The sequence below is a fragment of the Excalfactoria chinensis genome, chromosome 2 (assembly GCF_039878825.1).
Source record: "Excalfactoria chinensis isolate bCotChi1 chromosome 2, bCotChi1.hap2, whole genome shotgun sequence".
Lineage (NCBI taxonomy): Eukaryota > Metazoa > Chordata > Aves > Galliformes > Phasianidae > Excalfactoria > Excalfactoria chinensis.
This window is the reverse complement of record NC_092826.1, coordinates 21,938,757-22,001,104: the sequence shown is the minus strand read 5'-3', so window position 1 is coordinate 22,001,104 and position 62,348 is coordinate 21,938,757. Positions and strand designations below refer to the sequence as shown.

Genomic DNA, 62,348 nt, shown 5'->3' with positions numbered 1-62,348 from the left:
CCTGAAGATACGGCAGACATTTGATCTGTAATCTCACTGTGAGGCATTTGAACGCTTGCCCTGCTGTGTGCACGGCTAGTTATCAAGAGCCGTATTGTGGGAGGCAATCGGGGAGGAGGCACACGATCCAACTGAGAAGGCACCCTGAGCAGAGCATGGTGTAAGGAGGCAGTTTGCTCCAGCAGCCCCACAGCATTCTCTTGCTGGCTCAGCACCAGGGCCATGCAGAGGGCTAAGGGAGCAGTGCTGCTGCTCCGCTTCCCAGAGCAACATGAAAACATCAGGTTTCATTATGCAGCAGGTGGTTTTGGAGGAAAACTGAAAACGTGAACCCTAAAGGCTCCTAATCTGAAAGTGAAATAAAGAGCCTGAGTCTATTATATGTAAATTGTTTCTTTGGTAGTGCTGGCTCCTTATCTTTGAGTTGCTGAGAGAAGGAAGCTCTGAGAAAGGCATTGCTGTGCTCCTGGTTTTCATCCTCTATTTGGTAGTTGGGTGCCTCTCCTGGCTAAGCCACAATGTATCTGAGGACTTCGAGGCTCTTTGCACAGCCAGATCCTGCTATCCTGGATGCATCTCCATGCTCTCACCTGCTTGCATCAACTATTTTCCTTTGACTTCCGCATAAAATGGCATGATGGCCTGAAAGCACAAACCTTTTAAGCAAAGCAAGCCACTTGTCTTGCTTAATAATTTAAGAGCATCTTTTGTACCAGCCCAGGGGCATAAACTGCCTTTGGGGAGGCCTAGGAATTATTATTTTTGCCTATTGCTTGCTCCAGTGTAAGTGGGGAAGAGCTGTGTGTCTGCAATAGAGCTGTACTCACACTTATATGGGGGCAAGGAGTGCACTGTGTGTGCTGCCAGCTGCCAGCTGGTAAGTTCAGGGGCTCCCCTGGGGTTTGTGCTGATACAGCCTCTGCCACGTCCCTGCTGTGTCCTGTGTGTCCCTGCCAGCACCATCCTCAACACTGCTGCTCACGAAGATGACTGGGCCTTAAATGGAGCTGGAAGGGGGAGGATGTCCAAGTGCGGTTAATGGGAAGTTGGCTGCATTTCAGGGGCCCATCCGGAGCCCTCACTGCTGGGTGATAAAAAACCATCACTCACATTAAAACATAGCAGTCATGCTTGCAGGGAATCAAACCAAAGCTCCTAACACCCAGCTCTGATTCAGCTGTGTTGGTGGGCTGTGTGGGATTTCCAGGGACAAACTGGGGTCTGGCCAAACACCAGCCCTGCAACATCCCTCTGAGGGTCTGAGGTTTGTACTGCACAGCGGCCTGCCAGGATTTAGAACAGCAGCGCCTTCATCAGTGAGGTCCTGTCGTCACCTGGCTCGCTGAGGTGTGTGCTCAGGTGTGGAGTACGGCCTGTGGGTCTCTCCAGGCCTCAGGCCCTGTATGGTCCATGGGATGCAGCACTGGGTGGGTTTTGCTCCACCCTGAAGAACCAGAAAACCTACATGTGGTGCTTGGGGCTGAGTCACAGCCAGCGCTACTGGGCTGAGTCACGGCAGGCCGGCCCCATGTTCACCATGTCCTCACTCCTGCCCGCTGCCTGTGCCCACAAAAGCTGCTCACGGCTCCTGCCTGGGGAGAGCAGCTGCATGCAGGTATTTGTTTACAGGCATCACAGGGAGCGTGGTGGAGAGCTGCCAGGTAACCTGCTTGTCATAGCTGCTCTGGGGCAGTTGGCTGGGAATCACAAACATTCTCTTCATTTAAATACTGTTCATTTATTTTAACCTGTTGCAAGCTGGCAGATGGGGACAGCTGCGAGAGCAAGCGCACGTTAGCACTAATTGGCGCCATGCAGGCCTGCTGGAGCTGGAGGTTGTACTCTCAGTAGGAAAGCTGCTGCCATTTTGAATATCACTGCCTGGCCATTGAGCCAGCCACATGGGATGCTATTAAACTCGGGTCTCTTTGGTCCATACTCACTTTGGTTATCGGTCAAAGGCACTTCTGAGAATTTTAGTCCTCTCCAAATGCAGTGTATGCCCTTTTCCAAGCAATATTAGCTCCCAGAGACCCTGAGATCCATGCAAAACACAGCAATGCCACACTGTACCGTGTTGGATAAAGTACATAGGCAAAATAAGCAACATGAAATGCCACGTGTGCCCCAGTATAGCTCTCAGATCTCTGTCTTGCAGGCTCCAGGGGAAGGCCTCATGTTGGCCATGTCCTCACCTAGAAAACAGCAGCTCAAGTCATCATGCATTCCCTCTGCACCCACCAGTAATGTGTGCACACATCAGCAACTTCAGGAGCTGCACCTGAAAGATGCAGAAAGTCTTCTAGAGTAAGGATGGAAACCAAGAGAATGAACACTTTCTCTTGCTTGTGTAGCACCCTCTGCACAAATGGCTTCAGCCTCATCCCTCCCTGCATCATATCTGGAGACCTATTGTGTTCTTGCCTTACTTACGTTCAGCCTCCGACTAACTTCTCTACTGCTCATGGTGCCCTGTGCTCCTCCTTGTCACTGCTTGTCACTACAGCATCCCTGATTTCCCTCAGCGGGGCCTGTTGGTGACATGGGGTGGCGGTGATGGAGCTCCGAGTACATCAGCTCTGTGTCAGTGTGCAGCCTCCCAGCTGCCTTAACGCTTCCCTGCTCTGACAGCACCAGCCCATGAAGCTCACCTTTGTGAGCTTCAGCTGCTTTCGCTGCCCAGAGGAAACATCTGCGTGTTGATGTTTGCAATTAGAGAGGTGGTCCCCTCGTGCCGTGCTTTAGATAGATGTAAAACAGCTGCAGAAATAGCTGTGCTTTTTGCCCCAGTCTCTCTTTTATGAGCTAGTTAAATAACAGTTTGCTAAAGGACACGTCTACACAAGGACATCTATACACAACCCCCCTGAAGTTTCTCTTTGGTAGATTTTTCCTTCTATTATTTCCTATATTCCTTCTCAATATTTAACATGCCAATTGTTTCAGCAGGAACTGATATATCTCGGAGTGACGGTTGCTGAGCAGTTCGTTAAACACCGAGAATTTACAAGGGACTAACAAGAAATGGAGACCTGATGTTGTTCTCAAAGGGTGACAAATCCCTTAGACATCTTTCGTGACCTACCTGCAGGTGTAGGAAGAGCACACTGAAAGTCACTGAGAAGTGATGATAGAGGCAGGTATGCAATAAACCTGTTTGAAGTGCAAGCAAGGGTACGTACACAGTGTTTTGTGAGAGCTTAAATGAATTTAATTGAGTCTGTTGAACCGATGCAATCTGTAGTTAGATAAGCTCCTAAGGTGTGATTTTTAAACTGGTTTCCCTAGGAGAGTATCGGGAGGGCTGTTCTTATTTCTGGCTTCCGAGGCCTGCTCAGAGATAAAGGAATGATACAAAACTGCCTCAGCCGGTTTGATGTAACCAGCAATACAGCAAACTGGTCCTACTGTGAAGCTGTCCTAGAGCCAGCAGCCATGCCTAGGTACAGGATGCTGCAGAGCTCAGACACAAAATCGGTATAGGGGGATGCATCAGCCAACTGCCTTCATTTTGCCTTTAATCAGTGGCAAAAGAGGACTGTTGGTGTGCAATTAGAGGCTAATGCCACTTGGCTAGGGATGCGTTCTGCTGCAAGGGAGGGCTGGCTTTGAGAGCAGAAGCCCCATGAAGCCATCGGCAGTGCTGCTTCTGTGTGTGTGTGTGTCTGCAGCCCTGTTTGTCCCACTAGTAAGTTATAAACATGAACATCACCCAAAGCATCGAGCTGCATCACTGTCAGCATCACAGGGAGCTAGGAATGCCCATGGGTACTTCAAGCAAGGGAACAGGGAACAAACATTTGAGAGCCTTCATCTGGTAGTCAAGTGCTCTGACTTTCATTCTTCCTAGTTTCAGATTCTGAGACACTTAATGCTGATACCCAGGGACTGCTCTTCCCTTTAGTGCCGAGTGGCACCACCCAGCTGGGCATCCTCTGCAGTAAGCCTACCCAGCGCCTTGGCACAGAGCTAGCACACTGATGGCAGCGGAGCCGTTGCCCAGACATAAGGTGGGGTGCTGTGGGGAGGAGAACCCCCTTGGCAGGGCTCAGCTGTGTGAGTTCCCACGTTTGTGCTCTTGCTGTTACTGAGCAGCAGCACTGACCAGCACCGATGGAGACCTCAGCGGTGACCAGGGGGCCTTGATCCCTGCACAACCGTTTCATCCTTTAATTCAGGTTAATGCTCCAAAGAAATGCTGTGCTTATCCCCATTGCATAACCACACTTCAGACCGTGCACTGCAGAGACATTTAGGTGCCTGTGGACCTTATTTTAGCATCAGCTGCTGCTGAAACCGCTACATTCCCAACACTGTCATATTGATTTAATTTACAAACCAAGTGGAGATAATTTCTCAAGGTTGTAAGAAGTAGAAACTGTGGGCCAGGGCCACGTTTTATTTACACTTTTAAGCCTGTGGCTGTAGCTTATTCTACTTCTAAGTTTCTTTACCTTTCTGTGTTTTCCTCGCTAGGGCTGTGATCTGCGGGGTAGAGACGATGCTTTGCAGAGAGCTCATCTGCCTTTCAGATACTCCAAGCAACGCAAATGACTGAAATTCCCCAAACTTTTATGAAGATACAAGCCCTGCTGGAGCCCTTGGCTTTGCCTTCGTGCCCAGGCAGTGTACATGGAAGCACAGGCAATGCTGGCAGCAGGTGGGACGCTGCTGGGAGCATGGCAGGGATGCAGCCCTTTACATGCCCCTCCATGTAACCCAGTGGCAGGAGCTCAAGGAGGATATTTGCACAGGAGTGCGTTAATGAGCTGTAATCTATGTACCAGTGCTGAGTCAGACCACGTTGGAGTGAAAAGACTTCTACAAACACGCTTTGCATTTCGGTAAGAATTTGCCTCTGGGTTTTGAAAGCCAAAGTCGGCTGCTGCCCAGGTTATAGCAGATCTTGCTTTCTATCTACAAGCACTAGTTTTATCTTCCAGCAGAACATACTCCTGCAAAGCAAACGTGAGGCTGCTGACAACAGATTTGCTTTTCTTAGCTCCCCTCGTGGGCCTCTCAGATGCACTGTGTGTCCTGCCAGGCCCAGGGCTGCTCAGTGTGGCAGGGAGGGTAGAGGAGAAGCGATGCTGTATTTTAAAATGGTTTAAGTGTAAATGTTCTAAGTTAATGGGATACTGTCAGAAGTGTTGAGATCCTGCCCTCTTCTCCCATGTCCATCTGCTCTGGGCTAAAACACAGCCCAAACCATTGGGTAGCATGAGAGAGGGATGTCCCTCCTGCTCCTCCATGCAGAGGAACCCTTGCTCTTCCTTGGCCACCAATGGCATGCAGCAGACACAAGTGCAGGGGGCACTGCTGGTGGACCTGTATGGGCTCAGCACGATGCGCCCTGACCCTAGTGATGCCACTCAAGCAGTGTTGATCCAGTTCACTTGGACACGGCTGTAGGAAGAGAGGAAAATATATCATTTATGACAAGTTAATGGGCTCCCATTTTGAGACCTTAGCCCTTGAAATGGCAGGACGGGAAATGTGAGTAACTTGCAGCATCAGACAGAAAAGGAAAGTGGCTGTTTTGCTCTTTTATGGCCTGTCAGGTATGGGACAATGAAGTGAGAATGTGCTGGGGCCGACCTGATGAGGTGCTGGTACTGTCGGGTGCTGTTAGGCTGTTTGCTTTTCTCCTGCTTAAAGGCATCCTTTGCCTTGTGATGGATGCTAGAAATACTCCACGTAACCAAATGCCCAGAGCTAGCGGTAGCAAATTGTTATTGCAAGGTCTGCAAAACCATTGGACATCTGGAAACGATCCGCTTTACAAACACATCCTTTACAAAGAACTAATACTCTCCAGGCTTCGGGAGCCATTTCCAAGGTACAGCAGGGGGAAAGGAACTCCTTTGCAGAAACAGAGAGACGAAGGATTTTCGCTTACCACAGCAGCTGTGTGTGAAGCACCTGGCTGGGCACTGGGTGCTGGGTGCTGCCAGCTGTGTCAGCAGAGATCCCAGGCACAGCAGGAGATGTGCCCGACCCACCGTGTGCTGAGCAGATGGACTTGGTTTCTCCTTGGCTTAAGTTGCCTCAGTAATTCGGTTCCAGAACGTTCTCTTCATGATTCCCCAAGACAGACATATGTCGCTGCTCTTCAGAAGCATTGGTAGACTCTTTTATACCACTCTCATTTTTCATAGTTTAATTGTTTCCAGCCTTCCTCGCCAGAATTGAACTAAATATATGTCTAGTGTGGGAAAAAAAAATGTGAAAAGAGGTGTTTGAGGCATATGTGGGAAGATGCAGCTGAAAAACCGCTTTAAAGTGTTTCCAGGTCTCAATTTTAGCTAGAATCGAGTTTTCAGAAAAATCTGAAACAATTTTTGGAGCATCCTTGGGGGAAGAAGGGAGGAACAGGAATCCTCATTCATAGAAAAGTCAGTGCTGAGGATGGTGCGGTTTCGTGTTGACTCTTCATCCACAGGTGCATTGACTGAATGGTGCCTTGCTTTGCTGCAGGCTCAGGGCAGATGGATTTCCATGAGATATACACAGAAGTCAGAAAGAAAGTCACATATTGTGTTATTGAGCAACTGTGAAGAGAGTTTTGAGGCCATCCATTATGCACTGAAACAGGTTGCCCAAGGAGGTTGTGGATGCCCCATCCCTGGAGGCATTCAAGGCCAGGCTGGATGTGGCTCTGGGCAGCCTGCTCTGGTGGTTGGTGACCCTGCACTTAGCAGAGGGGTTGAAACTGGATAATCATTGTGGTCCTTTTCAACCCAGGCCATTCTATGATTCTATGATTCATCTTTCACTTGTGAACCAGGCACCTGACTGATTCAAAGCATGTAAAATGACACTACAGCAATGCTGCTTATACCTCTGAAGTGCTGGAACTGGTCTGTATCAGCTCTTACCAAACCCCTCATCCAAAATTTAAGCTAGATATTGTATTGTGCATTAGGATTCAGGAAAGGCTCATATTTCTTTAGAAGCAATAAGACTAATGATAACACTTAGTATGATAAAAGCTTTTACTGTTAAAAGACACATGCCCTCCTTCTTCACCATGCAAGTCAATCTCTTCCTGCAAGTGACAGTGGCAGAGCCGGAATGAGGCTGTACTACACCACGGTAAGCATTATTTTGGATAACCAGCCTCCAGATATAATCTCTTCCTAAACCCTTCTGCATGCTCGAGATCATACCCTGATTACATTGACATGAAGGTCTTCCCAGGAAGGGACACGCAGCAGCCTGCTGGAGCAATCTGTACGCTCCTTATCGGCATCCTGAGCAGCCCGCTCTGCCAAGATAAGGAGCTGGATACTAAATTCAATCTTCCTGTCTGGGATAGCTGCTTCCCGTGAATGCTGTTTACATCAGTGCAGGCAGGACACAGTCTTCCAAGCGCAGATTGCTGACTATCCCAATGCTTCTCCGCATTAGCTGAGAGACATACACTCTACCTATCTGCTATCACAAGCATTGCCTTATCTTAAAGTAAGGCCATACTGCTCCCCTTTCATTAGAGACTGAAAAATTCAATAGGCACCTTAGAAATCCCACCAGTTTGCAATAGCTAGTTAGTATTTTGTCCCTCTGTAGACAATCACATTTTAAAACAGAAGCATTTAGGGTACTTGGGGCTGGAATATTATGTCTGGTATGAAAACATCTCATTTCTCCCAATTCTTCAGTGTAAGCTCCAAGGCTGTAAGGGTTTCAGTTTCACTAAATGCTCATGAAGAACTTTGACAATAATCTATTTTTATCTCTGTTATTTATGTGTGTCTGCATTACTTTAGAACTAAACAAACAAAATCCAAAACAAAGATAAGATTTATCACCTGAAAAATGCATCTACAAAGCCTTTTTACGTGCAGCCTTCTGCAGTTTGCTACTCAGCCTTGCTTGCTATTCTATTCTCTACTAAAACTTCTTGTCAACTATTTCTCCTATTAAAAGGAAATAAATAAGGGAAAATGTTACTGAGATGACTCACCCTTGGTGTAACTAGGCTAAATTCAGATGATGTTCTTCACCAGCAAAATAAGCAACTTTTGATTTTAAGGTTTAGATATATTTGTGCTCCTGGTTAAAAGCAGGTTACGGCGTTGGGTGCCAAAGCTAGCCTTGTAACTACAGAAAGAGACACAAGCCCACAGGTTAATAGAGATTGTATTTAGTACTTCCATCTGCTGACTTATGGAAGGACCCGAAGAGAGTTCATGTGGATATAACATTTTATATCTTGCTGTTCACCAAAACTGTAATGATGGCTGATGAACTGCAAGGTACAGGTCCACAGAAGGCTCTCACTGCCAGCAGTCACAAGCTATGGAGCAGCTCTCATCTCCCACACTGCTTTTCTACACAGACAGAAACAATCCTTTGGCATTTCTAGACCTTGGTCTTACACCAGTTTCTTTGTTAGTTCTGCCATCTTGTCACATCTTGGGCAATGTGCATTCATAGACTCATAGAACAGCCTGGGTTGAAAAGGACCTCAAGGCTCATCTAGTTTCAATCCCTCTGCTCTGGGGCAGGGTTACCAACCACCAGACAAGGCTGCCTAGAGTATATAAACTATATAAACTTTGTATTGGACATCATGAGATTCTAAACTACACAACCTCTGCTTGCCAAAATTGCTTAACAACATCTTCAGGGGAAATTAATTAGGGCAGGGTGAAAGGTAAATCCTGAAGGGGACTCAGTTCTTCCACTGATGTTGCTAGAAGATGATGGATGTATGTGGGTGTGTATGTATGTGTGTATGTTTATGTATACATACACACATTTTTAGTATGATTCTTTAGCTGAGGGCTAAAAGACAACTGGCTTCAATATGGGTCAAGGACCGCTCGAGTAGTTTGGATGAAGTCATGCAAAAATCAAGTGGAGCTGACACAGATCTGGCTGCCCCACTTGTAATTACACCGATAGGAGACAAATACAAAAATAGGCCGGGTGAATGTAAACCTTCATTACTCCAGGAAAGCTGAAGTCTGTGGTTGTATAGCTAGGCAGAAAGCTGGACTGCAGCACTCAGCGGTGTTGCTCTGCCCTCTACAGACTACGTTGTATATTACACATTTGCTCTTACCACGTTCACACTGCCTGCTCAGAACAGGAAATAATTGTGGCCCGAATGGCACCAATACCTGGAATTCAAACGCAAAATGGATTATAGGAAATATTTATGTCGATTACTCTAATCTGTGCCATGCAAAATTTCTTTATGCTGGAGAAACATGATTTGTGCCAACCCCTGTATGCAGAGCAAGTTCTTCCTGGTACTTTGTCAGAACAAGATCCAGGGGACTGCAAATGGAGCGATCCCTTGATCAATATCCCACCTTTAAGTGACCACTGTGAAACCAGTGATAGCCTGCCTTGACTGATACACAAAGGTACCAGCATCCCACCCTGCAAGTTCAGCTATATGCCACCTCCCACAGCAACTGCCTGCCTCCATCTTTTATCCTAGCTAAATGTTCAAGAAATGTGATCAATACATCTGCCTTCATGAACTCGCTTCAATTTAATGTACTGTCCATGTGCTGTCTGATACATAATGATGAAACTCTTTTACTTCACATATAGTTGCCACATCCCCACTGAGGTAAGAAAACATTTACTTACTCTTGCTCGTGATCTTGACAGTGCCAATATCCTTAATAAAAAAGCCATAAAGTAAAGCCGTAATAAAATACATAATGTACATCAGAGCTTTATTTCTCTTTAGAAGTTCTGCAGGAACACAGACTTTAAAAAGTTGCTATGACATTAAACCACCAACTACACTTTCCAGCTGTACACTTTTGCATGGGTTCTCACTTTGCTATGCTTCATTGCTAGTTTTGTTGAGGGATCTGCTACGGACTCATGCAGACTAGGAAATTTCCAAGTACATCACCCAAGCCAAATGAAAGCCTTGTGATCACCTCGCCTACTTCACAAACAGAAATGGTATCATTTCTTCCAAAGCAAAAATAATGGTCGCATTTAGACTTAGCAAAGCTGTTCTCCAGCACTTCTGCCTGACAACAGCTGAATAGCATTCTCAAGCGGTCAGTTCCTTCTGCAATCCCAGCTGTCTCCAAGAAGTGACACGGAAGCATCACGTAAAGTCTGGGCTGTATCTCGAGAACCTTTGTGCAATCTCAGAATACTGTTAAACACAGAAACTCCAACGTTACATCTTTTGACATTCTTTTGATTTGAAGGCTTTGAAGTGGTTTATAACACCTAACACTGAAGGAACTCAAACGCTGAATACCAGTCCTTTTTCTGACAAAATAATTACATTTAATGATGTGCTATCCTCAGATCTAGAAATACGCTGAGTTCTGTCACAGAAAACACTACAATAAGCACTATTTCTGCATGTGTTTATAACTTTGCTTGGACAACGTTCTGTCATACCCCATCAATCTGACCAAGGTCAGGACCAAGTCAATATACCTGAGTCAATGTGATTTCAGAGGAATGCTCAGGCTTCAATACACACTTACCAATAAGGATTATTTTCTAACATTTTAAGGTCTTGGAGAGTGGTATTAATGGTGTTAGTGATAAGATCATTTGATAACTGTGTATGAAAGCACATCATTTCTATAACTGGGTTAACAGATGACTGAGGGCTGAGGTGACACAGGAGAACTGCTGATGTAATGGTATCAATCGATATTGACAGCAATTTTCACTTCTGCACTCTTAGTCTACACGTCTCAATTCCTCCCTACATCCCCTTTTCAGGTGCTGCAGATCATCTTCTTGTCATAAAAATCACTAAGACAGATGCCTTGAACTTTGTTTCAGCAAGGTTCCACGTGCTTGGTAGCACCAAATGTTCTATGGAGGGTGACAACTTGTTAAAAGCAGGGTGCAGGAGACATTCTTCTTCTCCACATGAGACTTAGTGTTAGGACTTTCCCTGTTTTCTTCTCACAAGTTGCAATCCTAACTTGTTTTCTACACTATGGCACCTGGAAACCCTGACCAAAGCAGCATCCCGTGGGACTACTTGGTCACCAGTCTCAAATGGCCTTGAAACAGACAAGCCAAGATAACTCAGTACTCTTTGAAGTGCATTCAAGAAGAACAAAATTTCTTCTCTCTGCTTGTTAATAAATTAAACACTACAGTTGAGTTGTTCTCTTACCATTAACACTAGTGTTCTCCAGGAATAGCTTTGGCCCACTTGAACAAAACCCACAAACACACACTTCTTACAGTCCACACAAGGACTATCTATCTCTCCGCTGAAGAGAGAAAGGTCAGCTGACCTCTTCCAGTAACAGACTGGACATTAATCAGCTGGTCTGTGGTTTGTGTGTATTCTGAACCCGTTGTTTTAGACTTGTAACTGTTGAAATTACTGTCTGAAACAGCAACTGTGTTGAAAATAATACCAAAGTTTGTGTACCCACTATGCCAAGGGAGACAAGTATTCCTCCAAAGCCAACTCACCTCTGAACCTACTAGTGAGGCTGCACATAGCGATGGAACATGCACATGCACTCTAGAGCACTAAAGGACTGTGTATGTATGCACTTCCAGGCCTCCCAGGCAAACTACATGTCCTCCAAAGGCTCTACGAAACACTCATAGAAGTGCAAGGTGAGCAGGAAGCAGAATGCATTATGTCTCTGGTCATCAGCAAAATCCGCTCTTTCAGACAGAAAAGGCTACAGATTCAAGAGGTGACTTTTGTAAGGAAGATCATGTAATTGTTCTGAAAAAGCTCAGAAGAACAACAGACTGATCATGTACAGATTAGAGCAATGAGCAAAACTTCACAAAAGCAGAAATAGATCAGTATACCTCGAATTTGCACAAAGTGATTTTGAATTTATGAGCAGAATACAGAATCATATCATACAGAGCAATCATACAGAATTGCTCAGGCTGGAAATGACCTTAAAGACCATGAAGTCCAACTGCAACCTGACCATGCTAACTTCACTCTAACAACCCTCCACTAAATCATGTCCCTGAGCACCACATCCAAACTGTTTTTAAACACATCCAGGGATGGTGACTCAACCACCTCCCTGGGGAGCCTAATCCAGTGCTTAACAACCCTTTCTGTAAAGAAGTGTTTCCTGATATCCAACCTAAACTTACCCTGGTGCAACTGGAGGCCATTTCCCCTTGTCCTGTCACCTGTCACCAGTGAGAAGAGACCAATCTGCTCTCGCTGTAAGCACCTTTCAGGCTTTGAATATTATAGACTGCATAGCAGAAATACTAACAGACTTCCCATTATGGGACTTTTCAGTACTATGATTGCCAAGATAATTCTGACCTTCCTTTTTCTCTCCTGAAATCCAAATCCACCCCTGCGTTATTTATACATAGTGAAAAGCAGGAGTTCACTAACTACAGTGACACAAGGTATAATCAAGAGAATTCACCAAGTAACGTGATACTGGAAGTAGTGTTATGATGTTGCTGGGGGAAGGGAGTGTGTTGTAATAGACAGTTACTTTTGAATAACAATCAGAACTGAAGCTAAAGTGAAAGCTATGAAAAATATCCAAACATGAATGTCAGTGGGGATATATGGCTTTCTCACTCTTTATAGACCAAGCCTTTTTTTTTCCCCTTAAAAATATCAATAGAAGTCATATACTCTTCAAAATATCTTTTAAATTGTATATTTAATAGTTGCACAATAACCTGTTCATCTCTTGCAGTGAAGGCTGAAGGGAAGTCCAAGAAATTCCCTGTGGTAAAAGTCCTGAGTCAGCAGAAAGTGCCTTAAAGAAAGCAGTGTGAACTGGAAGGAAATTTCCAACACCTGCACATTTTGGCTATTGTCAGCTAAAAGAAAGTGTTGGGAGTGTGCTGAAACCTTAGAGGTGAGAGTTGATCTTGTAGTATAGTTTTAAGACATCTACAACCACTTGCTCATTAGCAGCTGTGAGCAAAGCAAACGAGTATTCATTTCTGTGTAGAAATTTATACGCCCGTGTGTCACGGCTGCATCTCAGCCCACTGTTTTCTCCGAGTCCAACATTTTTCAGCCAGGGGACAAAAAGCACTGTGCTAGACAGGAAGAATCTGTCCCTTTCCTCTTCCTTTCCCTTACACTGCTGAATATGAGATTTAACATTATGCAGTCTCCACAAAACCTCCAAATTGTTTCTCCTAATTCTACTCCCCATTCTGCTTGCATGACAAAGCAAAAAAAAGAGTTTTTGGATAAAACTCTGAGTGTTATGATCTATTTCTAAATAGAAATACGAAGGTTTCACCCTGCTGCCAGAAAGCTGCAGGTACCACGCACAGGAGGATTTCATTCTGCATGTTTACCACAAACCCATCGAAGCTGCTGGTCTGCTTGGAGGTCAGTTAGTTCATCGATGGATCTCCAGCTGCACTGACAAGCATATGCTCGTGATCCTTTCTTCTTTATCATCTTTGCTCTTAGTTTATTGAGCTCAGGCATGTTATTCCTGTCAAACAAGGAAGTTCAGTTTAAAACCGTCCTTTTTTTCTTTCTTTCCTTTTAAGAAAACAAATCACGAGCCTCCGTCATTTCAGAAAAGCTCTTAAATGTTTCTGCACACCACTGACAGGAATGAATTCAGGGATTAAACTCTGTTTGGAACAGAATCCTTTCCTGAGAGCAGAACTCAGTCTGTAGTTTCTGTACTCTCAAATCAGTTTAATCTCAGTCTAATGTTTCTGTAAGTAATGTTATCTATCTTTTCTGGAGACCTTGCTTCAGCCTCCAGAGAAAGAACCAGGTAGAATCGATGTCATTAATAAGAAATTATACATAAATGCATTGAATTTATCAACCTTTCATCAATATTACAATTATCTGACACTACTTCCTACCTCCTTATTATATTTGTTATAAACTCAAGATCTCAGAAGCAGAACAATTCAGCCTTTAGGTAAACTGAAGAATCGTGTTTTTATTAAATCTTTGTAGCTCCCAAACTCATCTTAGGAGATGAGGACAGCTCTGTATGTTTACATTTATTTTACAAACGTTGCCATTTTTAAGTACTGACAATAAAACTGAAAGAGAAATGCAAGTTTTTGAAACTGGAGGGAAATCACAGGAAAACCAAACACATAGTATAAGAGAAATAATGGAACAGGAGAGGATTTATCCTGCTCTGTTCCAGCTACCACACCCCCTGGTGGCCAAACACGTACTCTGAACAACACAACAAGAAAGTAAAAACCCAGTTAATCTCCAGTTAATCAAATAGTGCTTCAAAAAGAAGCCAGTTAAGAAAGCAAGCTATTTGATTTTCACTGAACATGGCAGGACATTACTGGAAAACAGAAGAACTGACTTGAAACAATTGTAGCTTGTGCCACTGCGGGTATGGTGAGAAGTACATGCTGGCACTACATTCAATTCATTTTACATCCAGCAGCGGCTCACCACAGGCCAACCCATCACACTGATATTACCTGCTTACTTTGACAGTAATGCTGCCTCGCAATTTACCAAACCTGAATTCTTTTTAAAAGCAGAGAGTGAGGGTGATGGAGGAAGAAATGGAAAGGCATGAAGCAGAGTCAAACAATGCTAACACCAAACCCACCTGAGACGTACCTGAAAAAAAGATAGTCACAGGACTGATCCCAGATGTAGTCATTGAAAAGTGATACACGGAAGTCACAAGCAGTACAGCGCAGCTGGTCACACGTTCTGGTCAAAGACAAAAAAATCACCGGAAGTCTTCAAGAGCTTATAACAGAAAGAAAAGCTACACAAATCATTACTGTTTTAAAACCAAACACGCTCAGAAATACCTGAAGGGTGGTTTACCCGTCATCTTAATTTTTCACATCTCCGGATGTTTCGTTATGTAAGTATTCAAACTTACGATCACATAACAACTTTTCCAGGTTCCCTGAATATATCAAACGAACTGATATTTCCCATATATACTCTTTGATCCTCCTCACTGGTATCACCTGCATAGTTATCGTGTGTATAATTACTACAAAAAAACCCAGATGGAAATGCCCTAATTTTCTATTGGATATCAGAGCTATATATCTGAAGTCCTTTTCCTCCAGTTAAAGTACCCTTCCTGAAGTTACCAAGCACTCTGTCCTCAGTTGAGGCTCTGGGATACCTGACTGGGATGACTTCAACCAGCCTAGTGATTCAGGTGGCATAGTCTGCCATCACACAGAAAGCTGAAGTTAAGCACAGAGAAACACAAGGCTCCAGAGCAACAACCTGCTTAACTACATGAGTTTGGTTTTTGGAGTCTCTTGCCTCATTTGCACATATTCTTCAACTCCCCAAATGAACAAAGGATCCTGTGCTCATCAACAGGGGACTGGAGGGGGATCAGCAGACTCAAACTGCAGTTACAGGTTGCTGTGCATTAAAAATGGATACAGAGCTGTCGCTACAGTTTAAACTCAGGGCTCTACAACACCACAGAAACATGGATGTGGTTAAAACTAATGACAAATATATACATGTATTTTAAACCTTTTTGAAATATTCGTTCCTATGCCGTTTGGTGAAGAGCTTCCACCCAGGTACACTGGACAGCACCTACATGGATTTAATTAAAGAAAATAATTAAAAAAATAGCAAAACATTTTGAAACAAGGTAGAACAACACTAACTTAAACAGCTGTGTTACGCTGCTGCAAGCAGTACTTTTTCAGAAAGATTTTCCTTTAGTCATTTAAAGGCATGGCAAGTTAATATTTATTCAGTATAGGCAAAGTATCAAAGGCTTACAAACAACTGAATTTAAAGATCCTTCTTCTACCAAGATATTCATAGAAATACTGTGATAAATACTGTCTATGTGGAACTGGGGCTGTTTAGTCTGGGAAAAAGGAGGCTGAGGGGAGACCATATTGTTCTCTTCAAATTCCTGAGAGGTGCTTACAGCGAGAGTGGGGTTGGTCTCTTCTCACTGGTGACAGGATGAGGAGAAATGGCCTCAAGTTGCTCCAAGGTAAGTTTAGGTTGGATACTGGGAAACACTTCTTTACAGAAAGGGTTGTTTAGCACTGGAATAGGCTCCCCAGGGAGGTGGTTGAGTCACCATCCCTGGATGTGTTTAAAAACCATTTGGATGCGGTGCTCAGGGACACAATTTAGTGAAGGGTTGTTAGAGTTAGGGTATTGTGGTTAGGTTCCAGTTGGACTCTATGATCTCTAAGGTCTTTTCCAACCTGAGCTGTTCTATGATTCCATGTGACTAAATACTGCAGTGTTTGATAACTTCATTTGTCCAGAAGGCAAAGGAAACTGTTGTTCCATAATTGCTTATATAGTAAATAATTTTGACCACATAAAAAAACATTCATAATTCTTTTAACATTAACTTTCTGTTTAACAGTTTGTTTTTTTCTGAGTTAACTGAATATTCACTTTTTTTTTCTTAGTTCACACCAAGACAAATTAAACACGAGTAATACTATCAGACAGACAACAAGCAATAACCAAGCTGTGTTCAAGCAGCATGTTCAAGCATGTTTTTCGTTTACCTTTTCCTATGAGCCTGTACAACAGCACTATTGCTTCCAGGTGTGACACTTGGGGAGTTAGACTTCAAGTTCTATTTAAAAAGCAAAGAATAAAAGGCAGCATTTCAGCAATACAGCAATCAGTCATTTTACTTAAAAAGCAAGAGCCAGGAAATCCAAATAATCCAGTAAAACAGGGTCTAAGAATTTGGGATTTTTCTTGCTCAGTTTTCTGTAAGGCTGTTTGTGACAAAATGTATTGAAGTTACAGATGGATAGGTGGCAAGGCTTCTCTCCCCATACTGAATTTCCAGCTCTGCCTGAAGGAACTGAGCATGACACAATCACCTTGACTTCAGAATCAAGACCTCCTCCTGGATATGCCTGGAGGGCTGTGCCCAATACAAATGTGATACGGACACCATATCATGGCACAATGAAGGTGATTAAACTCTTTAGACCATCTTACATACAGATAGTGGCTGAGAGAGCTGGGACTGCTTAGCCTGTGGAAAATTAACTTCAGGAGAGTCTTTTCAATGGATAAAGATATATGTTGGAGATAAGCAAAGATGATGTACTCAGACTATTGCCAGTTAGTGTCAGTGCCCGCTGATGAGAGGAGGGGTAATGGATACAAACTGAATTACAGGAAATTTTACTTAAACACCAGAAAAAAGAATTCTTGTGAGGATGATCTGACACAGGAACGGGTTACAGGTTCAGGCTGTGAAATCTCTCTTGAAAAGCCTAACTCAAAATTCAGAACCTAACTGGACACATTCCTAAGCAACTGGCTTGAGCAGACCATTAGATTTTTTTCTTTTACATTTAGCAATACGATCTACCTTGAAGTATCACTTCATTTAACTGCCTGGGTGAGATGGTCTCTTTCTCTCTCTCCTGTTCATCACTATGGGATCATTGTGCTTTCCTTCCTGCTTTATTCCCCAAGTTTATTCTACAGCATATTTCAATTCCTTCTTGTTTTAAATCAGTTTTAGTTTGTGGTGCTTCTTTATTTTATTCCATCACTGAACTTCACTTTCTGCATTTCTCCAGGCTTGCACTCACCAGAGGTGTTCTGGCAAAGCTGCTGTCATTAAAGATTTCATCAATGATGTCATCTATATCATCTTCATCACTGCCAGCACCCGTTAACACTTTAGCTGATCTGAAACACAAACAAATCAACCTTGATTTTGTAGCATGATCAGAGCAATTACAAGAACCGTAAGTTAAAAACATCAAATTAAGTCACAATCTTTTCCCCTAATATTACTGTGGTATCTAAGGTAGGCCATCCAAACAATGACAGACAGGATGTACCATGCAGGATTAGGCCTCTTCATTGAACTGCCTCAGTTCTGCTTATTGCCTTTATTCCTTACCACTTCCAACCTTCAATAAAGCAGTGATAATAGAAGCCCTGCCGCACTTACTGAGGAACAGACTGGACAGCCCTTCAAACCAATCGAAAATGCAGAAATCTTTAAAACAGTGAAGTAACACATTGAAATCAGCAAGCTTTATGCCTCACAGACCCCATCTAATGTGCTCAGGTCAGTTGCTATTCACGTGTCCAGCAGTCTCTAATGCAAACGCAGCAGGCTTTCTCTGGTAGTCTACCACCACTGAAAATGGTTCTATTACTGTCCCTTTGGAAGGGCTGACAAGATTGCAGGTCAATACTAAAAGCAGACAGTGATAAAATACAGCAGTAACATACAGTGATAGCTGTGTTGAGGAGTGTCTGTATGGAAACTGGAAGCTGCTCTTTAGTATCACAACTAGTGACTGAAAGAAGCTGCTTCATGGGCAAGGCCAGCTTTATTACAGTCCTAACTGGGAACGTTTGAGTAGGAAGGGACCCTTGCAGGCCAACTTCCCTGCACTGAACACGGACAGCCACAGCTCACCTCCAGCCCGGCATTCAGCACCCAACCCGTGCCAGTGCCTCGCTGCGCTGACTGCAACAAACTTCTTCCTTACATCCAATCTACATCTCCTCTCTTTTAGTCTGAAACCAAACGACAGAGCTAAGTAACATCTGGCCGTCACTCGTAAACAAACAGACTCAGCTTTAGTGCCACGTTCGTTCCGATACTCCTGAGAAACGGCCGTAATCCCACAGTTTAAGGTCCGGGCCGGCCCCAGCCCCCTCCTGCTCCTCCGGCCGCAGATCCGCTCGGTAGGAACGCCGCTCACCTGCCCGCCGCCGCCGCCCGCTCCCTGTCGTCGTTCTGATCTCCGCCCGCTTCCCCCTGCTCCGGCACGAGGCAGAACCTCCGTTCTACCTCATCCAGTAGCCGGTCCAGCTCGTCCGCCATCTTGCCGCCGCCGGCCGTTGCCGGGGCGGCCTCGCACCGCCCCCATTGTCAGGGCGGAGCCTCCGCTCCCGCCGGGTGCCGAGGGGGTCCCGGGGCGGTTGTGCCGCGGTGGAGCCCGTGAGCCCAACCGTCTGGTGTGTGAGGAAAGGTGGAACTGTTCTAAACAAAAGGAGAACAAATAAAAAGCTCACCCGGAACCCTGCAGTTCCAGGTCGTAGTCGGCAGGATTCGAACCTGCGCGGGGAGACCCCAATGGATTTCTAGTCCATCGCCTTAACCACTCGGCCACGACTACGCATGTAAGATAATGTTTTACCAGCCTACTAGAGCTGCATGCGCAGCTGCTGCCTCTCCAGGCAGCCACCGCAAGGCCGGGACCTGCTGGTGCTGTTAGAACCGGGGCCGAGGTGGCATTTAGGGCTCTGTCGGTAGAGGGAAATGTATAAAGCAGAGCAGATGCCTAACGGATGCCTGGAGGAAACCTGGACGACTGGCCATTGGCGTGGATGGGACGGTGGTACTGGGATGTGTCAGGCGCTGGCCAGCCTCAGATAGTTCCGCCTGGTTCTGTCTGGTTCCAGCCAGCGTGTTGAGAGTATTGCCGAGGGAAGTGGCTGTGGGCAGGCCCAGTCAGTTTAGAATGCCCCAACCACATGCAGTGTGTTGAAAGGATGCTCTACAAGATAACCTAACCGAGTGCCAGCCACAGCCTTACAGTGTGTGCTCAGCCTCCTCTGTCCTCACAGACAGTGCCCTCCCTTCTGGCTGCTGACAGGAGGCTTGGCGCTCACCCCTCTCCAGGACCATCACGATGTGCCTGTGATGGAGCAGGGCTGCAGTCCCTCACAGCTCCGAGTGAAGCCTCTCCATTTTGTGGTGGTTTACAGCTCTCCCGGCGTTGCCAGCAATGAACTGCCAGCCCTGTTTGGATTCCCTCCTACTTCAGCTTTTATTTATTTGTTCCATTTTCCTCCTCACGCATCCTGGGGCTCTTTGATACCCCGTCCGGAGCAATGGCTCTGCTGCTGGGAGATGTGTGGGGTTGATGGAAGAAACCAAATAGCACTGATGCTGCTCCAGCTCTTTAAAGTGGTCCCTCGGTCAGAACTCAATGTCGTGTAGGTAAATTCAATCCAGAAGAAGTGGATTTTTGGGTGGAATTTTTACATCCATCTCTCACAGCTGTGGAGAGTTTAAACTAATCACAATTCTCCCTGGTATGCTATCATCTCTGTAATTTGAAAAAGGATCAGGAGCCCACAGGCTTGGAAAATGCTGAAGAAATGCTTGTCCTGAAATACATCATCACATGTGGAAAAGACCATTTGCTGCATCATCGTAAAGGAGCTTAAGAATGCTGAAATCCAGTATCACTCTGGCATTCTTTCAGATGGCCTTAGAAATCCGAGTACATTCTCTTTTGACTGCAAAACAGCTTCTTTCCCTTTCCATCAATCCTGTGGCTGTCAATGTGTCTGCTGCAAGGTGCCAAAAATGTATGGAGTGTCTATGGGATAACGGTGCCAAAGTTGGGGTGCCTCAAGGCCTTCTCCCATGAACCCACTGCTGCATTTGCTCAGTTGGAAAGCATTTGAAAGAAAAAAAAAAAAAGAAAAAAGAAGGCACAGACCTCACAGACCTTTAGAATTCTTTTAACGACAGAGATTGTTTTTGTGCAGATTACTGCCTGCTGTTTAGATCTTGTTGTCTAAAACTTGCCTGATACAATCAAAGAGACTTACTGGGTCAAATTAATTCCAGACTAGTTTCTGGAATCGCACGGAGGTGAATCTGACATACTGGGCCATCGGCTAAGTTGTGGTCAGGAGGAAGGAGTGCAGGAGGAAGGAGCTGAGGTCGTGTCCTGAATTTTGCCCTCTCTTAGGAGATGAGTGAACTAATTTGTGCAAATCATGTCTTTTGCTGACATCATACTGGTGCAAACAGAACAGTTACTGACTACTGAGGGCTGGAAATGTGTCAGTCTCGAGTACAGAATGACCGTTCTGTCTGGCAATGCTTGTTTTTTATTTTTTGGAGACTCTCATAGTCTGTCCTCAGGAGAAGAGGACTGGGAGGCTCGCCTGGGTGGAGGCCAGCATGCTCTCTAATGCTCCGGGCACTGCAGCCTTCTTTGCAGTGCTGATAAAACTGCCTTTTGCTACCACAGTGATAAGGACAAAATATCTTCCTAGGGCTGGATGTCAGTTTGCCTGCCCTGTTTTCTCGGGGAACCAAAACCAGCCTTAATAGGAGTTGAGCAGAACTTTCCTCCTCTGAATGACAAGCTCTCGCGGGCTCAGGCAATGATAAAGGCTGACAGAGTTATAATTTCTTCTGTTCCTCCAAGCTGCTGCCAGCCAGGAGGGAAAGGAATGCAAGGAGGCCTTCTTCCTGTGCTGATAACAGGGCTGCAGACTTTTCTGCGTTGTCATCTCTTGCCTCAGGGGATGGGAAGGAGGTAGAAGCACAGCAGCTGTCTGTCACCAAGGTGTTATGCTACCTGTAGCAAATGTGAATGGGTCAGACCTCATTTTACAACCAGTTCAACTTATTGCTTCCCATCACAGGGTATTGTTCCAGTGCTGTTCCTGGTCACACTCCAGTATATCATTTTGAGTGACACTATGCTTATTTTCCAGTAGTGGTACAGTGCATTGACATGAGTAAATCCAGGCCACATGTAGATTCTTGGCCATAATTTAATCACTAGCAAGCATTTCTGTGGATGAAATTATTTTCTGTAAAGATATCAGATAGGGAGACAACGTTTTGAAAGACTGCTTGGCAGAAGAAATAGCAAAGTGTGCAAGATTCCTTATGTAATGTTACTCGCTTATTATGTTGAGAGACAGCCTTGGATCAGAGAGCAATTTAAGCTGGAATCCAATTCAGTCTTGGACTTTGCTGCTGATCATTCCATCAGAGGTGCCAGCTTAGAGGGTAAATATTCATTTAGGTTTTCTGGCACAGCTCCCTCAGCCTTGATGGACCAGACTGGCATTAAAACTGGAAAAAAAAAATAAAAATCAGTTACTTCCAATCTTGAAATTAATCATTTCAGGGTTAGGGTGTGAGCACCCACTACCTGATTCCTGGGTTATCCAATTCTTTTGCATAGGAAGACTTTCCTGAGGAGAGCAGTTAAGTGTCCACAGAGGCAACCTAACATGTATTGTCAGGGGTTAACATTATTTTGGATCTTTGCAGCCACACATGCCCATTTTCAAGAGAATATGACAACAAGGCACATATCAAAGGAAGAAGGTTTTCAAGGCAAAATGCACTTGTCTGGGGGCATTTAAAGAATCACGAAATCATAGACTCAATTATAGAATGACTTGGGTTGGAAGGAACCTTAAAACCCACCCAGTTCCATCCCCCTGCCATGGGCAGGGCTGCCACCCACCAGCTCAGGCTGCCCAGGGCCCCATCCAAGCTGGCCTTGAACAACTCCAGGGATGGGGCACCCACAGTTTCTCTGGGCAGCCTGTGTTAGGGCCTCCCCACTCTCTGAGTAAAGATTCTTCTCCTAACATCCAATCTAAATCTCTCCTCTTTTGGTTTAAAACCATTCCCCCTTCTCCTATCACTGTTAGACTGTGTAAAAAATCAGTCTCCCTTCTGCTTGTAAGCTCCCTTCAAGTACTGGAAGGCCTCAATGAGGTCTCCCCGGAGCCTTCTCTACTCCAAGCTAAACAAGCTCAGCTCCCTCAACTTTTCATCATAGGAGAGGTGCTCCAGCCCTCTGATCATCCCTATGGCCTCCTCTGGGCCTACTCCAACAGCTCCAACCTGGCATAGTCTTGAAAACTGCCTATAAACGTGACATTTTGATCTCCATGAGGGCATAGCAAACATTGTAAAGTCATTTCTGGAAAATAAAACAAAACAAAAAAACCTTACAAAAAACCCCAACCTGTTAGCTTCTAAGGCTGTGTATCAAGAAGGTCACACTTTGAAATCTGTTAGAATTACGTGTAACTTCACATAAAAATGGTGTTGCCAGGCGCTGCGTGGCTTTCCTGCACCTGCATTCTCTGGCACGCAGGGTGTCTGTCCCTGTAAAGTAGAGCAGAGGGAGGCATGTGGTGATGAAGCAGGTTAATGCAGAGGAACCATCTCATCACAAGGAAAAAATGTTTCCATCTAAAAGATAGAAGTAATAACTGGGAATAAATGTAACGTAACTGACTTGCCGGGAAGTACCTAAGCAGTGGAACATGAGTAGTAAGGAGCAGGTATCCAGCAGAGAGGCACAGGGGTTACTGTAGAAGAATCCTTTCTACTTGCCCATTGCATAGCTATGGTGAGGTACAAACAACATGCAAGGCTGTCTTAGCTGAGGGGTGCAGGAATTGAAACCGAAGCTGCAGTAGTTTCACATCACCCTTGCCAAGGCTGGAAAATGTTTTTCAGGGGTGATTTTCCAGATGAGTTATGAGCTGGGAATAACTGGCCTATAATGTGTGGGGTTGTGGTGTGAATATGCATGTGAAGGGGCAGGTTGTGGTTTGTGTGATTCTGTATTTTTGGGGGTATTTTAATGGCTAATTAACACTGCATCCCTGCTTTCTTACATTGCTTAAATAACTTGTTACTCTAGCATAAGTGAACTCAAGGAATCCTGTAATGTCTTGCCACGGCACTGCCTTAATACGTGCCTTTCTTTCAGGATGATGCTGTGTATCAAAACCAAATGCAGGAGAACTAAGGTGTAAAAGGACAGCTAAGTGCATGGCAGGATAAAAAGTCTGAGATGTGGACACATAACTGTGCATAGGTCCTGCCAGTGGTGCTGGTGAACCTGGGTCTGATCTCTGTGGAGTTTCTGATGGGCTCTGGCCTTGGGAAAGCTAGGCAGGGGCTAGGTTCAGGGATTGCCCCTCCAGAGCAACCCAAGTGAGAGGCTGTGACAAAAAGTGGGCTCTGGTTACTGGTGGGGCCAGCAATGTGTAACCCCACTGCAAATTTTCTGAGATTTCTGTATCTGCTGATCTATCTGATCTATCTGCTCTGTCTTTCCCATTATATTGTATGAACATCCACATCTGCTCCAGTCAGGCTTCTCTGCGGGCCCCTCAGGTTCATTGAATCTGAGGGGAGCAGTGTAGGGACAGGCCCCCATCTCCCTCTTTTTCAGCAACCCAACCCAAAGGCGATGTCTTCAGATACAGAAGAGGGGGCTTTAAGGAAGAAAATGTGGTCAAATCTGAATCTACGTGCTGTGTGGCTTCTCTGTCCTCTGACTTTGATCACTACCAAGGGCTCCATCCTTTTTTGTGGCATCTAGAAATAGATGCTCTCTTGCCTTGTATTTCGCATAATCAGTCAGCTCATCTTCTTGCAAAAGCTTTCTCTTGCCTTGATAGGATAGTAAATATTCTCCTCTTGGTAGTTTTCATGGACTAGATCAAATCAGAAGCTGTGTTTCTGGTCTAAGTATTCAGTATGGCTTTACATAAAGGGTTTTGGATCTTGTTTTAAATGTTTTGTAGTTCTAAGTAGGTTCTGTGATATTTTGCTGTTTTATGGTATGAATCATGCACGTGATAAAATTAGCAGTTTGAGATATTATCATTCTAGATGCAGAACCCTCAGCAGAACAGATTCAGACATTTCATCCTTGGGCCCCAGGATGCTGCATCTTGGAGGGACTTGGAGGTAATACTTAACAGGGTTGACATTCTCATATTTCAGGTTCCGGATACATTCCTTTGTTTTGCTGCATAATATGTACCTTGTTTCTGGTACCAGCATGCCTATCAGTGAAAATACATGTTAGATGTAGTCATTTGAATGCTGTTTGCATGTGTGACTTTGTACGTGTACGGTCTTTTACTTTAAAATGACTTTTAATAATGTCAAGAAGAATAATGTCTTTTACAGCTTCCTTGTAACACCTCTCTATGAGCTCAATAGATACTAAAAAGAGACCTTTAACTCTGTAAATCAGTAACACGGTTTTCATTTGGACTTGAAATAAACAGTTTTATTCCAGTTCAGTTAGTGAATGAACAATGTCGTTTTCTAAAGGGGGAAGATTAAAGGTGAGGCAATTTAAGCTAAAAGCTACAACCGCACCAATTTCAGCGGTGTCAGGATTTCATACTGCAGGTGAAAATCCAGTCCATGTCATCAAAGTGTTGTTTGTTGCTCGAGGACACAAACTCGTAGCTTTCCTGCCAAGTCGTGTCTCCCAGCAGAGGGCATTGCAGGGTGACATTACGGTTTTTAGAGCGAGCTGGCAGAAGGCGAAGTGAATTTCAAGGAGTTGTTTGACTGGTCTAGAATTTATTTTAATTACCTCCACTGGGAGAGTAGATTATCAGTCACTTAAAAGATGCTGCTGGTGAACTCGTAGTTGGAAGAGAAAAGTAATGTTTTCTTGCAATCTAAAAAGACTCTAATAGCCAGAGAGAGAAAACTGATGCCAGAAAGCATTTGCTCTTCAGAATCTCTATCACACAACTTATTTTATTCTCTTAAATGACACCATAGGCTGAATTGCAAAAGCTTGTTTCAATCTGAGACCCTCTTGATGTTCTGTAAGAAATAATAAACCGTTCTCTTTGTAAGTGAAATGCAGGATTCAAGTAAAAATGATGTGAGCATTACGGAGAAGAGAGGAACTTCATAATTCACGGTGGATGTGGTGAGGCAAGCATAATTTCAAATAGCAGATATAGGAAAAAAGATTAAAAAAAAGACAGAGGTGTGCTCATACCCACGGGCAGTGCGTAGCCTTCAGTGCCAGCCTTCTGTCTTTTCTGCCAGCTCTGCCCCAAGCCCTGCATCTCTCCACATTACATTACTGCAGCACTTCCAGGAGGAAGACAGGGATGTAGGTGCCCCACAGAGCAGATGAACTGTGGCCTGTCCTTTCTCTAGGTAGTGTTCAGGTTGACTCTAAAACACTATCAGCATCATGTTTGCCTGTAGGCAGCTTTTTGTCTGGCTTATTGTGTGGCCCTCCGGCAATATGAGTGAACATATGTCTTGGAAGAGCAAAGCGAAGGGTTGAGGGGAGAAGGAAAGGCTGAGAGGTGTGTGGAGTGATTGTACTTTCTCTTGTCTACCAGTTGTTCTTTGGCAGGTCACAAGAAAGCTTCAGAAGTTATTCCATTGGTGTAGTTTTACAAGTGGGAAAACTGAGGCATGCAGGAGAGTGTATCCTGCCCAGAGATCTTGTAAAATTACCCCCAGAAGTACTAAGACCACTCTGATCACTTCTGCTGCTGAAGTCCTAGTCTAGTACACTGTACGTTATACTTGACTATATAATACTTATGTGCTGCAGTGAGGAGCACTCGCAAAGTTAAAACAAAATGCAGGTGGGTGAATTCTCATACATTGATTTTTGATAGTTTTCTCACCGAAGTTACTTAATGGCATTAAAACCAAGCAGGCCTGAACAGAGCAATGGTCCCATATTTGAATTTCAGTGAACGATACTGAGGGAGTGGTTGAGGTATTTTATAAATACTCTAAAAACACCTAATAGGCAATTCTGCTCTGGGGGACTTGAAAGGACCATAACCTTTCCTACAGTTTAACAACACCTATCTCCATAAAACGAACTTAAGAGAAATTCCCTGCATTCCCACATTGAATACTTAGCAGTCTTTTCAAACTTATGATATGGCAATAAATATAGCTTATAAACATAAAATTAAGGTTATGTGGACTTGTAACTTTTTATTTTATGCTAGCTCTGTGGGCCACTAGCAAATTCTACAGGGTTTACTGTCCTGAAGTCTGCAATGAATTACGTGAGTAAAGCAAGAGGAAACAAAATACAAAATAGAAAGCAACGCTCGCTCTTTAAACAGACACATTGGGTGTTTAAGGGGAGAAGAAGGGCAAACAATGGGAATGGGAATCCACCATGAAATTCACAGCTTCTCATGCTCTACAATTTCAGTTTCTTTTAACATAGATCTTTGTTCTGTACAGGCAGCCAGCTAGTGTATGTGGTTGTCATTGCACTCATGGGGTGCTTAACGGCTACAGAATGACTGAAGAAAAGGTGATATGCCTTGCATGTAATGAGTAGTGTTTCCTTGGAAAGCTTCTGCTGAAGTTCTGGTAACCTGTTCCACACGAAGCCCAATGTTTTTAAGAAGTGTAGATGTTCTTTACTGGGATGTAACCCCTAAATGTTGTTTTCTATGTGGCCGTGTCATTCCAAATAGCATGACAGTGTGCAAAGTCAGAGATCTTCTGGCTCCTCCAGAAAATGTGAGCTGCTGTTATTATGTGGTTTTACAGCACATAGAAGTGTCACAGTTTTGCAGTTTTGTACCTTTGGCTTTCCAGTAATGTGACTGTGAACTAAAGCATAATAATCTGCTTTTTTCAGTAGTGAGTGCAGAGTCAAGTTCCCTCAGCTGTTAGTTCTCTGAACAGTAACTCTTGAAAGAACTCTGCTTTTAAGAGAACAGGTGAGTAGAATTTTCTGCAAATCAGCCCTTTCTAGGGTAAATTTGTGACCACCTTTCAGTATATCTGTGATCTTCTGACAGTCATTCTGCAGTCTGGAAAACGTTGAGAGCTAACTGCCACCTAAAGGACAGCCTTCCTTAACATGAAAGCCCGGTGTCTTGAAATCTCTGTCTGGCTTCTGCAGTGATTACAAGCATTTGGACTGCATGGAAATTGGATGCATCTTTACTGACTCAGGCCCTTAGCTAAAAGAAATACAGCCACAGCAGGAGGGGGCTAAGGAAGGGAGCAATTCATTTAGTTTTCCAATAGTATTGCATAAACATGGCCATCGTAATTTAAAAGCCTTTGGAACAGTCTTCTTCATTTCCTCCTATCCCACTCCCTCCACTTTCTGTCTTGGTCTGGCTTTTGTTCGCTTCACGCAGCCTGCCAGACCAACCCGAGCCTGCCTGAACCCAACTAGTTGGTCCCTGACGTAATCCTGAATGGTGACCTGAGAGGCCGACCTCAAGATCTGCCGGGCGGAAAAGGACCCACTTGGTTTTAAAGTGCTGGCTCTGTTTTGCAAGGAGCTGGCAAAGTATGTTTTTCTTTTTACTTTTATAGCTTGTTCCAAAGTCCATGGAGGATACACAGCTGGCTGGCAATACCACAGCTAATTCCATGGCTACAGAGTCTTAAAAAGCCTCTGGTGATGATGCTCGAAAGCAATGCGCAGGAGTAGTGCACGCTAAGTAATATGTATGCTGCCTACAGACCTGCACGCTCTCCACAAATGCACAGCATTTGTGAGGTGTTTCATTAATCTGTAGTGGAAATAAAGCACACATTTCTATAGATAGCAAGTTTTAGGTGCTCCTGATCTATGTCACTTTTCATTCTATCCTGCTGCTTCTTGCTCTCCCTGTCTAATGCCATCTAAAGTGAGTGACACCTTCCAAACCTGTTTCACATTTTTGTACTTGCTTTGTCCAGGCGAGTGCAAGTTGTTGTTTTAAAACTCTTTGAATGAACATTCTGATTCCAAGTCATCTTTTTTTCTTATTTGTCTGTTTATTGATGGTAGTTTTGTTTTCCCACTTGTCATTCAAGCCAGTTGGGGATCTAGTCCTAGGTCTCCAAATAGACTGAAACTTCTAGATCTTCTCAGGGCTAGGTCTCAGGGACAACATCAGTATGTCCTAAAGAGGATATAACAGAGCCTCTGCTCTTTCAGAGGAAGGCTATTACTACATCCTTTCACAGCACCCCCCTCAGAGCCTAGAGGTTAATGCCTTTTTACCAAGGATGTGGAAAATCCAGCTCCAGTTCCATTTTCTGCTTGAAGAAGTCCAGAACTATTTTCCCCACCCATTTCAGGAAAAGTCTTTCTACTTGCTTGTTTGGAGAGGTGCTCTCAGTTCTTGTGGTGTAAAATAGAAACCAAGACTTAATAGCTACCATTAATGTTTCTTTGTTGTTAGCTTTATGGTGGTTTTAGGGACACTCTTCTCCAAGAGTTTTATGAGTGATTTTTCATTTCACACTGACTAATAGAAGGAGGGCTTTAATGTACGCCTTGTACCACAGGCTGGGATTTGAGTTCTGCTCATCCTCAATGAGTGTCCCAGGAGGATATGCAGCCATGCTTGTATGGTTTTGGCCGAAGAGCCTGGAGGAATGTTTTGTGGTTAGGACAGGAAGTGTGAACTATTCTGCAGAGGGAAGAACTGCTAAAGTGCTCTATCCAGTAGACTGCTGCATAAAACAGTGGTGGTAGGATTTCTGTATACCAGCTTTTTAAAGATAAGAATGATCTGTAGCTAGATCAAGGACAGAATTTCAGGTGGAGCTTTGGGGCTCTTGATCTGAAGGATGATGGGGTACTCTGCAGCACAAAGCAAGGAGTTTCAGCTCTGGGGAAAAAGGAAGCTGTTGACACCCTTTTGCTGCCCATGTTTCATGTTAGTTGGCTCTACATGTGTCCTCAGGGCTGGGAGTCTGGGGATCCCTTCCCAGAATTTCTGCCTCAAAAATGCATGCAGGGGAAGCGTACCTGAAGAGGGTTTATGTGGCTTTCAATATTCAACTACAATTGACCATTTTAATGAATCTTGCTTGCCCAGTACTACAATTCAGATATGCATTTGTTGATGTCTATCTCAATGGGTTGGGGATTCACGAATCACTTTTCTTTATAGCATCGAAATGGAAGGTGCATCTGAGAATCTCCAGCTCCATGACATTTTTATTGGTAGACAACCCACACAGTAACTGTTGGTTACCTGCAAGGCATATCCATCTACTCATTCTGTTAGTACTGCTGAAATCAACCTGAAACAGGCATACATATTCACTCAGGATCCTGTAAGTCCTCCCAAGCATGGGCCCAGCACAGTAGGAATGTAGAATTGAATTGGCAAAGAGATACATAAAAACAAAATAGTCCAAGACCGAAGAAATGAATGACACGAGTTCATTATTTTTAGCTGCCTTCATGTTTTTAGCTTCAGCTTTTCCACACAGATCAAGGATCTTAACGATGAGCAATGATCTTTCACTCAGTCCTTTGGCAAATGCTGGGCAGAGCCACTGAATCAAGAGGTAGCGAGTATATCTCACTTCCTTCCAGGAAGGAAAACAGCTTACCTCAAGAGATATTAATTATATAAAGGTAAAATATTCTGTGTTAGGCAGACAAAAAGAATTAAAAGAGTGGTGTCCTGTTTTCCAGACAGCTAAAATGCTCCTAGGACATGTATGAATCTATGGTCTTATTTCAACTTCTGTGTCTTTTTCCTTCATCACCAATTTCTTTTCGTCTTCATTTTTCTTCCCTTTCCCAAGTACATGACTGTCTGTCAGTACTGAAATGCTCCTCTTTTTGTGTCCTCTGCCACCCTGCCAGCCTAACAGTGGCCTGAATTTGGGGCCTGATCAGGCACACCTATCCTCACTCACTACTCTGTGCCCTAAGGCTCTGTATCTTTGTAGTCACAGGCTCCTGGCACACTGAGCATTTATTCCTTTCTCATGCACACCAGCCATTCAACCCGCCTTTATCTTCACCCACTCTGGCTCCTATTTAGGGCACTTCCTGGTGTCTGTCTTGTAGCCCTGTTATCCTCAGTGTGTCAGCTCCCTACCTTGGGATCTGGCAATACCTTGTGGTTTGTCTGGGAGAAAGAGAGTCAAAGATTTGTTTCTAGAGGTGAAATATAGCTAGTGGAGGATGAGGTGCAGAAAAGGAGGAGAAGCTGCTGTCCTTGCATGTGGGAATGGGGTAAGAATGAGGGTAGCTGAGAAGGGCATGCATTTCAGAGTGGGGAAAGAGAAAGTGAATAGGGCTTGCATGGTGTTTGATGGCTGAGTCACAGACTATGTTTTTCCTAAATGAACAAGAAAAACTTCTTCTATGAGAAAAACTGATAGAATTTACTGCTTGTTGGACACCAAAGCATGAGCAGTTGTTTATGCCTGTCACCTGAACATCAAGCTCCTGTATTATTCTGAAGACAGGCTATTCGTTTTAGTAGGGTTTTAAATTTGCTTCTGTTATTTGTTCTTACCACCGTCTAAGCTATAGCTAACATGAAAAAAACAGGAGTAGCCAATGAACGTCAAAGGGCAAAAGTGAAGTTGCTTGATGAAGATAAAACTGAGTTTCATATAAACATGCATTTTATAATCGTTATGATGATTTGTGATTGTTTTCCAGGCAAGAAATGTCAGTATCTGTAAAACTGCACCTGCAGCAAGGCTGTATTTTCTGTATAGCTCTAAAGGAAAATGTGAATCACAGATTATTACAGGTTTATTTCTTGATAAGTCATGGGTTTTCCATTATTACAATTCCTTTAGGACAACAATGGAGACTTGAGTTCATATTCTCTGGGGGGCCTGCATGTAGTTTACATGCAATTTATGGAAAGAAGATAAGTGCTTGAGAGGACTGAACTGTGCAGTCACTGAAAACTGGAGGGAGAGAAAACTTTACTGCTAGATCTCATGGTCCAGGTTGAATCTTAATCACACTGGTATAAACCCAGACTAACTCCTCAGGGAGCTCATAGGGTCCTGACCACACTGTTGCTGAATTAAACAGCTCCTGCCTAGTATGTTCCAAGACATTTTGGTGTAATTATCCTTTGGTGGATGTATATACAAGTCCAGGCAAGTTCACAGGCAAGATCCCAATTGTCTTAATTATTGCTGCTTTCCAGTGTCCTGCTGGTGTTCCTGGTAACCAGAGGCAAAATACAAAGCTATATGATTACTCTAGAAAATCTCAGACCTAAGAGAAAAATATAACTAATGAAAATATTAAAGAAATGTGCTTCTGAGATTAACAGAAGTCATTAGTTGGGTTGCCAGTTCTGTCTAGATAGTGCTATAGAATCATAGAATCACCAAGGTTGTAAAAGACTCCAGTAAGATCATCAAGTCCAACTGTTCACCTGCCACCAGTATTTCCCCACTAAATCACGTCCGTTAGTACAACATCTAAATGTTTCTCGAACCCTTTTGGCTGTGATGACATTTGAGGAAATACAAACAGAATATTGCTAAAGACTTTGTAGGAACCAGTGCATGTCATAGGTTGTGTTACCCCCTCTGCGTGCATTTAGTCAGGGAAGACTATACCATGTAGGAAAATTAGTGAGCCTAACACATTTAACATCATGGTTATCCCTGGCACGCTTTCTATAGTTAGTTTAAAATCGTGTTCCATGGATTTACAGTACTTTCTTTGATTTGTTGCCAACATTTACTTGAGCAAATCGAAGAGCTCATGTTATACTAGGGTAGAAAGAGTGATAAATTGCATAAATGCAGTAAATGTTAAAACTAACAATTTTTCAACAGAAATCTAAAGAACTTACTGTCATGGTTGATAACTTCAACGGATGGAAAGGAAAACACACAAACGCATAACACAGTCAGTAAATGAGAACTTCTGATAGATGAGTGGTGCGGGTTCAGGTATCTGCAGCACCTTGAAGAGATTTTGGCAAAGTAGTTTTATTGGGTTCACTGAATCACAGTTCATTAGTGTTCTAAACAATAGCTTTGAATTGTAGGAAGGGTACTGGAAATATTCAGTATCCTGAGGCACACAGCAAAGGTGATACAGGCTAAAACTAAAAGCCTAACTGGGACGCTAATTTTGCTGCAAGTAAAATCTTACATATAAGTTTTTTACTTTCTGGGAATCTCTTTAAATGCAGAAAAGGGGATTATACCTGGCAGATTATTATCTGAAAATCAAAATACTCTCAAGGAGATTTAATAGGATGTATTCTGTCTGCTTGTTTATGCTTGTGGGCACTATTGGAAATCCGAAGATATGTATGGTACTTAGCACTCATTAAAGCCGAGTGAATGTTATACAAAATTATTTGGAATTGTTCATTTCAAAAGAAGAAAAGAAGGAGCTGACTGAGTTGCAGGACAATTGGAGTCTGGCATCCCACTGCCTTGTTACTTCTAGGTGGGATCTTAAATATTTGACTGAAGCTTTAAGTCCAATTAGGTGATTTTCTCAGATCTCTGAAGGTTTCTGTTAAAATGTGGTTACCTGATTATTTAAACCAGAAGACCATTCACAGAAAATTGGCCTCTTCATGGATGGTTATTAAATATTTGCACAGATTTTTACACAAAAAATGTACTGTGAACAGAGGCAATAGTAAGAACAAGCATTATGAAACCTCTTTGATTTTGCCCATTCACATAGACCTTCCAGTGCTGTAAGGATCAGGTAATACTGTCACCCCATGGGGTGTGTAATACCAAATCCAGTCCTTGAATAGTAAATAGCATATAACAAATAGCAAAAGAAAGAACTGAAGTGAATCACTTGAGAACAATCTAAACAGCTGAAATATGTTCACTGACACAGTTATTTGAACAATTGTGAATAACAACCAGATGAATTAAAGTCAAGGTTTGTCCATAATAATTCACAAAGGGAACAAAAGGCTTAATCCACTAAATAAAACATTTGCTATGAAAAGCTTGCCCAGCACTAGTTCATATATTGTAAAAGGAGGTTGGCTTAAGATATGCTTTATTGCCCAACTCAGATAAAGATACAGGGAAATGCTGCCTGAGAATTTCATTAAAGGAACTATGGTCTATGGTATCTGAGAGTGGTCAAGGGGTGAAATGAAGGTATTTTACAATTTTTTATGACTTCAGTGTAATAAGAAGAGCATGTAACCAGTGGAACTTGGGGAAGGAGGCAAGCAGAGGAAAGTCAACATAAAGCTTGAGTGCAAAAAGATAAGCCGTCTTTTGGCAAGCTTGTTTTGACTTTCTAAGCTGGAAGGGAGAGCTGCTATGGACAGTCCCTACCTTCCACCATTATGCAACGACTTCCACTCCATTCTCCATTGCTAGCCCTCAGTGTCAGTGAACACATTCATAAATATAAATTGACCCTGATATGTCACAAGGCACCGCCGGACTCAGGCCAGTGAAGTTCCTTAGAGCAACTCCCTGCTTCCACAGAGTGCTGGCCAGTTCCCCTTCTGTAGACAAATGCACATGGCTTTTACTGTGATAACTTCCTCAAGGTTATATTGACCTTAAGTTACGAATCAAGTGGATAATATCCTTGTGAGGGGGGAGGACTTTGCAAAGGTGGATGATGAAAATCCTTTCTCAGGTTTCCTGAGAGACCACAAAGAAAAACTTTCACACACATACAAAAGTAGGAATGTGCATTTGGAGGGATTATTTGTTTCCAGGTGTGGTACTTTCTGATGGGTACAGGAAGACTTGAAGTGTGTTAGAATCACTGTAACTTGCACGAGAATCCACACTAATGACTCACGGTGCATCCTCTGCTGAGCAGGACTTCATGCTTTCCAGTTCTTTCATACACAGCAGTTCTGTGGACTTCAGGGAAGAGATCATTGCTTTGTCTTAAAAATTGCAGTCCAATTAAATTGGAGCTTTATTAAGTCACAGTCATATAAATTTAATGCATCTTTCCCAATTTTTTTACAACATCTATAGAACAAGCCCTGAACGGCGCTAGGGGTGCCAGGTGCTTTGGTAGCTCACTAATTGTTCCTAGTGAAGGGCAGTTGCTCACAAATTGATTAATGCTTGTATTGTATGTTTGCAACATCCCAGATGCATCCATTAAAGGCTGACAAGGACACAGATGAGCACAAAGTACAGGAATGATGTGTCTTGTCTATATTTCAGATTCCAGATTGCCTTTTCTCTCCTATCACACATTGAAGGCACTGACAAGAATTGATGGTGGTTCTGAGGACCAGAGAAATTTAGGGAGGTAGGTTGGTAAACTGAAAAAAATCCAGCAAACCTAAGGCCCCAGACAGTCCTCTGAAAAATCCAAAGCAAAGCACAAATTCAATAGCACTGCAACTGTTCACAGGTGGGAGCTGAGGAATTTCTAAGGAAACCTTAGAAAACTGAGGTCATGTCTGCTATGCCTAGACATTAAAGATTCTGTGGTGCTCCACATACTAGGGAAGGCTTTATCCTAATGTCCAGAGCAAAATGTAACCTTTTTCCCAGAGCAAAGGAGCATACCATCCTCTGATTAGAGGCTCTTCTCTGTTCTACAGGTGTCTGCATGGCACTTACGTACGTAGCTTGTCCCACTTGTGTCTTTGTGTAAATACACATGTAAGCATGCACTTTATGGCTCTGCACATAAATTCAAGATTCCTGTGTTTGCACAGAGTGTGAGCAAGCTTATGGCTATTCCTTGTGCAGTATTGTGGAGTCCTTTTTTATGTTGGGATTGGATGGACAAGCATTGTCATATATGGGAATATTTGATTTTATCAGAACTGTATGCAGTATCAGTAGCATTTACCAATATTCAGTTCAAGTTTAGAACTCCATTTGGGTGAGGAAAAGAGTTTGCAAGTATACAGTTAAATCTGCAGGAATATTTGAGGAGCAGAACTTTGATTTAACATTAGTGTTTCCAAGTTCTGTGCTAATAGGTTGGAATTTGCCTTTTCTATTTCCTAATTAAAAAAAAATCTCAACACAATTTTATTTCATCTTTTAAAGCACTTTTACTCTAGGGATCAAAATAACTTGGACTTCTATACTATGTTATATCAGAGACTAGTTCTCATTGCATAGACTTTGAATAGTTGCTATTTCAACAGAAAAATGAAAACCTTCCACTTAATGTGTAATTAATAGTTTGGCATTTCCCTAAGGCTTTACCCAGGACCCTTTCTGTTTCTGTTTTGTATTATTGAACTCCCTTGCTAAATATTTCCAGATCACATAGATTTAGATAAGACATATTCCAGAACTTATAAAATCTTTTATTTTGACTTTTACTGTATTTATTAGTGTAATGAAAATAATACTTTGACAAGTCCCCAAATAAATGGTAATATTTGCCCCTGGATAATTAAGTGAAACGTTCAGTGGCTGTAGTCCATGGTTATTTAACCATGCTTGTATTGGATACATAAAAACTATGACAAATATTTTGGTGCAGATCCCTTAAAAACCCATGACCCTCCCCTTTGACCAATGCCCTGATCCTGCAGTTTGAGTAACTTAGGAAGACACTGGCAGACATGAGAAATGCCACTGAAATCCGGAGAGCTCTCCTTGAGGTACAAGGGGGCTGTGGGACTAATGACATGGTTCTCTAGAGTGCCTTTGTAGCATTTTCTAGGTTCTCTGGTTTCTATGCATATTAAAACAAAAACAAAGACAACAAAGCGTACAAACAATTTGGTGATGAATTAACACGACCTTCTGCATTCCTAGTAATAAAGAATTTTATCCATGTTCACCAAATAGGTATGAAATTACAAAGGCTACTTTTGTTCTTAAAACTATACGGACTATTTTGAAGAGCGTAGGAATAATCATTTTTGTGTAACAGATTGTGTGACTAAGGCCTGTAAAATCTTAAAGGCGACATTTGTTGTCTTTGTTAAGCTTTTAACACACTTTTGAGACCATTCAAAAATTAAGGAGCCTTCAAAATCCAGGCTGGATCCTGGGATGTGTGTGGATACCGAAAGAAGGGTTTTGTGGAGCTCTCTGGTCAAAATGAGCACATTTTCTCCTTTACTGGGCAACTCTCAACTTATGGCTCCCTGGTCACATCTTCACATCGTCATTCTTTTCCTGGTAAATGTTAGTCAAGTGATCTTTACCTCTGCTCCCTTTTCACACTCATGCAGTCTTACAAGTTAAATTTTAAAGAGAGAAACACCAGATTAAAAACAAGAGCTGTTCAGTTTCCAATTGGAAGTGTTAAAAAGCAGCGTGTTGACTTTCCCCCAACCAAATGTTTCTTATCTGAAACGTTTCAACATAATAAGGATCTCTCTTATTATTTCTCTCAGCCAGAACAGTTTTTCAAAACATGACTAGAACTCATAAGTTTATGTTCTTTAAAAAGTGAAGTAGTTTGATACTTATATTATTTGTTAAGAAAAATAATTGTGTGAGTGACACCAGGTTTGCTGTATAATAACTTTTCCTTATTAGGAATAGGATAAAGAATAATCTCCTTTTGATTCTACCAGAACAGATCACGCTGAATACACATTCAAATGTTTATTTACTTGTTTGCAGTTGTTTATTAACATGCTGATGTAGTTCAGTGAATTTTGTTGTATAAAACTTAGCTTTATGCAGTGATTTCTTTAATGGAAATCTTCATACTTTGAAGAAATTCCCTTCTGCATGTATTTTCCCAACATATACTTCCATGTATACATAAAGCACATGTGTCTGACTACACAAAGACATTGAGAAGTTTGAGATGTATTTGATATTAATTCTGAATGCACAGTATATTCTTTTCTTCAGTACGTGAAGAAGAGATCAGTTCCTTCTTTGGTAGCCCTGTACAGACATTGTCTGGCACCATTTAAGGATGACTGCAAGACCTGTTGGCTTGGAAATCCCATGCTGTACGACTGTCTGTCTTTCCTAGAAGAGCCTGAAACTTCATGAGGTGGTTCATTCATTACCTCAACCTTTTGCAAATGAATTATATTTAGAACAACCCTGCAGAATTCTGTCTGTTTGCAAATGCCATGTATCTTGCAAACTATTTGGATCTGAATGTAATGAATTTGAAAAGAAATTCAGCCAGCTACCATGTCTACTGTTCACCAGTGTATATCAGAAACATCATGATTTTATCATCTCTTTCTTTCCTCTAGTTTTTTTGTCTACAGTTGCTGTTATGTGATGGATCAGCGGGTACACATGATGTACTGTCCTTGATGATTAAGAAGCTAAGTGATAATGGATTCTGTGTAACCATAACGTGTATAAAAACTTGACAGTATTTTCAAGTTTTTAAAGGTCTGCTTCAGTACCAAAAGAAATTGAAAACTTTCTTATTTAATCTGATTAAAGTAATATTTACAAGATTAAATTATGATTAAAAACTTAATGTGTTAGCCTGTCAGTAGAGTTAATATATTAGTTAGTCTCCACCAAAACATAGTTTCAACAGGTTTTGCTGTTGAAATGCTATTGTCAAATAATAATAATGTCAAATGCTGTTGTCACATCTGTGCAAGTAACTGGTTTCTTCTGGAACCTGGATTCCTGTAGTGATTATGGGGGAGATTTCGGATTCTCCTGTGAGTAGTTGCAGTGGGAAAATGACTGGGAAGTGGACAGATAGGTAAGAAGGAGACAGGGTAACAGCAATAAGGGAGGAATGGAGGGGAAAAGAATGACAGATATTGAATTTGTATGGATCAGATAAGTGAGATGTCTTTGTAAGCAGTCAAGCTACTATTCCGTGTAATTTTCTAAAGCTCTTACTGTGACTACTGTTACCTCCAGCCTGCTGAAATGGATAAGTCTCTTGACTTTGGTGGGAATACAATAACGTGAGCCTTAAGTACAGGTGAAAATCCCATCCTTTCAATGCTTTTAAGGTTACATGTTCAGTTTACACTGGTCACCTCCAGAAGGTTGGAGAACATTATTTTCAACTTCAAAAAGGAGAAAAAAAATCTCAAAGAAAATCACACAATTCTTTATCATTGGCATAATTCTGGATTTTCAAGTTACTCTTCCGAATGTCTTCATCCTACTTGTATTTGTGATTGTGATGGCTGAAAATATCTAAGCTGGCGCCTAAGTTTAGCTGCAGTTTCTACTTCCCAAAGGCTTTTGTTACTTTGGGGTAAACAGCATCTGAGTGTGTGAGGAACTCATCCCGGCTGGGCTGGTGGCAACCAGGCTCTGCTTGCTTGGATTTCCCCATAGAAGCCTTTAGATATTGCATGTTTTCGATGCAACAAGGTTGTGTAAGCTTTTCCAAATTTGCCACAGTTACACTGCTATAATATCTTGTTCAGTCACTAACCTATAGGGCTGGAGGGGTCACAGAGTGTCAATTGTTATCAATTGTAAGGCTCTGCAACCACTGTGTGGTATGGAAAATGAGAGTAAAAAGGTGAGGCAGCATTAGGGGGTAGGGACAATGTGTGTTAAGTTGTACAGATTTAGCATACAGAATTATGGATTGATTGAATAAATCTGTATGTTTTGTGGTTTTTAAGCAGCCCAGCTCTAGAAATCTCTCCTTAAAGAATGAAGTTAGGTGGCACCCTTCTTGGGACACCCTGGAGGATGGGTGCAGTGGAATTAAGGACTGTCAGAGCTGGTCATCTGGACTAAGAATTGATGTTTGTATTGCTGGGAAGAAAGATTTTTCTGCAGTGGATTGAAAATAAGTTGTATTTTCCCCCTCCTGACTTTCTTTTCTCCTGACCACATGCCAGTGGTATTTCTTGGGAAAGAACTGTTTAGGCTAGACTTGGCCAGTGGTATTTCAGTGACAATCTTGCAGCATTACTGTAACATGTAAAGTTAGCCGCAGTCAGAAATGCTGATGGGAATACAAATCCTTATAGATTCATTCTACAAATCCAGGTTTACCTCTTAATGAGCCCAATTAATTTCTGCCGAGCTGAGGCCCTGTTTACACTGGCTGTGACAAAGGACTTCACCTCTGGCAGCGGACAGAGTTAAGCTCACTTCCAGCTGAGATGGCTTATGGAATGTTTTTGCAAACCTGTGTGGATAGCACCAAACAGTGTCAGAGCCACATTTACAAACTGTGTTCTCCTCCAGGAGCTGGAGACCCAGTTCAGGAAAGGCTGAAAGAGTCACTTGTGCCACAACGTACACTGTCAGAGCACAAGACAAACGCTAAGCTCACAGGGTGCAGCCACAAGCCAGCCAAAGCCTGCTGGAAGCAGTGTTGGAATAAGGGAAGCATAGATATTGTGCTGTGCCTATGGGCTCCGGTGGGAGGCTCTGCAGAGAGGAGAAGCCAGTGGGGCTGCCAGGAGCTGGTAGAGAGGTACAGATATTTTTTGTGAAATGTAGGCAGGCAAGAAACATCCTTAGACCTTGATAGGATGATTCCATTTCATTGCCTTCCATGTACAAATGCAGAAGGGAATTTACTCTGAAATCCTTCAAAGCACTAGAAAATGCACCAAAGCAAAGACTGTACGAATCCCTCTTCAGTCCAGCACTTTCTGACTACATCCACAGACTGACAACCTGGATCTCCAAATTCATCCTGAACAGCTGCTGATCCCAAACTCGTTTCTGGGACAGGTTGTTCCTTCAAAGTTATTTCTGCTTTCTGTCTTCCGTGTTTGATTGACAAACAGTCCTACCCATGTAATGTGAGCAAGAGGGCTCTCTACAGACTGCAAAGATCTTTCTAACTCACCACTACTTGACTATTTTTACCAGTTTCCTGGGCAATCATAGGGTCTTTACTTTCCCAGAGTGGAGATACATACCATCAGGCCACACTCTAACACAGCTAATTAGATAATGCTGTCTGTGCTCATGTACAAGAGCAGCCATACCAAGAACTGATGGCAGTTTTGCCGCAAGCTGAAACACCACATCCTTCATTTCACTGCATTAAAAAGCAGTGTGTTAAAAAATCACTCCACTGGTAGAATTAGAACTTGCCTGGCGTCTAATTTGGCAACAGGAAGAATGGCTTTTTGGACTGATGTTTAAAATGAAAACCAGTTGCTGACGATAGCAAGGCACTTCAACTTTCTGCCATGAAGAATAGCTTCCAGAATCAAGAAAAATGTGAAGCCTGTGGTCTGTGTTCTTTACCGATCACTGGTGCAGGATGCTATGGTCTATCAATTGTTAGCACAGACCTTCAACAAATCACATAACTCTTTCAACCTCTCCACTTTAACTGCGCAAATGAAAAAGTAACTGTAAATCTTGTTGACAATTACTTCTATATCTATTGGCAGGCAGTCAACTTTGGCCTTAACAACATGGGAACAATATGTGCAGCACAGCCAATGCCCATTAATTGTCTCTTTACTTTCTCCTGCAACCTGTAGAGCACATTTCTCCCAGGTGATCTGCTTCTCTAAACATTAGTACAAGCTTGTCTGGCACAGAATGCCAGTAATTTATGAGTTAGATTCTGGTTTTCAGTAATTTTTTACAGTGTGCTCTGATGTAGAGCGCAATGGATTCTCTAAGTACAAATGAGAATGAAGGAAATGTGCTTTTATTTATTTATTTAGGTTACCTTTAAGAAACAATTATAAATTATTCTGATTTTTTTTTATGGACTGTTTTATCAGCTTACACAGACCCAGAGGGTGCTTTCTTCCTCCATCCACATATGTTTGTTCACTTGTGAATGACACAAGGATACCGTAACTGGAAGCATTTAGCAGATATTTCTCTCTCTGTGGCACGGGACTGCTGTCTTGATTGCCTTGTCATCCTGACTCCCAGATGTTCTGCTGTCCTGTTTAATCATTGTCATTTTAGTCTCCTTCATTTCTCTAAGACCTCCCCCACATTTTGGGGATGGGCACTGTGACAACAGACAATAATAACAGCTTGGCTAGGATGGATACTTCTCTAGTGGGAATGGTTAACCTTTCACTCTCTGCTTCTGAACTAGTCTCTCAGTGCTGAATGCGTTATAACACTTATTTAATGAGCAATCTCTTCTCAGCTCTCCCAAGGACTTAATAGCAGAAGCTGTAGCAAGATCTCCTATCATCATCCTTTTTTATACCAAAGGCATTGCTGAACATACCCCAGTTCTTTTCATAGTATTATTGCAGCTAAATCCAAGTTATATGCAAAAGCACAAGAAGACATCCTGCATGAGTTCTACCTCTTTAACAATTTTCATTCAATTTTATTATACAGTTCAGTCACATGAAACCCACTGAGGCATGGAATGCACTAGGCTATTCTAGTCCTATTACATAAAAGTAGTTTAGACGTGGAGTTGAATTAATTCTGAATTACAATTTTAAGGATCACTTGAAATCTCATGCTCTTGGGTCTGGGTCTTGGAATCAGACTTGACTTGTCTTTCAGCAGAACGTTTTCTAGGGCTCACCCCTTCTTAGCACGCTTCACTTTCCGGACCATCTCCCTTTCCATGTGGGAACAGCCACATGTAGCTCAGGCTCGCTGTCTGTGTCCTGTCCTCTGTCCTACCCACCAGAACACCCTGCTCCTCTTGGATCTAAACCAATGTAATCCCAGCATGCTGGGTTCAGCAGAGCCTTACCAGCTGTTCTCCTCACCCTGCTTGTCCTAAGGATGACCTGACACCCAGTCCTGGAGCATGTCTGGCAGGGCTTGCATGCCCTAAGGTGGGAAGGAACTTGTCTAGGCACACAAGAAATTACTTCAGTATTGTCCTGCTCAAATTGGCACCTGAAGTGTAACATGGCTTGAGCAAAGGTGCCAAAGTTTAACAGCACCACATGTTTCCCTGGAGAGTTCTTGGTGCTGAACATCTTCAGATGTCAAAAATGAAACACTGGAGGTCTGCATGATTATCTGAATGGTTGTTTGCTCTAGATATTCATATGGAGTAATCTCTATTAATGAATGTATTCCTGTGAAAATGGTGGGGATTAAGCCTGTCCTATCTTCAAAACAGAGACTTGTATTGTACAATCAAATCTTCAGTGCTGGTATTGGCTTAGGTGAAGGCCAGAGCCAGTAAAAGTGGTTACTGCAGCCTTCATATGAAATAACTGATGTGCACCAGCTTTCCCAGATGTACAGGTAAGGCAAGAGGAGGATGGCTGGATTCATTTATTTTCTCACAAATATCTGCTAATGGAGAAGTCCTACATCCCACTGTAAATGTAAATACCCAGTAATGTTATATAATGTTATGGCTTTCCCTGGAGAATTTTACCTTCATAAATTTTTGGCAGCTTGGGATGGATATAATCTTGCTTCTATGTGTTAAGTAGAAACAGGACCTATTGCTGTCAGTCTGCTAGACGGAAGCCTTGAGCAACAAGGAATGTCTCATTAATGGATGCAAAAATACACTTACCATTTATTATCTTCTGAGATGTAGAATTTAGAATGTGTCTGAGTATCACCTTTGAATAAAGCATTGCCTCCTGCCTGTATTGTGTAACATGAGACAGGGTTATTGCTTCACCAGAATACAAGAGAGTGGTCGTGCAGACATGGCCTGCGAGGTTGCATACCATAGACCTTTTTGGTCTAAGATAACTTGTTTAAGTGTTGCTGCATGTTCTCAGTGATCCAAAATGCAAGAAAGAGGTTTTCTCCTGTGATGTTGCTGACCTGGCTAGGGTTTGTTGCAGGACACATTTATTTGCCACCAGACACAAAGATGTGAAAGACCTAGTACTGGAGGTATATTTAGTTTTTAATGGTGTTGGATGTTTTCTCATCTAATCTTCTGGGTGCTAATTTTGCTTATCTTTTGTTAAATTGCTTTTCTAAACAAATGTGAACACTTTGAGCTAATTTTAGACAATGTTTCAAGTAGACCCAGGTTTAAAGTCTGATAATGAATCAATGTGTCTTTGGAAAGCAATCAGGAAACCTGGATGAATTATTCATTATTTACCTCTACTTTCAGATGTCTGTTTATTGAGAGATGACTATATGCTCAAATTGTCTTAGGATCCCTGGGTACATAAGAATAAGTCTCGCTGCCTAGGCTGAAGCTGGCACCTGTTTTTCTGAAGGCTCTGCGTGGTGTCTTGGTAGTCTTTCCAAGTGGGAGGTCCAAGTCTGGGAGCTTTTTGAATGTAAAAACCCACCATGAGCTACATCGTAGAATCATAGAATCTCCTGAGTTGGAAGGGATCTTTAGAGGTCATCTAGTCCAACATCCCTGCAATGAACAGGGACATCTGCAGCTAGATCAGGCAGCTCAGAGCCTGGTCCAGCCTGACCTTGAGTGTATCCAAGGATGAGGCATCCGCCACCTTTCTGGTCAATCTGTTCCAGTGCTTCAACACCCTTACTGTAAAAAAAATTCTTTCTTATGTCCAGTCTAAATTCTCCCTCTTTTACTTTGAAACCATTTCCCTGTGTGCCCTATCACAACAGACCTCAGCAGCTGGGATCCACAGAGTTGGATAGGAGGACCTGTATGTTGTTCCTATGCTATTTACAGGTACATGACCTTTAAGCACCCAGGTGAGCTATCTACATTTGAGTCCCTGTGAGAATTTTGTCCAGAAGTTTGGATTTCACAGGTCCTCCAGAGAGATGCTTATTCAGCGTGCTATGCACTGATTATATGAGATTTATGAGGAGAGGCTGAGGAAGTGGGATTATTTAGTCTAAAGAAATGGAAGCTGAGGGACATCTCATCACTCTCTACAACTACCTGAAAGCAGGTTGCAGTGAGGAGAGTATCAGATTCTTATCTAATGTGACAAGTAATAATACGTGAGAAAATGATCTCAAGTTGCACGAGGGGAGGTTTAGATTGGACAACAGAAATAATTTCTCCACAGACAGGATAGTAGAGGATGGTGAAGCATTGGAACAGGCTGCTCAGGGTGGAATTCGGGATTCAGGTGGAATCCTTATTTCTGGAAGTATTTAAGAGACATGGCCATGGCACCAAGGGACATGATTTAATAGTAGGACTCACTAGATCAGATTGATGATTGGACTTGGTGATCTTGAAGGTGTTTTCCAGCCTGGTTGATTCTATGATTTTATTATTCTCTGACCCTGTAGTGTTTGTGCTCAGCCAGGAGAATGCTGCATGAACACAAGTCAAACACAAAGTCTGACAAACCAGAGTAGGAGTGGTGTGTCAAGGTGCAGACAAATCCTGTAGCAGGGCTTCTTGCCATGAGAAAAATACTACTTAGAAGTGACAAAGAGCACACATACGCTATGCAGTTTGAGAATATCTCTGTGATAGCATCACTCTAGGGTGCTGTAGTAGACCAACAAAAACACTTTATCTGTGGTGTGCCTGAAATTGCCTCAAATACTTACAAGATAAGACCATCACCATGACAACAGGCTAAGGTTGAAGATATGGTTGGAGGGGGGAGCTCTGTGGAGACAGGACAGCCTAGCTCTATCCAGAACTCTTCTGTTCAAGTGGAACTGTTGACTGCAGAGTTTTTACTGCAGACTTGTTGACAATGAACCCTGTAAATCTAGCAGGCATAAAAGAATGCCTGAGCATAAAATAATGCTTGGGGGTTGGGGGTGGGGGATCTTTGAGACTTCTCGATGAGTGCTCTCAATCCAAGAACCATCCTGTTGACTGGACCCAGTGCTGGAACTCAGACTGGTGATCTCTTTCTTTGTTCATCTCTTTCTCTGTCCTTCCCCACCTTTCTGTCTCCTTTCTTTTTTAACACGATAAGGTAATGCAAGCCTTATTTTGATTTCTTATAAAGTTGCATAGTTTAGCTGCACAGCTTAGATAGACATAATTGTAAGAGTGCCAGTACCTTTAAGATAATCTGATGATTGCGTTTGGACATTGAGTGTTGTTTCACCCTAATTTAAACAAGAGGATTTGTGAATCTGATTACCCCTCCCATCTTCCACAGGACCGGTGCTTATAAACATCTTGCAAAACCTACCTGAAATGTATGATTTCTTCAATATGGTACTAAAGCATCATTGAACCACTGGAGTTTGAAAGATCTGTTATCCCCCTTACTTGCACTGCTGAACAGCTTTAAATTTATTTACACTTCACCATTTCCTTAGGGAACTGTTTTCCATAAACTAATGAGGCACTGGTGCAAGAGCTTTGCTGTTATTCCTGGCAGAGACTGTTTCAACTCAAAGGCATACTTGACCCTTTTTTTTTCTTCAGTAGCCCAGTGCAAATAATAAATAGAAGGAAATACATCATGTTTTTTAGTATGGAGGCCAAGTTAAAAGACTGCAAAAGGTTAAACAAAACAATTACAAGTTGAAATCCATTCTATCCCACTTGTTCCCACAGTTTTTCATGTCTTACTCTTTTCACGTTTCAGAATTGCACACCCGCTTTGTTGGTCAAACTACAACCAACCAATGACCATACAAGCTTGCAAAAGGGAAATAGTAAGATTAATATTCCTCATTGTGTCTAAAGGGCTAATGTTTCATTTCTCTTTCTCTGCTCTGCCACACGGTACATCTTTCACTTCACATTTGATGCAGTAAAAGGCTGGGTACTTCTGAGACACGCAGGACTTCCTAAGTAAGGAAATAAATTTTAATTTAGCTCCCTCTCTTTAAGGATTAATAATAGTAGGTTTCTTTCACTGCCACAATTGCTTACACTAATTTCAGTGACAGTTGATTGTGATAGGAAACCTAAGCACATATGTAGGTTTTAGGTCAACTTTTAGAAGCTGAGTATCCAAGAATATCCTCACTGTTGAGTGAAGATCATGTGAAGGGTCTTGGTGCTGTAACATACCCACCAAAGTATGAAACTGTACCCAATTTGCAAGCTAGCAGACTATATGCAATAGGTTTGCAGTATAGAAATCAAAACCTTGTCTTACACAGCCATTTCAATATGAACTTGAATTCTTCACATATTTGCACTAAGAAATGTAAATCTGCTTTAGAAGTGAGGGAAAAATGGTTATTATGAGAATAATTATAACTGAATGTAAGAATATTAAGTGTACTTTGCGGTAGCACATTTGTATGAAAAATGTGAAAATACGTGCCTGTGATTAATCTCAAGACACTTGTCTCTTCCCAGTTATATGTGACAGTATGCATATTCTCATGTTTCTCTGCCTGTATATGCAGAAGAATGGGCTTGTTTTTCTCCTTGGTTTCTAAAGCTAGCTGCCTACTTAAGGGTCCACCATTCCTCTATGGTCTCTAAGAAGAGAGAGATAAGGGCAACCAGGAGCACTGAAGATGAGCTCCTGCTCTGCTATTTGCAAGAGGGTTGGAGTGTCTCTCTAATTGGAGACCTGGTTGTTGGTCTCACCTGTGGGAGGGTGAACACTCACTCTCCTTCCCAAGCTTATTAACTTCTTTGACAACTGTGAAAATAAGGATAGGTGGGAATTATGTAATTTTTTTGAAGCTAAAGAACAAATGTGCCAGAGCTCAAAACAGGACCGGAATGATCTGTTTTGCTGGTCACATACTTTAGGTAAAAGACCACCCTCCTCCCTGAAGAGAAGAAGAGGTCATTATTAAACACAAGTGAGGTGAACATTGTAATGTAGAATTTGCTTTTTTTTTTTTTTTTTTTTCCTTCTTCATCCACCCCAGTTTTAATCTGGTTTCTTTAGTCACTGAAGGGAATGTAGTCATTTACATGTAAGTGTTCCCACCCTTATGAATGAAGGCAAATATGAAGGGTTCAAGCATGAGAAGTCTTTGTATGCTTCACAAGCAGAGGTAGCTGAGAAGAAGAAATCCACATGAGACTCAGTGCATCCACTTTCTGCAGAACTACTTATTTCTATGCCCATGCTGTCCTTCATGGTTTCAATGAGTTGGCTGTTACATGAGTATATGCTGCTATACTGTTATGTTCCTGTTAGTATCTGCAGAATTGGCCTTAATTAAATCCTTTTCAGAAACAAGAGAAGCCCTAAAGCAAACACTAAAGATGACAAATACTTGTTTCAAAAGTAGCAGATGATGCTTATGGCCCAAAAGTATTAATCAGTAGATAAAGGAATGGATTAGGTGCATCACATTTTGACTTGCATCATTTATATACCGAAACATGAATAACATTTCTGAAACACAAATCTTGCAGTAAATGAGATGATTTTGTTTTCACACTGAAAATAACAATTGTAAGATATTTCTGAATTGCCCTTGAAAGAATACGGTGACAAGTGTCATTTTATTCTGGTGAATTAAAACATTATACAAAGACTATTGTAAATAAAAAGGAGTTCTGATTTCTGATACAGATCACTAGATCTCTCTAACTCACTCGAGCTGGCCAGGTTTACATTTTCCAAGTTTACTTCTTCTTTCTTAAATCTCAGAAGGTGAAGAGGTCCCGTTTTTGTAGTGCAGTTCAGATTTTCCATTTCTTTATTACGTGTGCATGACGTAAAGCACTTTTATGTAAAATATATAAGTAAATAATGGCTTTTAGATATAAGAGGTCAGATCTGTAAATTTAAATATTACTGTGTATTTATAACTGCAGCCAGATTCTTTGATAGTGCCTGTCCCTGTCTACTCTCACAGAGCGCATGTTTTGTTTTCATTTTATGATGCTGCATTGCATGTATGTAAGCACTTGAAAGTATGCTTGCAGATGCATAGGTACGGTCAAGCCCACTCTCCTTGCTTAGAGCAGGGAGTTGGACCCTCACACTGCTGATGAAATTTGTTGCTGATTAAGGGAAGAACCCACAGACTCTGTGCAAGGTTGACAGTTCCTGTGGCTTTGCTTGCCCTGTGTGGAGGTGAAAGGAGCGTGAGCTGCATCTTATGGAAAGCATGCACATGCACATTGGGTGCCTTTCTCAACCATGTGTTTTCTTTCAGAACAACAATAAGATGAAGATGGGGCATTAAGGTAAAGTGGTGATTTTGGGGTTATTCAAGGAAGAAATGTGTGCTTTTCAGACTTGTTCGGATTGTACCTGGTTTTGATTGGTTTTCAATCATTGTATACCCAGACTTCCAGAAAATGGGGCTTCATTTTCCTTGCATTCCTTCCTGCAGCTTCAGCTCCATCCTACTTGGTGCAGAGCACAGTGACAGCATGGCACTGTCTTGGTGCCCATCAGGACGATGAGTTGGGAATTAGTGGCATCCAGCTTCATGGTGGGGTCAGAAGGCACTTTGAAGGGATACTGAGGCTGGGCTGCACTCAGGGGCAGAGAGTACTTCTGGGAGATTTACTCCCCTACTTAGACCCTCATAAATACATTTTCCTTACTTTTGCAGAAAGGCAGCTCAATAAATCACTAAAAAATGCCTTGTATGTTCACAAGGAAAAATCATTACTTGCACGTTTTCTGCATACAGCATCGTATCTACATTACAAATGTCACAAACATGTCTTAGAATCAGTTTCCTTTATTTTTTCCAGATGGCAGAAAAACAGCTCTCAACAGCTGTTCCTTAAAACACATTTCTTCTTAAACAATGGTGATCCGCTGAAGAATGATACTAATAAACAAATAATGCTAGAGACTTAGCCTCACTTTGCACCATTTTAACTGACTACCCAAATCACCACGAGTGATTAATTTTGCTGCGGGTTCTGATTTTCTTTGTCTTGTGATGTAATCGAAGGTCATGAACACTTTGTAAAAAGGGCTTTCTGATGTACCAACATTTTCTCCTCCCAGAGTAAGGGCTTTGTAGCTAGTTGAGATTTTTAATTGAATCTGGTTATATTTTGAAACAAAGTCGTGCTGAACTGGAGAACTGGAATTTTGATCGTTGAAATTCCTGAGGCTTTTTACTGCGATAATCTCAAAAGTTTCCAAAATGTTATTGAAAATGTCAGAAAATCTGTTTGAAAAAAAAAAATATAAAAGAATCCACCAACAAATAAACCACCTGTAGGAAGTCTCCTTCTCAGGAATCTCTGCTGAAAGGAAAATTAATTTAAGAAGTAAAGCTGAACATGAGACAGCAGTGTGCCCAAGCGGGCAGGATGGTCAATGCCATCCTGGCTTGTATCAGAAATAGTGCAGCCAGTAGGAGCAGGGAGATGATTGTCCTCCTGCACTTAGCTCTGATGAGGCCTCACTGTGAGTGAGTATTGTGTTCAGTTTTGGGCCCCTCTCTATATGAAAGAAGCTGTGGCCCTGGAGCACACCCAGAGAAGGGCAGCGGGGCCGTGAAGTTCACAAGTCTCATGGGAACTGGGATTGTTTAGTCTGGACAAGATAGTCTGGAGAGGACAACTGCCTGAAAGGAGGTTGTGAAGAGGTGGTGGTTGGCCTCTTCTCTCAGGTGACAGTCTTAGGATGAGAGATAATGGCCTTACGTTGCACCAGGGGAGGTTCAGGTTGGGCATTAGGAAAAAATTATTCTCAGAAGGAGTGGTGATGCATTGGAACAGGCTGCCCAAGGAAGTGGAGAAATCATCATTCCTGGGGAAACTATAAGTGTAGTACTTAGGGACGTGATTTAGTGGGCAATATTGATGGTTGGTAGACAGTTAGACTAGATGATCTTGGAGGTCTTTTCCAACCTCAGTGATTCTATGATTCTAAGACTCTAATTTTACAGTGTTCTGAAGGAAAAATATGTACTTCAGGACACTGCAGTTCCCCACTCATCTTTGCAAACTATTGGTCATCCAGAAGTTTCTCACCATGCTGTATCATCTCCTGCCCATGTCCTGCAATGTTGGATATGGAATGTGGGAAGAGGGCTCAGGGAACAAGTTTTGGACCAACCTGGAAAGACTTTGGTGAGACCACCTATCAGTTGACACTGCTGTCCAATGGGGCAACACGATGAGAGGACACCTCACAATCTCTCCTTTTCTCCACATTCTCCTTCTGCAGTTTGAAACCCAGATTCTACTAAAGCAGCAGCTGTTGGCGCTTGAGCATTTTTCCTCTCTGTGCTGTCTATGAGTGGATGTCCCTGTCTCCATACTGGGGTAGTGGCCTGCAGAGCTGTCTTGAGCAAGCAGGGAGCTGCGTGGAGGAATTTGGAGTTGGCTTTCATGAACAGACTTTACATCTTTCACATTCAGGTTTTCTCCTGCTCTGCTGCTTTAATGAGGGGGTGCAACTGGAGAGCAGAATGACATCTTAGAGAAGAAAGGGTGCATTTCCAGCTACAAACAACTTCCATCAGCTCTATCAAAGTCTACTTGTGGTCGAGAAGAATCAGGCTACATTAATCTCATCTTTTCCAACAGAAATGAAAATAACTGGGAGGAAATACTGGCCTTCTGGGAAAAGGATGGGTTCTGCCTGCTGGACACAGAGGAAATATATAATACCAGGTAAGTGTTACAAAGGAGTGGCTTAATATAGCTGGCTGGATCTGAGCTGTACATATGGGAATAGCATCTGCATTCCAATAGGCCATGACAATCAGCTTGCCTCTGGCTTAAGAACTGATCAAACCTGATCAAACAGTGTAACAATGGTGATTTCATTTACCAGATTTTTAATTTTTTTTATGTGGACATAAGAAAGATTTATTGACCTTCTGTATAAATGTAGGGACTAATTTATAAGAACTTAAATTCATTGGAAAGTGCTCAGAGATGTACTGTCAGACTGAATGAGGCTTTGAGAAACCTGATATAGCCATAAGTGACCCTGTTCATTACAGGGGATTTGAACTATATGATCTTTAAGGTCTCTTCCAACTCTAATGATTTTATGATTGCTTGATTTGATGAGTCTATGGAAGTGCGTAGGGTGAGTGATATTTGATCATCTTCTGAGGAACTAGTCTGTAAGGAGAGGATATCTCTGCAGTGCAGCTGGTTGCTGGCTTCTTTGGCAAATGACTTCAGGTAGACTTGCTCAAGAATATTATTGCCTACTGGCTTATTATTCTCAGCCATGTAGTTGCTTCATTTAAGACATTCTAAGACAGATATATTGCAGTGGCAACTCTTAACTCATCTCGAAAGCAAAGATAATGTTGCTGCTCTGTATTCTGCTTACTGGCATCAAATGGTCAGTATCTGGAAACACACAACTCAGTTGTCTTGCTTTGTCCCTCTAATCGAAAATACATGATCTTTTTTTAGAAAATATAAGTGGGTCATGAACTTAAATAATTAATGCATCACTCACTTAAATGCAACTGAAAAGCTGAGATGCCAACATGATTCCGAGTCTATGTCCTCTGAAGGAAAGGTATCTTGGGAGTACCTGTGGCCTGTGTGGCTGAATGCATCAAGGCAACAAGCCAACGCATATGGCAGTACAGAAGAAATCATATCTTCTTGCATTGCTTTTCCAGGTGTCTCATACAGGTGACATCCATTTATCCTGGGCACTCATTTTGCTCAGTGTTGACTGGGCTGGTCCTGGGTACCATGTGGAAGTCCCTGATATATTACATTAAGGTTGCAGAAAGCAAATGTCTCTTCAGCATTTGCAAACTGTGTGGAAAGCTTCTGTTGTTCCTCACTCCTTATGCTTTCCCTGAGAACTTGTCTGTTCTGCCTGCTACAGCAGATCAGATGTCCTGGCACTTAAAAAGTGCCATTCCTGGGCCTGCAGCCTAGAGGTAATGCAGCAGCTCCCCTGTTCCCACAGTCATGTCAGGCAATCACTTTCTCAATCTGAACCAGCTCCATTTTAAAGCAGTTTGCTCTCTTCAGAAGTGTGTGCCAGAACCTTACTGCCATCTGATAGCTAAAGCCTTTTAATTATCCTCATTAGTGTGTTCATGGATAATTGTACATCAATTCATTCTTGCCTTAATGCTATCTTTTAATCATCTTGTTCACTCCAAAGCCTTTACTGTCTCTAAATACAAGGCAGTGTTCACACATCTTTTATCAGCCATTTCCCCCCTTTTCCTCTCCATTCACCCCTTGCAGCTCTGTTTTGCTTTGCTGTGTGCTGACTACTCTTGTGCCAGCTGCTGCCTGACCCCAAGGAAATGGCACTGCTCTGCAACAGTGCTCAGCCGGTGTTGTTCCCAAAACCACCGCAATGCATCAGGTCAGCACATCTGAAGGTATTTTTAGAGGAAAAATCTGCATATCTTTACTCTATTCTGAGTTACCCTTCAAGAGAAAGGTAGTGATATTTCAGTGGGTCCACTGGGCTAGGTATTTAAAACTAGAGGTGCTTCAATTACTAGGATAGCTATAATCTCATGATGCCCGATGGCCTTGGCAGTATCAATATATCTTAGACACATGCTCTGTGCTATTGATGGATCTGAGGTCTGTACCCTGCTTGATGTGGACTGTTCAATGAGGAATTTGACATGTTACTGCTTTGGTGTCATGGTTTTGCAGGGCTCCACACCTTGCTTCTCTCATACGAAATCCAGAGCTCACTTCCATTGCTCCAGCCCTGATTATGGAGGCAAACCTTCCAAATCCTCAGATTCTCTGTCTCTTATGAGAGGCTGCTGGAGCTCTGAGATACACTGAGCCATTTGCTCTCACAACAAGCTAAATGGTGCATTCAGGAAATACCACAACACAGAACAAGGCTATTAAGATACAGAGGAGAAAACATTTTCCTGGATCAAGTATGGCTTACGCCATCTGTTTTGGTAACAAGTTCTTATTTAATGTTTATTACAGGAGATGCCTATCCATTTTATGAGACAATACTGGATTAGTTGTTCCTGGAATGACTATTTCTTTTTCTTATACAGTCAAAAGAAAAAAAGAAAAAAGATTTTATGACTCATGAAAAGTGCCAGATTGACAGTGCTGGAGATAGAGATCTCCTGTTTGAAGAGGTGAAAAATGATCTCATGGCCAATGTGTTTTAGGTTAACTATAGAGAGGACATCTAAAGCAGTAAATGACAGTTGAATCAACCAGTCCAATTGATAAATATATTCTTTTTTTTCCTGAAATTTTCTCTTTCACCCACATCTCTCAACTTGAGAAACAGTGGCATTAGTATGTTTTTTATTGCCTCATTAGTACATTATACTCAGATACGAACCTCCTGGATAACACACAAGCAATCACGCCTCATTTGCTTTCTCACCTATAGTCAAACAATGTTTAGTTATAATTCCTCAACAGTTTCCTTAGACCCCCTAAGGCAGTATCAGTTCTTACATTCCAAAACTGGGACTTGTTGAGAAAGAGAAACACAGAGAGGCTGTGGATGCCCCGTCCCTGAAGGTGTTCAAGGCCAGGTTGGATGGGGCTCTGGGCAGTCTGGTCTAGTGTTAAATGTTGAAGCTGGTGGCCCTGAATGTGGCAGGGGGGTTGGAGATTCATGATCCTCAAGGTTCCTTCCAACCCAACTCACTCTATGATTCTATGATTCTATGAAGACACAGCACCATCTGTGACCAAAGGCCTCTGAAGCAAGAAGGGCAATAGGTAAAAGTCCCTGGATCTCCACGAATGTGCCTTCAATTGAGGGAGAATTCTTTGAGCAGAAGGAAAAAAACAGTTCGGAGCACATGGACATGGGTTTGGAGGCTATTTCCCAACGATTATTTAAATGCAACAATATTGCAGAATCCAAAGTCACTTGTCCATTTGTGGGAATTCAAAGTTTAAAAAGCCTACAATTTGTGAAACCCTAGAATAATTTTCTTTCAATTCAAATAGTGGCAAATTTGCCCATCAGCGAATCAAAACAAAATTCCTCATCATCTCTAATGCCTGTTTTTTTGGGTACACAGTTGCAAAAAAGCCAAAAAGTCTTGACTTTCTCCAAGATTCTCTCTACTCCTATGTCCACACAGCCTGGTGCAGAGGAGATCTGAATACTGTACAATAAATTCATGCTGACTTACGGTGTGCAGCAGAACAGTTCTGTAGGGTATAGGCAGCCACTCTAATGCCAAAGGTCAGTGAGATGTGCCTTCATTGGACTCATGCTTACAGCTCCAGCATTTGCATGCATGGGAACACCTTAACTCCTGTCTGTGCTCACTCTACCTTTATTCCAAACCTTCTGATGTATTCCCTCAACAAAAGGAAAGCACTGCAGAATGTCTGAAGGACTTTCATTTGCTGTCCCCAGCTGTCAGCACCAGTTGATGATTCTCTGATTGCAGGCAGCATTGGCTCCTCTTCTCCCACTTACTTTTTCTCAGGCTGTTTGATCCCTTCCTGGCTCAGAGAAGCTGTCCCACCAAACCAGAGATCCATACCCACCTGACTGCCCCCCCAGACAACCCATTTTTTTATACGCTGTGAGAACCAACTAAAGTTAGGCAGAGGCAGCATGTTTTTATTTCTTTAAAAAATTTAAGTCAAGGCCCTTTACGAGAATAAAAGTCACTCCCTGAAGGTTTTTAAACCTTCCAAAAATAAATTTCAAATCTCAGCCAAAGTGACTGCAGCCACAATTTCCATGGAAAGCACTGTCAGATGGAGGAGGTTGTGCCAGCCAGCATGCACACAATGGCTACTCAGTCCCCTCTCCCTTCTGACTTCAGCAGATTTTGCTGGGAAACAAGAAGTGTTGGACTCTAAAATTACATTATACCTCCTGCTCAGGAGGAGATCACCAAAGCTTTCAAAAAGCCTTTGACAAAATCCATCACAAGGGGCTATTGAAGAAATTCAATGGTCATAGCGCAAGAGGAAAAGTGCCATTATGGGTTAGAGATAGGCCAAGACAGAGAAAGAAGAAGAAGAAAGAATGACTGTTTTTAGACTGGAAGAGAAACAAATGTGACCCATGGCTGTAGAATATCATCACTGGTGATCCTGCAGAAAGAGGAGACCAGTGAGGGGAGGTCTTGGATATGAATGGGGTTACAGTGCCTATCAGGCAGCATGCTTGGAAGCACTTGGGAGGAGTACTCAAACTACTTATGCTACGCTTAAAATGACCTTTGATAAGTCATACATCAGATACCAGTGGACAGATCTGTGAAGTCTTTTACTGAATTCCTCATGTCCGATATCATGCTTTGATACTACAGCAGTTATGGGCAAAACAAGGAGAGAAAACGTGTCTTCAGCTGGTATGAAGTTGCATCTCAACTGGAATTGGTGAAGCAATGCGTTCTATTCAACTAATGAAACTCTGATCTTATTACTTACACAGATATTGACAACAGAGAGCAGAAAGAATAAGACTGTATGTGAACTGCTAAAAAGAAGGTAGCCTCTTAGAAACAGATCATCCCATAATTTGAGTACCACTGGTATTTTCAGGAATTTCTTCTGAAACACCTTGAGAAGTCTCAAAAGCCAGGTATTACAATAAGCAGATGTGTCTTAATGGCATATAGCAATTTTTATACCAATGAGGTGTCTTCAGTAAAGCTCAACATGATACAAGCTATTGCCAAAACCAGAACAGGCAGGAAAATCAAAGATAAATATGTTGGTTTTAAGAGAAAAATACCCATCACTCCCAAACCAGTGGTTTCTCTACACTGTGGGCTATTCACTCCACTAAAAGTAGTAAGATATAGTTGAAAGATCCAGTGAATGAAAGGGAAAACTCTACTATTTTTACTGACTTTTCTCCTGAATCTGCATAGGTTTCTGCACGAACACATGTACACACAAAGACATTCAGTACTTTTTGCAGAGACTAATGGATCTGGTGTGACAGATTCAGCATCTGTGAGTTTTCCAAATTACCACACCTGTTTCACACAGCTCTGATCTTTCAGATCCATCACTTAAGCCATTTGTGAATGGAATGAAGTGTGGGGTACACTGAGAGGGAATGTTTCACAGAAATGAAGGGCTTCAGGGAAAGGTTTGGAAATGGAAAAAGAGCCATGATGGACTGCACTCCTCTGGCTGTCACATGCGGCTTGGAAGTCAACCAGCATGTCTAGAAAATGCAAGTTTTCATATTCTGGTGACTAAGATCTTCTTTTCTTTTCTTTTCTTTTCTTTTCTTTTCTTTTCTTTTCTTTTCTTTTCTTTTCTTTTCTTTTCTTTTCTTTTCTTTTCTTTTCTTTTCTTTTCTTTTCTTTTCTTTTCTTTTCTTTTCTTTTCTTTTCTTTTCTTTTCTTTTCTTTTCTTTTCTTTTCTTTTCTTTTCTATCCTTTCCTTTCCTTTCCTTTCCTTTCCTTTCCTTTCCTTTCCTTTCCTTTCCTTTCCTTTCCTTTCCTTTCCTTTCCTTTCCTTTCCTTTCCTTTCCTTTCCTTTCCTTTCCTTTCCTTTCCTTTCCTTTCCTTTCCTTTCCTTTCCTTTCCTTTCCTTTCCTTTCCTTTCCTTTCCTTTCCTTTCCTTTCCTTTCCTTTCCTTTCCTTTCCTTTCCTTTCCTTTCCTTTCCTTTCCTTTCCTTTCCTTTCCTTTCCTTTCCTTTCCTTTCCTTTCCTTTCCTTTCCTTTCCTTTCCTTTCCTTTCCTTTCCTTTCCTTTCCTTTCCTTTCCTTTCCTTTCCTTTCCTTTCCTTTCCTTTCCTTTCCTTTCCTTTCCTTTCCTTTCCTTTTCTTTTCTTTTCTTTTCTTTTCTTTTCTTTTCTTTTCTTTTCTTCTTTTCTTTGTTTTAAACTTTTTTAAAACTTCTTTTATTAAAAAGACCCCAATAGTTACACAAGAATCTCTTTTAATATGGACATATTTCTGTCTCCTACCAACCAGGGTAAATGTAAAATTGGTGACAGCACAGAGAAACTAAAAAGCTGACCAGAGCAGTTCTGAAAATCAGTTACTCTTTTCAAATGATGCTTCCTAAGATGTAGATTGTTATTATTATTTTCTGTTATGAGAGGCTGTGAGTAACAGTAGTATGACACTGGGCATGGAACTAGGAGTAGCAATTTCTGCCATAGGCTAAACAGGTGAGGCAAGTGAATAGGAATAAAAGCTGAAATTCAGAAGGCAGAGCTCAAACTGCATTGTTGTGAGTTAGTAGTCATGGTGGTTAATGGGTTGAGGGCTGGATAAGATGATCTTAGAGATCTTCCCAACCTTAATGATTCTGTGCTTGCATCCCACAACATTAACCACTACATCAGTTTCTCCCACCTACACCTTACATGCCTGAAATTATCACCAATCCCATCCCTGTAGGTTGCAGGTACCCACAGGGCTGAGGCACCTGCTGTGTCCTGCTGCCAGGCAAGAGATGCCTGGTACACAACCAAATGAGCACCCAACCCTTGTCTGGGGGATTGCACTGAAGTCAAGAGTTTCCATTTGGCCACCTCCCTTGAAGAACTGTTGTTGCTAAAATGAAAATACATTTTTCTTCTGGTGGGAATTTCTTTTTCACATGATTTGTGACAAATTCAGGCATGGTTACTGTGCCCCAGCAGCTCCTTGGCTACACACCTACTGAGGTGTATCGTCAGGATGTCCTCATGCTCTCAGACAGAAATATAAAGGTTGGAGCAATCTCAGCCTCTCTTTGGCTTCCTCTTGTCGGCATCAAGAGTCTGAGGCTTCAGAGACCTCTTGGATTTCTGTGTACATTATCTTTCTTATCAGTCTGTCAGGCCCTTTTCCTTGAAGAAAACCTGATTGCTGCAGTAAAGGATTTTGTTTATTGCAATGTTCACAGGCTAGATCATCACTTTTGTGGCTGGGAACAAATACACAAACTGTGATTTAGATTAAAATAATTGAAACCCAGTCTCACTCCAGAACTTGTGTAGATTCCCACCTATGTAAGAGAGACTGGAATTTTGTGGGATGCTGAGCTGGCTCAAGTTATTGTGTGTGCTTAGGATCGGAGAGGCTGGTGTAGAATAAGAAGGTGTCTGAATGTCATGTTGCTTCAGGTTTAAGGCTCTGTATCAGCAACATGTACTTCATAATGCACCTGTCTTACTGCCCTGTAATTCATAAAATATGTTGCTACAGAGTATGTGACTTAGTGTGTTTGTAGAGTGCCTGCAACAAGGACTCTTTGAATGCTCTTTTCCAAGGGAGAATTCTGTAAATTTCTTTTCACAGTATCTTCATCATCTTTGCTTCTCCCCTTTGGCTTAAAGAAAGATTTGGAGAATCTTTGTATGTGCTGCTTTTTTCCCTTGAATAATTCAAATTCTAATGATATCTGTTATGAACTCCTTGTTGTTTTGATATTCCTGATGAAAATATTAACACAATACATCATATACATATACCTACACATACAACTACACATACACATGTGGATACCTGAATGTGTATAAAAATGTTTCAATCTGTATAAGTATTGGTAATAATAGCACACTGAAAATGAGATGGTACTTGATCTAACAGTGTTGTGCATTTAATAGTGTTGTTGTTGGTTTTTTTCCTCCCACACATATGCTGGTAGAATAATGGATTGAATCACAGAATCACAGAATATCCCAAGTTGGGAGGGACCCACAAGGAATGTTGAGTCCAACTCCTGGCTCCACAGAGGACCACCCAAAATGCAAACCCTATGTCTGAGAGCGTTGTCCAAATGCTTCTTGAACTCTGGCAGCTCAGGGCCATGACCACTGCCCCGGGGGAGTCTGTTCCAGTGATTGAAAAGATGCATGAACAGCTACTGCCTTGTTGTGGGACTGCCAAGTAGCATAAGCTTTCAGAGGAGCTATTAGTTGGGAATCCAACCCTGGACATCAGCACAGATTGGATAAACAGTTTTTGTATCTATAACCCCTCAAAATCATCGTGAGCCATGTATATACTCTCGTAAGTAAGGGGCTGATAAATAGTTTCTATCACATGTTTTTCCTGTAGGGACAATTCACTCTAGAATTTACAGAAGTGTGACAGTGGAGCTGACTTAAGGCTTGAAAATATTAAGCCATCATGGTGTTAGAAAACCACACTGTTTTTATTGAATCGGACATGCTAAGCAAAGCTCTTTATATTGCTTTCCTGCAGCTGCAGTCAGTCTGTATGCTTGTGCAATAAGTGCACTGTCATCATCCATCAGCGTAGGTGGCAAAGAACATGAGTAGGGGAGACAAGCAGCCAGCTTTCACATCTATTCTGTGTCATACATAAACAAATACGGCACCACTGACCATCAGCCAATTCATATCTGCTTGCAATGGACATATTCTTTGCTCACAGTGTGGTCAAAAGGCTGCGATCTGTTTGCAGCAGAAACCCATGTCTTCATGACTTTCTGGTGCCTAAGGATGAGTTTCTTTTCCTGCAAGAGACGGCTCACTCTTTTCTCTCTTGAAATTTCTTGAGTGAATATGGTGTCTTTCTCCATGCTGTCCTTATGAAACGAACGTCTCCAGGTCACAAACTTCATCAGTAAGTTGTTGGAAAGCCAGGATTAAATAGTGAAAGTCCAGGGCTGTCCATGGATCATCTTCATCAATTCAAACACTTCTGCAGCATCCACCTAGGACTACTTTGGCATTTTACAAAGTAATATTCTTAATAGTTTCACAGCTGAAGCGCAAGTTGCTGCATTATAGAGGTCTTTTCCGTGGACTCTGGAAGTCTTTTATGGAGTACACCATCCAAATGACATCCAAGTGATACTATCCAAACCATAATGGGCAACTAGGCTGCTTATTGAAAATCATGATCAGTGTTTTCTGATATAGGGTTCGAGTGCTGATATGAATGCATTAGGGTAAATATTTGAGATAGGAATTTATCATGTATATAATCCATGCTTTGTGGTTTTTGCCATCTCCCTGCAGCATTAGCTAGTGAGACACACTGTACAGCAGAAGTCTAAAATATCTCTGTCCATCAGAATAAGCATTTGTTTAGTAGCAACATGGTTACTGGATACCTGTCACCATGGCCTTACCTGGCCACCTTAAAGTAATGCAGAGATGAGTATTTTCAGCCCTTGTTCTTTCCTATGATTACTGGTGAAACTTATTTCAAAACTGGATCTGATTACAGAATCACAGATTCACTGAATGGCTGAGGTTGACAGGAACCTCTGGAAGACATCTGTTCCCAACCCCTGCTCAAGTAGGGCACATAGAGCTGCTTGCCAAGGACCCTGTCCAGGTGATTTTGATTATCTTGGTACACTGATCCAATCTCTTTTATGCAACTGTTGTGCTACAGGTGCTTCTCACAACAGTGGCAAACATAGTTTTTATTGTCTTTGTGTCATACTTGGTCAAACAGTTATTCTCTGCGCAAGGTCTTAGGCTAAGGGGAGCAGTTCTGAGTGAACGTAGAAGCAGTAGCAAATACACTGTGTGGTGCTGTATGCAGTATTGTGAATGTGTCACCAAATAAAGAATAAAGCCAGATGATTGCCTACAGCATCTACCCAGTCACAAAATGATAGGATAATGGAATCACAGAAATATAGAATAGCCTGGATTGGAAGTGATCTTAAAGACCATCTAGTTTCAGCCCCACTGCTGCAGGCAGGGCTGCCAACCACTTAATCAGGCACCAGAGCAAGTTGCCCAAGGCCCCATCCAACCTGGCTTTGAACACAGTTTTATTTGTAATTGGGTTGTCTGCAGTGCCAAAGGCCTGTGGTTGGCTTCATACCTCAGATTTGTATTCCAAATACTGATACCCCACCCAGTACAGAAATCAGCTGCAGGTATCTGCCCGAGTCACCAGAGATACCTGCATCACTGATTTGTCAATGCAGTGACTGGAATCTAGCAGCATGAAGTTTATGAGTGTATCCTCAGGAGGGACCAGATGGTGACATGCATGGCCCTGCCTGCAGTAAGCCAGGGGATGCATCCAACAGCTTTTACCTTCTATCTACCTTTTTCTATACTGTACCTGTGTGAACATAACTATGCTGGCCAGCATATGCAACTCCTTGGGAACAGAAAGTCCGATAGAATAAGTTCCAGTTTGCTGACCAGTGAATATATATATTGTAAGGGGAATGTGAACAGAGGTGGTCCTGACTATAGGGCAGCCGGGGAGATGCAGATGAACTTGCCAGAGAGTTGGCCTTCTTGGTAGACACCTGGGCTAGCAGCCAGGAGACTCAGGTTTAATTTACAGTTAAGTCATCTGTTTATTTCTCAGAAAATACATATTTAAAAATTCTGAAATTAAAACATGGCTAAAACTCTCTACAGTAAACAGAGGTCTTTAAAGGAAGGAATGGCTGCCAGCTTTGCTTTTTGTTCAAGCTGTAACAGATTTAAAGTTTATTTTATACCCGAGGCTTAAAATGATGCTTGAGACAGTTCTTTAAAAGGAGCTGCACATCTGTGGAAGCACTCACTGAGTACTTCAGATAATGCTGTATCTGGGTTGGATGCCCCAGAGATCAAGTCAGAGAGAGAAGCGATAATTTTGCTTTTGATATCTACATCCTCCCACCCTGTCCCATAAATGGGTGACATTTCAGCTGCAGGCACATTATCTGTAGCCTGTGATCAGAATAGCTGTCAAGTATTTTCAATTTGGAATCAAAAACAAACAAGCAGTAAAGGTCAAGAGTTAAAAATGTAAGACACACTGTTGAGGCTCTCAGACCTTGTTCTCCCATAGAGAGGAAGCTGTAGTATCTCCCCATATAATTTGTACATCAAGTTGGCAAAGGAAGCTCTCATACAGAGTAGCCACTACCCAGGAGAATGCTTCTACTGTGTAATTGTTTGAAACCTTGTAGTGGACAGGGAGGCAAACAGGCCAGACTTTTTCTCAGGGTTACCCAGGTCTTCAGCAGAGCCTGTGTGAAACCAGCCTGTCCCAGCCTTTGAGCCGTGGAACAGTTTAATGCAGACTGCTGAGCCTCCTGTGTCACCTTGCTGCTCAGGGGCAAATTTCATTTTGCACTTTGGTGGTCTAAGTTTTCTTTTCAGAACTCCAGAGCTCTTAGGCAATAAAGAAAGTAAAATTTACTTAAAGGTAATTTCCTCTCTGAAAGGCTTTGTTAGGAATTACAAAGGCTTGCTTTCTACATTGAAGCAGCTCTTGGAGAGTAGGCTCCTCTGCCAGAGTTTAGCTGAACTAAGAGTCCATTTCTGTAGGTCTGTGTTGCTCTGTAGATGAGCCTTGATTATGCCTCCTGAAGTGAGAGTGGTTGCCTTCTAACCTAACAAATTTCAGTCCTCATGCTCCGAGCTCCTCTCTTTGAGGGCCCAGGGGGACTGCAGCTATTCCTTTCCCATGCTGCTGCCTTCTAAACACTCTCTTAAAGCCCTTTAGTCTACCAGCCCTTCTGTGCATCTGCAGTTTACAGAAGTGGGTCTGAGGAGGCCTGATGGGCAATGAGCAGCTACAGCATCTTGCGTGGGATGGACAGTGTGTAGGGAGTGCTGCAGCTCCCTCTGTTGATTTTTAAGCAGCTCTTGCCTAGGAAGGTTGGGTTGTCCATGTCTGTGTCCGTTGT

General features: G+C 42.3%; 1 protein-coding gene and 1 non-coding gene across 2 annotated transcripts; both read right to left on the bottom strand.

Moving 5' to 3' along the window:
* Positions 1-12,608: 12,608 nt before the first annotated feature.
* On the bottom strand, positions 12,609-18,820 carry CFAP418 (cilia and flagella associated protein 418). Its single transcript, XM_072328569.1, has 6 exons — positions 18,655-18,820; positions 17,521-17,620; positions 16,468-16,538; positions 15,452-15,517; positions 14,555-14,650; positions 12,609-13,430 (listed from the first exon to the last, which is right to left on the bottom strand). The coding sequence occupies exons 1-6, from the start codon at positions 18,774-18,776 to the stop codon at positions 13,271-13,273; spliced, it is 615 nt and encodes a 204-aa protein (XP_072184670.1). The 5' UTR covers positions 18,777-18,820; the 3' UTR covers positions 12,609-13,270.
* Positions 18,821-18,989: 169 nt separating this feature from the next.
* On the bottom strand, positions 18,990-19,071 carry TRNAS-AGA (transfer RNA serine (anticodon AGA)). The gene has a single exon. It is a non-coding gene; the product is annotated as a tRNA-Ser (tRNA).
* Positions 19,072-62,348: the final 43,277 nt, after the last annotated feature.

Coding starts and splice junctions, on each gene's coding strand:
- CFAP418 (XM_072328569.1), bottom strand. CDS start 18,776: ATGGCGGACGAGCTGGACCGGCTACTGGATGAGGTAGAACGGAGGTTC. Junction 16,539..17,520: donor GCTTTGCCAGAACACCTCTG/GTGAGTGCAAGC, acceptor CTTTTTAAATAG/AACTTGAAGTCTAACTCCCC. Junction 13,431..14,554: donor TGTGACTATCTTTTTTTCAG/GTACGTCTCAGG, acceptor CTTGTTTGACAG/GAATAACATGCCTGAGCTCA.